This window comes from Acomys russatus, chromosome 5 (genome assembly GCF_903995435.1).
Source record: "Acomys russatus chromosome 5, mAcoRus1.1, whole genome shotgun sequence".
NCBI lineage: Eukaryota > Metazoa > Chordata > Mammalia > Rodentia > Muridae > Acomys > Acomys russatus.
Genome location: NC_067141.1, coordinates 20,350,860 through 20,411,807, shown reverse-complemented (window position 1 = coordinate 20,411,807; position 60,948 = coordinate 20,350,860). Strand labels below are relative to the sequence as shown.

General features: G+C 49.7%; 1 protein-coding gene across 2 annotated transcripts; it reads right to left on the bottom strand.

Moving 5' to 3' along the window:
• Window positions 1–1,789: 1,789 nt before the first annotated feature.
• Window positions 1,790–42,062, bottom strand: Adgra1 (adhesion G protein-coupled receptor A1). Of its 2 annotated transcripts, none has more exons than XM_051145551.1 (7): window positions 41,545–42,062; window positions 34,982–35,541; window positions 29,808–29,935; window positions 28,142–28,265; window positions 24,055–24,200; window positions 4,883–4,981; window positions 1,790–4,037 (listed from the first exon to the last, which is right to left on the bottom strand). In XM_051145551.1, exons 2-7 carry the CDS (start codon window positions 34,991–34,993, stop codon window positions 2,807–2,809), a joined length of 1,740 nt encoding a protein of 579 aa, XP_051001508.1. In that variant the 5' UTR covers window positions 34,994–35,541; window positions 41,545–42,062; the 3' UTR covers window positions 1,790–2,806. The 2 variants fall into 2 exon arrangements, with proteins under 2 accessions (XP_051001508.1, XP_051001509.1); XM_051145552.1 differs by having other exon boundaries at window positions 34,982–35,492.
• Window positions 42,063–60,948: the final 18,886 nt, after the last annotated feature.

Genomic DNA, 60,948 nt, shown 5'->3' with positions numbered 1-60,948 from the left:
CATCCTCAGGTCCCCAGCCAAGGCTGCTCCTTGACCCACATCCCTGATGGCCTCACTGCATCCTCTGAGCTGACTTTCCACTGAAGGTGGGGCCCAGAGTCTCCCCTGTCTTCCCCTGTTTTAGTCTTGCCTGCCTGTTTCAGGCAGGTAGAATGTGGCTCCCATCACAGCTTCTTTTTAGTAGCTCCAGGGGCCTCTCTGCTGCTCAAAGCCCCTGCAGAGATGACTCATTGTAGATCTGAGAGGTGTTCTTGATCTGCCTATACCTCAGCAGGCAGATGTGAGATTGTCTGGCTATGGAGTGCCCCCATGGGAGACATAGCAGACACTGCTGGTCTCCAGGCATGCAGAGCCTTCATAGTTAGAATCACTGCAGAAGCGATTAAAGTTGTCATAACATCTTCGTGTGTGATTGTACTTCGTGACATAACTTCATGAAATACCTGTTCAGGGTGGCTGGCGTGGGTGTAACGGGGTGTCTTATACTACCTTTGTCACACACACACACACACACACACACACACACACACACACACTCCATACAGATGGACATACAACATGACTCTGACAAACACCCACTCACAGCTCACACAACACACACATCGCATGTACATTCACACACTAACGTGCACCTCCCCCCTCAATACCCAGCGCAGCCACCGGCACATTGGTCATCTGTATTCTCATGGAAAAAGGAACGGACATGGCAAAGGAAGGCCCCATGAAGCTGGTGTAGCTAAGCTTCCCAGTCTAAGGGAGGCTGGTTCTGAGCTGAGAACTTCACAAAGCGGTGTTTTCATTACACCTCCCCAGTAGGACATAGCCGGAGTCTGTTGCAGCATCGGTCCAAGCGGATTCATGAATCTAAATCAATAGCGAGGTTCAATATTTAATGCTGCATTTCTTTGGTTGAATGGAGAGGTGTCTTTGTTCTCCCAGAGGCACCACCATAGAAAAGATGTGGGGGCAGGTTCAGGGGAGCAGCCTGGATGGAGTCCAAGCCTCTCCCACACTGTCATTGTCAAGACTGAGAAACACACACACACACACACACACACACACACACACACACACACACACACACACACGCTATTGACCAGCCTGACCAAGGACAAACAATGTAAAACACTGTATTTTCCTCTGGATGGTCTGTATCTACAGTACATACATAGCATGGTGGGTTCTGCACACATCAGCTATGCAAGCAGGTAAAGGAGTCTGAGAGTGGAAGGAGCCGAAACATCCTGGTGGTCCCGGGCTCCCCACTTGCAGGATGGGCACAGAATGCTGCTCTAAGGAACAACATCACAGAGGAGCTTGTAAATGCCAGCTCTGCTTGCCAGGCTCCTTACTCAGATACTGAGTGTCTGCCTCTAGATGGCGTGGCCCGCCACAGGCCGAAGGATGTCCTGCCTCCGCCTCTCTAGGAGCTTACTCGTGCCCTGTCCTCTGAGGAGGTTATCAGCCAAGGCTGTGCTCTGTGAAGCAAATCACAGAGACTCACCCACATCTGCAAAGAAACCCAGTGCTCAGGGCCACGAAGCACACTCATTGTTTGTGGGTGCATATGAACACCAGTGTGTCTGTATGTGGACACTGTAGTGTGTGTGCATATGTGTGGTGGTGTGCAGGCATGTGCACATGCATGTATGTGGTGAGCAAGTATGTGGATGCACGTGTGTGTGGTGTGCATGGTGTAACTGTAAGTGTGTATAAGCACATGTGTTTGCACACACGTGTGTGTGTACAGATATATGTGTGCATATGTGTGTTCATATATGTATGTAATGTGTGTGTGTGTGCATACATATGTATGCATATGGACCACAAACTGGGAAGAGAAAGCTAGAGAGGAAAGGTGGACAGTTTCACAGGTTGGCATCTCTGGACACCTGGGCTCTCACCTCTGTGAGGGTCTCCCCTGGGACAAGACACTTGTTTCTACAAAAGGCTCATTGTTCGCATCTATCCTTTGAGGTGGGGCTTTGTACCCCAAAAGTTTATGAAAATGGCAAAAAAGGAAAAGAAACTTCATCTGTGATGACCATCTCACCCCAGCTATCCCCTCCTTGTGGGACAGAGAGCTTGGCTACCATGTGCTCACACTGGAACAGAATCCAGTCTCACAGTGGCTGCCTTTCAAAGCCCTGACAACTGAGCATCTCTCAGAAGCGTAAGCTCAGAAAGACTGTCCAGCTTCCCGAAGGCCACGCCATTGGCTGCTTCCTCTCCTCAGGGCTCTATAGCAGGCCCATCCTTAGCACCCAAGATGACCTCAGGCTATCAGGCCAGACCATGTCCCACATGGGTGCAGGTGGTGAGCGGGCAGAGGCGCCAGGTGGGTCTCCCTGTGGAGATGCAAGTGTGAGGTAACACAAGGATGACGGAGACAGGAAGCTTCCCAGCGTGAGCGTGCTCCGGAGGCCACTGCTGTGCTCCTGAGAGTAAAACCTAACATACATACACCAAAGGCATGAACACCACTGGAGTCTCTGATGAGGTCTCCCAGCTTGCTTCCCAGCAACAAGAGAAGGTGCTATAAACAGAAAGCAGGTGGCAAGCTTACAGAGAGATCTACCTCCTGCCTTGGGACCAGTGGAGGTATCTATGGCCCAGTGTTCTCCCCATGGGTTCTTTCACAATAAAAGAGATGATGGGCTGAGGGATGTGAGCCATTTCTGAACCGCTTGGCCATCTGATGACCCTCCCAGCCCATTAACCTCACAGAGCAGAGGGCCACCTCTGAACTGAAGCGCCTCCAGGGACAAATGGTGGCGCTGGTGAAGGAGTTGTGTTCCCAGCCTGGCTACACTGTCGTTTCGTTTTTCCAGGGTCCTGTTCGGATGTTCCCTGTCCCATCAGTGCCAAATGGCAGGTCTTCGGGAACATCACCCTGGAGCAGCCCATTCTGACTAGAGCCCCCAAAAGGCAGGGACTGTGTCCTCCGGAGCATCTCCAAGTGGGCAGGGCCTGGGGACAGCCGTGGGGGACAGCCGTAGAGCCCAGGACTTGTGTCTCCACCCTCAGGCTGGCTGACCATGGGGAAGGGGTCGGCCTGGGCACAACAGGCCAACGTGTGCACCCCCATTGGGCCCTCAAGAGAGCTAGGGGGGCTGTCCGTGCGCGAGCTGTGGGGGCTGCCATCCAGGCTGGAGGGGATGTGGTAGGCATACTCCCTCTCGGCTGCGGCTGCCTGGTGCCGGCTGAAGTAGTGGGGCTTAGTTCTGCCCTGGAGGCACCTGTGCAGGTGAGGGTCATGCAGGTGGGGGTCGTGCGGGAAGGCATCCTCCTCAGCCATGTGCACATGGGCCTCCTCCTCCATGAGCTGCTCACAGTGCACCTTGGCACAGCACGGGGTGGCAGGTGACAGACAGCTGACATGGCCCTGGGCAGCCTGCAAGTTGGTCATCTTGCAGTGGCTGGCTGGTGGATGGCCAAAGCCTCTGAGTTTTCCATGGCACGGTGAGTCCTGCAGGCAGGCTGTATGGACCAGTGCATCCCCATTGGCATCGAGTGTAGGGTGGGCACTGGGCTTGGTGGCGGAGGTCTCTCCCCGAGAGGGACAGCATGACCACCAACACTGCCACACGTCCTCCCGCTTGGCGCAATGGTGGATAAGCACAAAGAGTCCCAGCGTCACGCAGAAGGCGCCATACAGACAGCTAAAGATCATGTCCAGGAAGTGGCCCTGAGACACGGCCAGGGCCCCAAAGGTCCATGTGGCTGCGAACAGAAACAGGGTGAAGGCAGCAGCACGAAGCTGGGCCTTGAAGGAGTGCTCATTCTGCAGCTGTGAGGCAGTCAGGGCTTCACAGGCCGGTGGTGGCGGCGTGCCAGGACGCACCCCATGGCGGTGGCCACCCTCTGGCACCGCCAGCCGCTGCTGCTCCTCGGTACGTTCTCTGAGCTCGTACCTGCGCTCGGGGTGACGCCGCAGCTGCACATAGGTGCAGAGGAAGTACACACAGGTGACCAGGGCAATGAATGCAGCCGGTCCGTAAAATGCGCCCAGGCTGGGTTCCCAGGCCATCCAGCAGCTGTAGGAAGAAGCAGGTAAGTGTGGGTATGTGGCCGGAGCGCTTGCCTCCCCTGCCCATCAGGACAGAATGTGAGAGTTTTAATTCTATGATGAGGAAACAGGTGGCACCCAAGACTGGTCAGCCATGAGGTTTGGATTGGTAGGGACAGAACTGCAGTTTGGATGGGTATTTGGAGGCAGCTGGAGGCAGCTGGTTGGTTAGCTCTGTGTGATAGTCCTCAGGAGGTGGATAGGGTGGGACTGAGGTAGGCCTGGGGTGGATGGGTAAGGAGGTCCACGGAGGGGAGGCTGGAAACTGTCCCTAGTAAGGGGGGAATGGGCAGAAGCAGGCTTTGATGAGGAGGATATAGAGCCCACTATGGCCCCAGTGGAGGCTGGAGATCCTGGGGTCCTGAAAGGATGCTGAGAATGATGAAGGTCCCACTGAGCTTTGGGCACCTGTGGGGCAGGGGCTGGGTCTGTCTCTGCTCCAGGGGCTCGCCATGCTCAGCCTGTTATTTGATCCCAGACTATAAAGAAAGGCATGCCTTTGAGCCCAAGGAAATAGGGTCAGTAGGGAGCTGAGCGTGGTGCGGGAAGAAGGCTGGGGAGGCACAACACTGGGTGGTCTTCTGGGGCCTGAGGACCATGGCTTGCCGTCATCTCAAGGAATTGCCTTATCACAGGCACCTTGGGGGCCAGTCACTAACAGAGATCAATTATGACAGATGTCTGTGGCCACCTCCCCTCCCTTCCCCAGATTTAGGCACAAAGTCAGCACATTCTGCAAGTGTCTGGGAAGACCCAGGGGGAGCAGGCCAGTGCCCCCAACTTTTCACCAGTTCGCAGGCAGAGAGTACTCACTATGCCATGTCCTCATCCTCTGTCCCATAATTTCTGATGTTTGTGGCAGCTGTGACCCCACAGATGATGAAAGGCACCCCTCCGCTGATGAGGTAGAACCTGCCAGAGATCAGAAGGCTGACTTCCCAAGAATGCCCCAAATCCTCCTAGAGAAATGAGGCCATCTACCCTCTTCCCTGATGCAAAAGGGGAGGTGGCTGGATTCCAGGGCCATGCCACCTCTTAGGACAGACAAGCACACCTCCAGTGGGGGAGTCTCAGCTCCCCCCCCCCCGCAACCTGGTTCTGGCTTGCAGGGGCTCACAGTGAATATGAAGGCTCTGTGGGACCTCGTGGAGCCTGGGCTGGGAGCAGGACAGATTTGAAAAATTACAGCCAGTGCATCCATAGGGCAAGGGCAGTCATGGAGGGTGTTGAATGAGGTACCCTTATCCTGAAGTAATGCCTTGAGTGGTGGCCCAGTTGGATTTCCTTTGGACCTGTCTTCAGCCAGAGCCCAGCTCATACCCCTTCCTTTGCTGTCAGCAATTCCCAGTGATCAGTGGGCCAGTGAGTAGTTAGACCTAGCTTTGAGTGTGGAGCTGCTGGGCAGTGGTGACGCACATCTTTAATCTCAGCACTCGGGAGGCAGAGGCAAGTGGATCCCTGTGAGTTCGAGGCCAACCTGGTCTATAGTGCGAGTCCAGGACGGCCAAGGCTAGATAGAGAAACCCTGTCTCGAAAAACCAAAAAACAAACAAAGAAACAAACAAAAAAAACAAAAACAAAAACAAAAAAAAAAAAAAACCACACACACACAAACAAACAAAACAAAACCACAAACAAACAAGCAAACAAAATAAAGTGTGGAGCCTGGCTCCCCAGCCCTCTGTGGCAGTTAGGAGAGTTGCCCACCTTTAAGCTATCCCTGGAAGGGCAGCTGATCATCTTGTCAGCAGTAGGATGTGGCATGGAACTGACCTCCTCTCTACAGGCCTCCAATGATGGCTTTACTGATGGCAATTCAGTGTCTAGCTTCCAGGGTGCCTCCTGTTTGAGTCCAACCCCACTGAGAATGTTTGCCATGTCATAGGCTTAGCCTGTGCCCACACTGGTTCTGATACACTGCGCATGACTGATAGCTTCCCACTGTGCTGAGCCATGGTAGGGCCACCTCAAGACCAGCTCAGAGAGGATTCCCCCGAGACAGAGGCTGCTGTTATAGGCACCCTCACTGGACAGTGTGGCGCAGTGTTCCCACAAGCACCATAATTAGAACCTAGACTCAACGGCTGGTAGGAGGGTCTTCTAGGGACTCTGTGTGAAGCTGGGTGCAGTGGTGTATGCCTGTAATCCCAGCACTCAGGGAAGTAGAGGAAGGTAAATCTCTGTGAGTTGGAGGCCAGCCTGGTCTACAAAGTGAGTCCAGGACAGCCATGGCTACACGGAGAAACCCTGTCTTGAAAACAGCAACAACCCCCCCCCCCACAACCCAACAAGAATGAAGGTACCGTGAAGCATGGCAGTGCATGCCTGTAATTCCAGTGCTTGGAGGCAGGGGAAGGAGAACTGTGAAATCTGAGGACAGCATGGGCTGCCTAGCAGACAAGCTCCAGACACGCTAGTGTCATATGGTGATTGATACCTTGCCTGAAAATAAACAAAATAAAACAAACGCAGTGATGATGCTCTCTCAGAAGAGAGTAGCTTAGGTGAGCTACACTTGAAGGAAGGTCACGTGATGCTCCTGAGGGTAGTGGGATGCCACACTGAAGGAAGCTGGGTTACCAGGAAGGACTTAAGCTTAGGGTAACTAGAAAATATTTTTTCTCTTTAACACCTTCAAAATATAAGCAGAGTGGTGGTGGCGCATACTTTTAATCCCAGCACTTGGGAGGCAGAGGAAGATAGATCTCTGAGTTCAAGGCATGTACACACACACACACACACACACACACATCCCACATGTAGAAGACTGTTAAAAAGGGAAGTTTGACATCTTGTGAGCTCATGAATGACACGGGGGTGATACACGTGGCATTTATGGCATATAAGATGAGGTAGAAGTAGTCTTGAGTTGCAAGTTGTCTTTGGATGTTTTATGGGAATTAGTACAACTTCATTTTCCTTGGATTGTGGTCAGATTGGGGCTTTTAACCTCTGATGTGGCTGCAAGACACTGAGAGAAAAAAGCTAATTAATGTACTAAATTTGAAATAAAAATATTATAACAACACACAAGCAGGAAGAAGAGGAGGAATGAAAGAACAGAAAACCACACCAGAACAATATTACAAAAGAGGCAGAAAAAGAAAAGAGAACAAATGAAGACAATCTAACCATGTGAAAAATCAGCTACATTTTAACAGTCTAACTATCCAGGGGCTGGAGAGATGGCTCAGAGGTTAAGAGCACAGGCTGCTCTTTCAAAGGTCCTGAGTTCAATTCCCAGCAACCACATGGTGGCTCACAACCATCTATAATGTGATCTGGTGCCCTCTTCTGGCAGGCAGGCACACACACAGGCAGAACATTGTGTACATAATAAATAAGTAAATCTTAAAAAAAAAAAACAAAAAACAAAAACAACAGTCTAAATATCCTACTTCAAGGCAGAGATTGTTAGAATAGAGAAAAAAAGAAAGACCCAGCTCCTGATGGTATAGAGTAGAAGAGATGGCGGTGGGGGCTGGAAGCAGACCTATGGGAGGAGTCATTCTTCATCCTTGTCCTGTAAGCCAGTGGGTCTAAACCTACGGGCCGTGACCCCTTTAGGGTCAAACAACCCTTTCAGAGGGGTCGCATATCAGATATCCTGCATGTCAGATATTTACAGTACAATTCATAGCAGAAGCAAAATTATAGTTATGAAACAGCAACGAAAATAATTTTATGATCGGGATCACAACAACATGAACTGTATCACAGGGTTGCAGTATTAGGAAGCTTGAGAGCCGCTGCTCTAAGCCAGGGAAGGTTTTCAGGCCAGAGGCAGAAGGGAAAACAAGCCTGGGGAAGACAGAAGGAACACAGGCTCAGTAAGACATGACATTTCCATTTGCCAGGGAGGCAGTGTAGCCACCAAGCTGTGACCAATAGAGGGTTCAAAATACTAGAGCAAACACTGATCAACATGGAGGAGAAAGATCACTTCCCACACTGTAGTTGGTATTAAAGTTCCCTTTCTCAGTAAGAGATAGAATAAAAATAATAAAAACCAGTGAGGAAATAGAGGCCATGAACATAGTGTTTGAAGAAGTCCACCACAGGGATCCTTGTGACAGATCTGACTCAACAGTGTCACCAAGGTATGAAATCCCCCTCCAGTAACTGTGGCTCATTCGCTAGGACATAAGCTGTGTGTATTGATCATCAGGACAACAGTGGCTTCCTGTTCCACTGTATGTGGCCTGTTTACCGTATTAACAATGGTATTCAAATACCCTCCTTCACTCTATATGTGGTGGCCTGTTCACCATGGCAACACTGTGCATGTTCTGATCACCAGGACAATGGTGGTATCTACACATCCTTCTCCACTGTGTGTGGCTTGTTCACCATGACAACCTTGGTGCCCTCTATGCACTTCCTCATTGCATGTGGCGTATTCACCATGGCAACAATGATATGCTCCAGTGTGTTATGAGCTCTTCGATAGGTCTATGCCATGAGAGGCTCAAACAGTCAGAGGATTTGAAGTCATGCAGAGTATATTCTTTAACCACAAATAAATTAGGTGAGAAGCTGGTAACAATATTATGACCAAGAGGCCACAAATACCATGGACTTCACAGCACACTTATAAATCATTAATGGAACGAGGAAGAAATCATAAAGGATTGGGAGGCGCCTTAAACAACACCAAAGAAAACATAACATACCCAAACTTCTTGGCTGCAGATACAGTAGGGATGAAAGAGAAGTTTATAGTTCCCAGTCTTCCATCAGAAAAAAAGAGAAAGATCTAAAATTCTACTTTAATAAGATAGAAAAACAAAAGTCCAAGGTAGGCCCAAGGTAGCCACCTGATGAAGATGATAAGGATCAGAGAAAAATGTTGAAAACTGGCTCTCCTACAGCAAAAGCCAGTGATGCTATAAACTCTTAGCCTAAGAGAGAAGGGCTGATGAGGTGGCTCTGGGCAAAGGACCTTGCCTTGCAAGCCCAAGTTTGATCTCTAGATTGCAAATAATAACCAAATAACCTGGTGGACAGTGAGAACCAATTCCACAGAGTTGTCTTCTAACCTCCGCACACATACCATGGTGTGTATATTCTCCACCTCCACCCACCGTGTACAACAATAGTCATAATAAACTATTGTTTGAGAAGATTAATTTCTAGTCTTAAGAAATAGTTATATTGTTATGCACTGCGCAGATACATGTAAACACCGGAGGGTATAATATAGTGAATGACTGTGTGCCAACAGATTCAGTGACTTTGATGAAATGGATATGTTCCCTGGGGTGGGGGGGGGAATCCCCAAAACATTAGAAAAATTTGCTGGAATTGATACCTGAAGGCAAAGGGAAATCAACTCTCTCCAATAGAGTGTCACTAGGTTTATCAACCACACTCCAGGCAGGCCCCTTGCCCAGGCCTAGTTGGCCACAAATGTCTATGGTGGGCTTTTGTTTGTTTGCTTGCTTTGGCGAACCTTTTGTTTTGGGTTTTGTTGTTTTTCTCATTGTTTGTTTTGATTTTCACTTTGTGTCTTTTTTTTTTTTTTTTCCTGCGAGAGACAACACAAAGTTAGGTTTATAGGAAAATAGAGAGAGTCTGATAGAAGTTGGGGATTGGAAAATATAATCAAAATATAGTGTATATAAAGCAAATAAAAGAAAAAAGAAAATCTTTCTGGGCCTGATGGGACATACCTCTGGAAGGCAGACACAAGAGGATCTTTGAAAGTTCAAAGCTATCCTGGACTACATAGCAAGACTTTGTTTCAAGAAACGAAAATATACTTCTGGGTTAACTCACTCATTATGATCATTTCTAGTTCAATCCATTTGTCCACAAATTTCAGAAATTCCTTTTTTAAAATAGCTGAGTAGTATTCCATAGTGTATATGTACCACAGTTTCTTTATCCATTCTTCTACTCAGGGACATTTAGGCTGTTTTCATGTTCTGGCTATTATGAATAAAGCTGCTATGAACCTGGTTGAGCATATGTTCCTGTTATGTGCTGGACTTTAGGTGAGAGAGGCATGGGAGAATGGGGAAATAGAAGGATCCAGAGGGTCCTAGAAACCTACCAGAAGAACATTATGACAGGCAGATTTGAGCCCAGGGGTCCTGCTCAAACTATGGCACCAGACAAGGACTATACATGCAGTAAACATTGACCCCAACCCAGATCTAGCCAATGGACAGGACATTCTCTACAATTGAGTGGAGACTGGGGACTGACTTTCACATGAACTCTGGTGCCCCATATTTGACCACGTCCCCTTGATAGGGAGACCCGGTGGCACTCAGAGGAAGGAAAGTAGGCTACCAAGAAGAGACTTGATACCCTATGAGCATATACATGGAGAGGAGGTCCCCCTCAGTCACAGTCATAGGGGGAAGGGAATAGGGGGAAAGCGGGAGGGAGGGAAGAATGGGAGGATACAAGGATGGGATAACAATTGAGATGTAATATGAATGAATTAATAAAAAGGAAAAAAAAAAAAAAAGAAACCAAAATATAACCCCTCTCAACTAACCAACCAACCCACCAACAACCAACCAACCCACCAACCAACCAACCAACCAACCCACTAACAAACCAACTATCAACTAACAAACTAATAAATCACATAACCAACCAATTAACCAATTAACTAACTAATCAATGAAACAGCAAACCAAAACCAAAACAAACTTTACTGTGCTCTGTCTAATAAAGATGGATTTTTAACATCTATACACTAAGTGGGCTTATTGGCAGAGTATCATATAAGCTTGTTCATATGACAAAGCGGGGAGGTGGACAGGAAAATTTTGAGCAGATGTGAGGCCAGTGGGCCCTGGTATCAAAACCAGAGACAAGGAGCTGAAGAGGTCAACTATTTGCACCTGTGGTCCTTTGCAGTTATCTCTCTAGTAATTATTGAAGTCTTCATACTTTATGGAAATAAGACTCTTGGCTGCCTTGTTATTCACGCATATAAACAATGTAGTTAAACATATCAGTAGTGTGGAGAAAACAGTGAGCTCATTAACTGGATTGAAATAGTGAGCATCCACTCCGAACTCAGCCAACCAGCAAAAGAAGGCAGTTTCTCCTGTTTAGAGTCACCTGGGAAAAACGTGCAGCAGATGAGGGTGAAGATGAGGAGGAAGATGAGGAGGAAGAAGTTTCTGTTTGTAGATGATGAGATGCACTGCATGGGAAGGTCTGCAGGATCCGTGGGATGTGTGTGTAAATTTAAGAATGTGCAGAGTCCACACACAGAACACACACATTTTTATGTGTGAGTGATAACAGAAGACCACCGAGAAATAAAATAAAATTGTCATTAAATGGCACAAACTCATTGCAATCGCAGCCCCAGAAGAGTTTCTTCTTGTAAAAGTTCAAAAAATTGATTCTAGAGTTTATCTAGGGGTGTTAATGATTAGATTATTTAGATCCATCTTTAAGGACCCAGAAGGATCCTTGGTACTTCCAGATTCCTGATATGACTAGGATTTGTGTGTCTGTCCCTATAGGACTTGAGTCTAAAAACATTCTGAGCCAACATTTCTGATACAAAAGGCTGCACACTAGAGTGAGTTTCTTGGTCTGTGGTGCTGTGATTGTAGAGTAACAAGCTAGGCATGCGCTCTACCACAGAGCCACCTGCCCTGACTGGTCTTATTCATCCCAGGCACTAAGCCAGGCAGAGACACCATGTGATGGAAATATATCACTCATAGAGTTTCCTAGGGCCACACATAAGGACACTTTTGGGACTTGGTTGCCAAAGTTGTCAAATTTACAGCAAAATGAATAAAAACAAGTGAGTAGATAAATAATAAAGTGACAGGTGATTAAGAAGAGCTCACCCATGTGCCTGATATGAAAAGCCACCACAGCAGACTGCTGGAAACATAGTTCACACATGAGGCCATGCCATCTGCAGCAGGACACACTCCTGCGGCTCCTGAGCCTCAGGCAGCACCACCTTGTGGCTTGGTGGCTGAAGGTCGTTTATTAATATCCCATGGCTACCATCACCTTGCTTTCCTCCTCCTTGAATACACTCATGGTTTACCATAAATGTAAGCTTCATACAATGGGATCTGATGGCTACCTAGGTGGGTGGCCAAGTTCCCTGCCTGCATCTGCTGCAGCTCAGTGTGCATGTTTACTGGCTCGAGCATGTCAGCGCTACTCATGTCAGCATAAGTGAGTCCCACACAGTGGGGAAGCCCTGCAGTCAGACACTGTTGAGCAGTCTTGGTGTGTATGGGAGGCCTGCAGCACACTTGGAAAAACACAAAGGTAAGGCAGATAGCGGATGGACAGGTGTGTGGATGTGTGCGGTGGATAGCCAGGTGGGTATAGCTAGACAGTGGAAGGAGGACGGACAGATGGAGGATGATGGACTGTACCGAGTGGATGCACAGGTGGCGGGCAATAGCCTTGGAGGGTGACGAGACAGTGCAGGGTGGAACAGCAGAGGACTGGTGGGAGGACAGGGTGGGAACAATTGACTTTCACCTTGGTACATCCATGAAGGCTCTCATCATGAACTGTGGGGAGGATGTGGAAGAGGCAGAAGAGAGCCACTGCCTTAGCAGGAAACGCCTCTGCAGTGGAATTCCCTAGAGGATGTGAAACACACCTGTCGGCCTCAGCTGTCAATCTAAGACAAATCTAGAGCCGCTGGGGAAGAGGGAAGAGGAAAGAGGAAGAGGAAGAGGAAACCTCAACGGCAGGATTGCTTTGATCAGATTGGCCTGTAGACACCTCTTTGAGGCATCCTCTTATCAGCAACAGGTGTGGGAGGGCATGTCTCGGCAGGTGGGCCTGGGCTGTGTAAGAGACATAGCTGAGCAAGCCAGAGTGAGCGAGCCAGTAAACAGCATTCTTCCTCTGTGGTCTCTGCTTCATTTCCTGCCCCTGGGTCCCTGCCTTGGCTTCTCTTGGTGACAGACTGTAACCTGGAACCCAAATAAACCCTTTTCCTCCCCAAGCTGCTTTTGGTGAGTGTTTTATCACAGGCATGAAAAGCAAACCAGGGCACCATCAGACAGCAGGCGCCTTACTCTCATGGGGCATTCGAAGTGGTGATAGCCAGTGCTGGGACCATGGGAGAGAGCTGCGTGGGGCTAAGTGGAAATGTGCTTTGGGGTGGGACTCACTGACCTCCTCATGCATCCTGGTATGGGCTGCAGTAGGCGTGCTGGGGTTTAGCCCCACCCATCTCACTGGCCTCCAGCACAGCGGAAGAGCAGTTTGTCTACAGGCTGCTGACTGAACAAGGGGATTGTGTCCCATCTGAGCAGATGACACTAAAACTGGATGAACCAGTTTCCCAGGATAAGGGTCTGCAGGCACTGCAAAGGCAGTAGTGGACAGTACTGAGTGGCCCTGGTGGGACCCGCAACTGTTGCCAATCTCTAAGGGGTAACTGAGAAGCACTCTGGGGTGCTAATTCTGACTCCCCTGGGTCCTGGGGCATGGAAAGGAGGCCCTAGGTTTGCCTTGGATAGAGCAAACCTATCCTTCTTGTCACACTGCTGCCAGGAGTCAGCTAGTCTGTGGTTGGAACCCGTAGACACCATGGGGGAATGTGATTGCCTTCCCATTCAGAGTGGGGTCTTAGGCTTCCCTATGCTCAGAACCAGGGCTTTCCGTGACCCCACAAACCTTAGAAAGAACAGAGAGTCCATGTGCCTGATGTCAAATCAGCTGGCTCCAGAGAACCACTGGCTGGCCTCCAGTGCCCAGCAGCAAGCTCTAGACAGAACCTGTTTTGGGTGGCTCTCCCCTTAGCCCCTGGCCTGCATGGACTTATCCCTACCTCCTATAGATAGAACAGCCACTCACTTCTCACAAAGGCTCTACCCTTTTTGGGAATAAGCAGGGGTGGAGGCTCACATGATGAGAAAATGTCAGCAGAGAACCCCAAACTGTAAGGTAGTGTTTTCAGCCAAATGACAAAGACCCCCCCCCCAAAGGCCACTGATCAGTATGCATAAGAAGCCTGCAGGACCTCACTGGTCAGCCCCTTACCCTTGCAAGATCTTCTGGCAGCACGTATCCAGGCCTTTCCCCAGCTGCTTTGCCTCATCCACGCCAAGCTTCTGTCTCTACAGTCTTCCGTATCCCTCCTAGAGAATCTGTTCTGCCTTTTTACTGTCCTGGAAACATGATGGTCTTTCCATGAAGGTGGAGACTGACCTCACTGACTCCATATAGCTAGACAGTACCGCCACACAGTGCCTGCTAGTGGGTGGGCGTTGAGTCTGTTGCCACAGGATTCTTACATTTCCTGGTGAAATTGGTGGCATTGGTGGAGACCTGCTACCGGGACTCTGCAGGGTGTGTGGCTCTGAGTGCTTTCTCTATGGCTAAATGTGAGCCTACATCAAGCTGGCACATTAAGGTTAGGGAAGATGGTTTGCCAGGAAGCAGCCCAATTTGTATGACGCTGTCACAGAGTAAGTCTGGCCACCAGCTGAATGAAGGGCTGAGCCAAGGTCAGACACTGGGGAGTTGTTCCAGCTGGGTATGTGAGAAATACACAAAAGTGTCCATATTGCAATCTCAGAAAGCCAAGGGGAGGATAACTGGAGCATGTGGGGTTTTGAGCACGTGGGGTTTTTAGCGTGTGGGAGGCATCATGCTGTGTAGTGGCACACTCTAGTGGGCAACTTGATGTGAAAGAGCATCCTTGCTCATAACAGCAGTAGGAAAACTGAGGTGTGCTTGGAGGTCCAACCAAGACAGGTTCTGTCTAGAGCTTGCTGCTAGCCACTGGAGGCCAGCCGGTGCCTGGTTCTCTGCAGCCAGCTGAGCTGACATCATGCACAGGCGACTCTCTGCTCTTCCTATGAGTGGTGGGGGCACAGAAGGCCCTGGTTTAGAACGTAGGGAAGCCCGAGACCTCATTTTGAATGGGAAGGTAGTCACATTCCCCATGAAATCCAGAGGTCCCAGCTGCGAGGCACCCCTTGCTGTTGCAGACTCCTGGCAGCAATGCCACAAGAATGATAGGTTTGCTCTATTGGAGACAAACCCATGGTCTTCTTGGCAAGCCCCAGGACCCAAGGGAGTCAGAGAGAATTGGTGCCCCAGGGTGCCTCTCAATTTTTACTTGGAGATTGGAGACTTTTGTGGGTCCCATCAGGGTCACTCAGTACTGTCCACAACTGCCTTTGCAGTGCCTGCAGATCATGCCCTGGGAAACTGGTCCTTCCAGTGCCAGTGTCATCTCCTCAGAGGGGAGACATTAATCAGAGTCGGTGCCTGGGAAGGCTGCTCTTCCCCTGCAGAGTTCCAGCTCCAAGCTCTCAGATGTCACAGCTACAGCTCCTGTCTTTCCCTCCTTCCTGTTTTTGCCTGCAGTGTCAGGTTTTGTCAGCAGAGGGTGGCAGAGGCCTGTTCTCCAGGCCCACGGCTTTGCTTGCTTGTGTTTGCGTCCGTCACCAGGATGTTGAGCTATTTATCATAGACCCTTCCCTCACTCAATGACAGTTGTCTGGGCCATGGACCTGTGCCTGTCCTGTCCTCTTCTAGGGTACCCACCTTCCTGGCTGCCAGTAGCTCTCATGAGTGGCAGGTGGTGGTCACAATCTCATCACTGGGGTCTGGTTCCTGCCTTGTCCCAAGGAGGCTCTGGATGCATTTTCCTTCTGAGCTTTCTCATGTGTCATGTCACTCTAGTATCACTTTTTTTTTTTTTTTTTGATAACACAGAGCTTCTCTCTGCAGGGATGCTTCTGTCTTCTGAGTGTTCAGCCCTGGCTAATAGGGCACCTAATGATTCTGGGCCTCGTATGAATCATCAGCTCACCCAACACAGGGCAGATGCAGCTTGCATTGTCTCACTTGGGGTTGGGCCCTCTCCTTTCTTAGTGATGTCTTCTAGAATAGAAGGAGGAAGCAGAGTCTCAATGAAGCACTAGTCAGATCCTAGTATGTCAAAGGAAGAGGAAGACGAGGCCTCAAAGAGCTAACCCCTACACGTAGAAGCTCAGGCTCACACAGATAGAGCCTTATGGATAGGAGGGTGGGACCAGGAAGTATGAGTGTGGGAGGCAATAGGGCTTGACCAACCACAGCACCATATAAGTCCATCTTGTGCAGTGAGATGGGATGGTAAAGCTGTATTGTGGGTAATTATGTAATGGACATAAAGAATGGTGTGCAGGAGAAAGACGTGATAAAAATAGCACAATGAAGTGACCCCAGGATTCCCAGCTCAGGTTCAGGCACACCGGTGCAAGGGTTGTAAACTTGGGTGACAAACCACAGACAAGGGGCATTCTAAAATCAGGCCAGTGGGACTAGGGGCTAGACAGGCATGGAAGCTTCTCTCGGCTGCAGGCCACACATCCCCACACATTCATGCCACATTCATTCCACAAGCTTGGGAGAAGAAGAAGAAAAAGAAGAAGAAGAAGAAGAAGGAGAAGGAGAAGGAGAAGGAGAAGGAGAAGGAGAAGGAGAAGGAGAAGGAGGAGAAGAAGAAGAAGAAGAAGAAGAAGAAGAAGAAGAAGAAGAAGAAGAAGAAGAAGAAGAAGAAGAAGATGTGGCGGTACTTTTGCATTGACTTGACACTATCTGGAGTTATTTTGGAAGAGGGAACCTAAAGGCAGGAGTTGAGACAGTGGTAGTGGAAGAATGCTTATTAATGGCCTTTTCCTCATGTCTTCCTCAGCTTGCTTTTTTCTTTTCTTTTCTTTTTTCATTTTTTCTCCTTTTTTTTTTTTCTTTCTCCTTTCCTCTTCCTTCCTCCTCCTCCTCCTTCTCCTCTTCCTCCTCCTCTTTGGTTTTTCAAAACAGGATTTCTCTGTGTAGCCTTGGCAGTCCTGGACTTGCTTTGTAGACCAAGCTGGCCTCGAACTCACAGAGATGCACTTGCCTCTACCTCTCTGAGTTCTGGGATTAAAGGCCTGCGCCACCACGCCTGGCTACAGCTTCCCTTCTTATAGCACTGCTAGTCCAGGTGTGGCATTGCCCATAGTGAGCCACCCCTACCTCATGAATCACCAGTCAAGAAAATGCACTGCAGGTTTCTCCATAGGCCAGTCTAGTGGGGGTACTCTCTCAACTGAGGTCCCCTCTTCCAAAATGACTGGGAATCCTGGGGCCACTTCGTTACGTTTTTATCATGTCTTTCTCCTGCACACCTTTTAAAAAAATGGCCCATTATATAACTATCCACAATATGGTTCACCAATCCATCTCCTGCAAGACTCAGGAAGTTCCTGTAACTTACAACATTCACAGGCTATATAAGCAGTAACAACTGTTGAGGAGACTCCAAATGGGTTGAGCTAACCTTCAATTGTTCAGGGAGCTCTAGAGATAGCTTTCTCTTCTGAGCCCTCACTTATGCTTGGGTGGGCTTTGTTGACACACTTGTCTTTCAGTCACCCATGCTCCTATAAGTAACCCCTCACCTATTATTCTACGAGTGACCCCAATAAGCTTGCTGATTCCTTAGGCTAGGCCACAGTGGAATTGTTTCACTGGTCTGTTGGTGTCCTACCTGCAATGATTGGACCTTTGCTAATATCCTCCCAGGAAAAGTTGCACAATGAACGCCTGCTTCTGATTCTCATTGGCCCTACTTAATGGGTCTTTTTCACTTGTAGGCTCTGTCCTGTGTCCTTCTGTGAAGAGGTACCATTTCACAATGGAGGCTGCTTTGGAGTCCTGAGTCTCTTGACTTGCTCTTGATGACATGTGACTGTGGGACCTCTGAATACTCATGTGACCCTGCTCTTCACTTTTATACCTCACAAGGGTAATTTACACATGGCATTCCTTCAAAGTGTCTAGCTCAAACTAGAGGAGGTTCATGCAAGGCCAAGTCAACAAATATACAGTAGGCTCTGACAAGTGATCACTAGTGCCAATGTTTGTCAGTGGACTTGATGCCATACTCTGAGAAACGAAAAGAGGTAGTCCACGCTGGTCCCATGTGGGTGATGGAAAGGGGAGGTGTTCTGCTACTGTGTGGAATGGAGGGGTTGGTGTTGTTTCTAGGGGTTCTGGGTGAGGAACTGGTCCCATGTGAAGTGTGTGTGTGTGTGTGTGTGTGTGTGTGTGTGTGTGTGTGTTGTGCAAGAGTGAGAGTGAGAGAGATCCTGGCATTACGTGGGCACTAAACAAAGGTACCAGTCCTTGAGAGTGCTGGGTGGGGGGAATCCTGGCTCAATGTGGATGCCAGGGAGAAGTCCTAGTTCCTTTTCCTTTGTACAGTGGGTGGGGAAAGATCTTGGTCCTATCTGGAACTGAGGGGTATAGGTCTTGGTTCCATATGGGCACAGCAGGGTGTATATATTGGCCCTGTGTGAATACTGTGGGGAGGGGGTCCTAGTTCACGTGGAGGGTCAAAAATGTGAAAACGGGGGAGAAGCGCTGATCCCATGTGCATAGTGTGTGTGCATGCATGTGTGTGTGTGTTGGGGAGGAGTTGTACTGATGTGAGCCAGCCATACCTTCAGTGTGGTTGGCTGTGGAACTGGCCACAGACCTGTGAGCTAGAGCTCAGGATATCAGTTGTGAGCTGTGGATATGTTTGGCTAAGCTGGTCTTTCCACACCAGCAGAGGTCCTGCATATATGGCTATGTTGGGTGCTGGCACAGCATCTCCCATGGGTTGGGTGGGCTGTGCCCAATCCCATTATCCCTCTTAGCCAGGCAGCTCAGCTTTTCCTAGGCTTCCTACTATCCCTCTCACCTTTCTTCCCCCAGCAGAACATCTCTGCAGTATGCATCCCATCCTGTCCATGGGCTAGGCCTCTTCAAGGTTACCCTCCCATCAATGGGAAAGCCAGATTGTCTTTGTCAGAGACCCTCAGTTCTAAGGAAGGGATGTGATCCCTACTAACTCCACTAAATGCACAGTTGTGCCTGTGTTAGAGACTCCTATCAAGGCTCTTGGCCTATTGCATGATGTCTTGTGACTTCTGTTCAGGGTCCTCAACCCCTGGTACTCTCTAGAGGCTGCTGTTCCTACTGAGCACATAACAACATAGTTCCACACCCCACTCTCCTCTTCCTACTCCAAGAAAGTAGGCAGTGGTGAGTCTATGCACAGCCTAGACTTACCTGGGAGGTAAGGTGTACAATCATCTACTCTCAGCCCATTTTCTGCCCCTTCCCCAGCCACAGAGCACCTGGACACACAGAGAAAGTTCTAAACATGATAAAGAAATGAGATTTGTCTCTTGGTTGAAGCAAAGATCTCTCACTACAGAGTCTGAGCAGCTGAAACCTCACCACCTCCTATGATCAAGCTGAGAATTTCTTTGTTCCAATCATCACTAAAAGAAAAATCTCCAGGCCAGTGTGGTGGCACACATCTGTAATCCCAGCACTCATGAGGCAGAGGCAGGTAGATTTCTATGAGTTCAAGGCCAGTCTGGTCTACAAAGGGGGTCCAGGACAGCTAAGTCTATACAGAGAAACCCTGTCTCAAAAAAAAAAAAAAACAAAAAAACAAACAAAACAAAACCAAAAAAGAAAACTCTCCACACGTTTGTAGACAGTTTTTTCCCTCCTGTCTTCTAATATTGAATGATCTATGAAAATTAAACCACACACTCTTAAGTAATCAAAGATCAAGAAAGGAATCACAAGGAAAACTAGAGACTTATTTTAAGATGAATGAAAAAAACCACACAATATGCCTTTGGGACCTGGCAATGCCACACACAGGAAAACTTACAGCTATGACACAGCCATTTTAATTAAAGATTAATCCTCTGATTTCACATGGTTAGGGACAGAGACAGAGACAGAGAGACAGAGACAGATATCTATAAAGAAAGGAATATGAACGGCTAGTTTTTTAGAATGCTCAATAAGGGCTCAGAGGTTAAGGGCACTGACTGCTCTTCCAAAGGTCCTGAGTTCAATTCCCAGCAACCACATGATGGCTCCTAGCCATCTGTAATGTGATCCAATGCCCTTTCCTGGCTTGTAGGTGTACATGTAGGCAGAGTATTGTATACATAATAATAAACAAATACATCTTAGAATGCTCAATAAACTTGACACTAAGAGGAGAGAGAAGGCCAATCCTGACTTGGAGGCTGGGCCAGAGGTAGCCAGATGGAAGGACAGTCAGGCATTCAGACTGGCACGGGAGAAGTGACTCTGTCCCAGGCAACAATGACATGGTCATTACATGCACACAACTCCTGGGAATTAGCAAAAACCTTTGGAACTCAAGATCCACACACAGGTAAGCATGAGGGTAGTTAGAAATGAAAATTAAGAAAATATCAATTTATAGTAACCTTTAATTTTTATTTTGAGACAAGGTCTCACTGTCATGTCTACTGGCCTGGAACCCATTATGGATCTCAAGCTGGTCCTGAACTTTGTGATAATCCCTCTGTTTTAGCTTCCTGAGGGCTTGTAGTACAGGCACACGAGCTGTCACATCTGACTATAGCAATATTTAAAAGGAAAAATACTTTTAAAGATGTAAACAAGATTCTGGGGAAATTGAAGCTTTCCATACGTGGAAAGGAGGCTGTGTCTGTAGACTTGAACCACTTGAACCATCCCTCCCGTGAAAATGGAAATGCCTCCTTACACGGCCTGCAGGCTGAACTGAGAGGACCTGACTGACTGCCCAAGGCCAGCGCTCTTCGTGTGTGGCCCAGAGCTCTGAGCTTGGGTGAGTGCCCAACCTGTCTCTGCATTGGGTTTTGGCCTCTGGTGATTTGTCTCTGGGATATAGGCTCCACGCCGGAGCAGCCACTTGCCTGGCACCAGCCAGGATCCTGTTGGCAGGAAGGGTGGTCATACCACCCTTCAAGACACCTCACTGCTGAGGAACAGGTCTGGGTTGCTGCTTCTCCACATCCCTGGGGCCGTTCTCTGAGGGCTTGGTTGGCCATGGATTGCTCAGATGTACCTTAGTCTTCTCTGTGTGTGTTCTCATGTGAGTGTGTGTGTGTGTGTGTGTGTGTGTGTGTGTGTGTGTGTGTGTGTGCATGTGCATGCAAATGCATGCTCGAACGTGCATCTTGAGAGTGAGGGGAGATGAGGCCAGGTGAATCACTATCTATTTTGCTGTTGTCATGGAAATGCTTAACCTCCATCATGGTTGAGGAGTAAGTACTTGGTTTCAACCTTGGCAATGAGGCCCACTCAGCTGCTCTGGGCTTCTATGGACCCCTTTCTCCTTGAAATAGCCCTAAAATGCATGTGAAGACTCTAGGGAGTCAGAATCCTCTGTCCTCATGTTTTCACCCAGTGACACAGCTTGCCTCATACCCAGCACTCACACAGAGGGTCTCAGGCTTGTGCAATACTTGTTGCCTAAGTCCTGTCAATCTTCTGTGGCTGTATTTGTTTGTTTGTTTTTTAAATTTCCCCTAGGTGGGTGTGTCTCTCCCCAAGCAGAGCAGGGAGTGTATTTAGAATACTGAGACTGCAGTGTTGCCTCAAGGAAGGGAAGGTTGCTGGAAATGTGGAAAGCTCCAACAGCGTGTCATGGGCTCCCCCAGAACCCCATGCAGACAGTTCTCTTAGAACCTTTTCTTGGAAACCTACGGGCTAGGCTGGCCACATGGCCTTTGCACACAGGAAACAGCTCACCAGCTGCACACGTGGGATTTGGTTGTTCTGCCCGTGGTGGCCCAGGGTCCAGTGAGAAGGGGTGCAGGAATTATGTTAAGAGCACTTAAGCAGTGCATGCACCTAGTGGGCACTTTGGGAGTTCCACTTTCCTGGGACTATGCAGTTCCTGCAACCTGGAACTAATTTCAGTGGGTGTTTACATGCACTTATGTGTTTGGGGGCCAGGGCAGGATGCAAACCTAGGAAGCTTGTCCATTGTGGTGTCCCAGGAAGTGATACCAGAGGGACACGTTGGATCTAGGAGGGCATGTTAGAGGCTGTTGAGGCAGAGGTGGAGGGTGCACCACTTAGTGTTCTCTAGGTGACAGACCCAATAGGATGTATGTGCATATGTGTACATTTAAGATTATTGTATTTGATAGGGAAAAAAAAAGAGATTTATTAGGCTGGCTCACATGACTGAGGGTGGGTAGTCCAACAATGGCTGGCTGCATGCTGGAGAGGCAGAGGATTCGTAGAGGCTTAGTTCAAGAAGCTGGAAGCCTGAGAACAAGACGGACCAGTGATGCCTCAAAGGGTACAGAAGATGGAGTCTGGTATCCATTGGCCAATGCAGCCAAATATAGATGTACCCTCTCAGGAAATATGAGGTTTGTACATGCTGGCTAGTGTCCTCCTTTTCTCATTGCATTCCATTTGGGCCCCAGCCTAATTGGATGCTGCTGCCCACTTTCAAGGTGGGCCGGCCTTTCCTTTTCACTCACTGCATCATCTATTTGACCATCTCTGGAACTGTCCTCACAGACATATCCAGATAGATTTTTCTGGTCTCAGGACTCTCTCAGTCCAGTCAAGTTAATGGTCAAGATCAAGTGTCAGAGGGTGCATCGTGGGGTCTGAGATGAGAGGCTCCCTCTTTGCTTCTCTATAGTCCCTTGTCTCTCTGAGAAGGGTCAGGAGCAGCAATTCCCTTACCATCCCCAGGCCGGGTCAGAAATCAGCAGAGGAAAGCAGGCCCTTAGGGAGAGAATGAAGGTGACACCTCTTATAATCCCCGAACCTGCACCTTCAAATGACATTAACCTGCAGATAGTGCAAACCTGTAGAGGACACGCAAATGCATGTGTATGTGAACAGCATGTATCCACAGGCTATGCACCTGTGGATGGGTGCTCCCGTTTGTATGAAGAGGGCATGAACCTACATATGAATATACAGGGTGTACACTTACAGGGAGGTATGTATACCAAGCCCACAGCTAGCCATGGGGGAAGGGTCTGGAGAAGACAGGAAGGGTCAGACATGCTCGTGACCTGAGGTCCTAGCACCATGGATCATGCCAGCACATAAGATGCTGATAGGTCAGGAAGGGTACTTGTGGAACCTACAAGGATGGGCAAGGTCTGCTTCATGTAGGGTGGCATCTATGCCCAGGGCCTCCTAGGTAGGCTACTCCGAGTCTGGCTTTTGTTGACTGCATTGTTGAGGGTTTGCTCTTGAGCAAGTGACAAAGCCATGGGGCTCCTATTGCCGACTGGGGTCTACTATGGTTGCGGGCATGTTCTAGCATACAGTAGTGTTCAATTGCTTTGCAGCCCAGCTGTTCTCTAAGGGAAGTGAGAGGACTCCTGCCACTCCTAGATGGGCTGGTCCTGCAGTTTCTCTGTCTCTCTGACCCTAAAAAGAGGGAAGCCACCATCCTGCTGCCTTTGCCCCCAAGGGCAATTTCAATGGCCTCAGCACGTCCATGATTCCAAGTCTGCTGAGAATTCTAGCCAAGGAGAGGGAGTAGTGCACATAACTTGAACAGAGCCTCCTTCTTAATCCACAGGGACCCCCACAGGCCAGTGCACAGTGGCTATGAAGTTAGTGCCACAATGTGCAGTGGGTTTCAGTTAGCTAAAGCAGATGTCTTAGCGTCACCAAGACCAGAAAGTAAAACAAAGCCACAATTGCCCAGTTGCCTAGTGTGGTCACCCCAGGGTCCATAGAGGGCCTTCTACCAGTAACTTGGCAGCTGAGTGTGCCCATGCAGTACAGGGACACAAGTCCACAGATTAGTCACGCTCCAGCCAGAGATACCACAGGCAGTGCTCTGCCCTTTAAATTGCCCAGGTCTACCTTGGGTCTCTGTTCCCTATATTAGCCTCATCCCCATGGCTGTATCCATCTTACCTCAGGACCTTGTTCTATGAGTCCATGCTACTTCTGGTCCCCATATTCAGCATAGTGCCGCCTCATTCCCGACCCCGGACTCTTACCCCTGACATTCTGGGCCACCTCCTAGCTCGGTCCCACCCTCAGGGCACTTAGCAGGCCAGATTGTCTAGAGCCTGGAGCCTGGTGAGGAAGGTTTACAGGACACATGGGAGGTATGCCCGGGCTCATGGGTTTCTTGGGCTCAGGTGGCAGAGGGGCCCGTGACCATTCTTGGATACCTGAGCAAGGGCTGCTTGGCGTACGGTGGCTGGTCCGCACCTGGGCATGGCAGGGCCTTCTTGGTCACCTGTTTGTAGATGTTCCTGGCAGTCACTCCGATCCACAGCATGGTAGAAAGTGTAGAATAGTGCAGAGCAATGCCCACCTGGGAGGGGAGAAGGTCAGCCAGCCACCTCCTCTAGCCACCTGCCCCAGCACAGCCGACGCCTTGTGTGCAGCCCATACTTTTCTGGGCTGTGAGAGTACTGAACCCTGGCAGCTACTCTGCAACTCTTTAGGGACAATAAAGAAAGTGAGACCAGCAGGAGGACAGGTAGGGAATGTGTCAGGGGCAGCCAAGACTAGCCGCTGTGTATGTGAACCTGTGGGAAGCTGTGGGTTTGCATACTGGTTCCCTTTCTGCAGGGCGTCTGTGCCATCCTCAGGTGTGGGCTCTGGTGCACAACTTACTTGTGAACCCTGGCCCCATCCTGGGCACCCCAAATGGAAGGCAGGCAGAACTACACAGCAGGGCTCCCAACATGCATTCATTGTGGCACTGAACTTAAGGAAAGGCACCTCAGGGATGAGGCTCTTATAACCCTCTCTCGCACGTCACGGTGACTCATTGCTATGGAAACAGCTGCTGGAGCTAGTCCCAGCCAGCACTTTTACACTAGCTAATTACGCATTCAGCACTGCTTCATCTCCATCTGAGTCCATAAAATAAGGCTACCTTTGAGGTACTAACCTGACATTTTGAAATGACAAGTAAAATATTGCTATAATCGGAAAGGACATAAATGTTTAAGGAATACCGAGATTTCCTGAATAAAGCTAACATCGCACCATTATAATGATTTATCAAATCCAGAGTTCAATTTTTACTTATGAGCAAATGCTATGATAATTGATGAGGATTTGGGGGCGGGGTGGGGGTTAGAGAGATCAAAGACATGTTTGTGGTTTCAGATGGATTAGTGGATACAGCAGAGCAGGTCCTGTGAGTTCGGCCTTCCTTTGGCCTGGCTGCTGCTCAGGTGAGCTGGGCCACATGGACATCCCGGCCACACTGGGCTCACCTCTCCCGGATGATAGTAGGAAGCCCTGGGCCTGGGTGGCAAGAGCTGTCTGCCATCTAAGAGTTCAAATCAAGGCAACCAGAAAATGGGAGGACGGCCAGGGCTTGAAGCAAGGTCTGCAGCATGGCTGTCATTGTCACATACAAACAGAAATGTCAGGCTCATCCTCAGAAGGGCTTCTGACTTTTGGCCTTGAGACATTGGTCCAGGGCCTTGAGGTGGGTGGGAGCATGGCTGGGAGGAGAGAAAGAGAGAGGAGGTCTGGCTGTTTCCTCTCTTAAGCTGAGTCTCTTCCAGGCTGTATGATCAGGGAGCAGGAGAAGGTATACAAAGGCGGGCTTTGTCTCTTAAACACCAACTTGAGGCAGAAGACATAGGGAGGTCAAGGGATGCCGTTTGGCTTCCAGACAGCATGTGCTATTGAAAGGAAGAAGCAGGCAGGGCACCCTCCCTTGCTTCCGGACCCAGGGCCAGCGCTGACGCACATTCATTATGTGGGACTAACAGCAGCCGTCTGCTTTGTTTATGATGTCACTTAGTACTTTAATGAGACTCACGGTCATCTCTCTGTTGCCATGACAACTGTCTGTTCTCGCCAGCCACCCAGAGCTCTGGACCACTTCTCCTGGTTGTTCTGTGATGATGCTGAGTTTGGATGGGGAGGGGCCGGGACTCCTGTACTCAGTCACCTGGCTGCTCGTCAAAGTGGGGACACATCTAGCTTTCAGTGATCTAGCGTTTAGCATGCTCCTCTCAGGCATCTCCCTCTTAGCAGGCAGGAAGGGGGAGCAGATGTACACAGCTGCGTAAGCTGGCCTAGCTTTCTGTCCTGCCAGGCTTCTGATTAAAACCAGCCTGGCTTCAGGTTCACAGAAGCCTCAGAAGCAACAGACACCCTCACTTCTGCTTATAGGCATGGAGACATGGTGTGGTGGAGGTTGTCACCTGGAGTGCTTTGTGGGCACTGCACTCCCTACCCTTTAGCTCTTGTTTGTCCTGAGTTCTCCCCCACTCTCCTGCCCCTGCAGCAGTTCAGTATCTCCAAAAGGTCACCTGCCTTGTGGCTTTTTTGGTCCTTAGTTGGCTGTCCACAACTTCCCCTGACATAGCCTGGCAGATGTTGGTCCCACTAACAGGCCCCTAACACTGCCTGTGCCTGGCAGGTGTGTTGCCAAGTGAGGGATGAATGGAGGCTGGCCATTTCAGGAAAAGCCACAGGAGACCAGGAGGTGTCTGTTTGCTGCAGTCCACCCGACTCCAGCACACAGGAACCAGTCCATCACTGGGAGTCCCAGACTTGTTAATAAGGACTTCCCACCCAAGTGAGGCCCTTATAGATCTTAGCTCAGTGGCTGTTCCCAGCTCATTTGTCCCCGCCTACCAAACCTCTCTTCCAGGTCCTACCCCAGTGGAATTCTGGAATGTCATGGGTACCTGGATCCCTGGGGCTTCTTGGGGGCTGTCCTGAGCCTGGGGCCAGTGCTGGATTTTATGGAGGGGCTAAGATGATCCAATGGCTGTGTGGCCAGTGAGCCCCAGCTGTGCAACACTTGATGGCAGAGTGAAGACATAAAGATAACGACCTACTCAATTGCCTTTTCAATGGCTTCTGGGCAGGCTTTTATAGCAGGACTGAGTGGGATTTCCTAGCCCTCACTGTGGCTGTTTCCAGCTTTTAACAGAGGCAGCGACGGAGGGAACTGACTTCCCTCCCTTCTATTCAGGCACACGGTATTGCCTCTTCTGCTTGTCTGGCCCAGGCCTGGGTAACGGCCCAGCTTCCTGGGGTTAGATGTGTCACACAGTCACATACATTTGGTGCCCAGGAGACAAGAGCATGAGTTGTGTCTTTCAGGTGTGGCCATCATCCTCACAGAAAGAATGCTCTGGGCCTCAAATGCGGCCAGTGCAGGGAAACAGTAGGAGTGGCTGGGTCAGTTTAAGCCTGCCTGAGCTAGGCTGGTCTGGCTGGCAACCAGGGAGGTAGGACAGTGTGTTCTTTTAGCCAGGCTGCTCTGGGAACATCCCCTGTAGCTAGCTCCCCATGCAGGAGGGCAGGTCATGGGAGAGGCTGGGGAAGTGTCAGAGTGTTTCTTGTCATTGATATGGGCCATACAGCCCTAAAGTTGGCTGGAGTCATTTCTGCAGCTGCCAATAACTATTTGCTCAATTTGCAACAGTTTGGGCTATCTGAGGACCTATGGAGCAGGGAAGATGTTGGCAACGAAATGACAGAAACCACCAAAGGTTTTGGTAACTTGCTCTAGGTCCTTGCATCCCTGACTGGCCTCACTTATAAAGCCTAGGTGTGGAGCAGGACAGACACAGACTCCTCCACCCGAGAACCTCAACCCAACAGGATGGTCCTGGGCTTGGCTTTGGAAGGAATCTCTCTAGCATCATCTTAGCCTCAGGCCACAGGTCATTTCTATTTCCCAGTTTAAGCCAGTATAAACCAGGCCACATGTGTAAAGATGGTCTGCCTTGTGGTGTTGCTATTCTTTTCCGTGCTAGGTGTTTCAAAGTTTTCCTTCTCCTAAGAGAAAGCAGAGATGCCTGGGATGCTCTGCCTGGTCCATGTGGAGATAGAGCCTTTGCTGCTATTGGTACTTATTGGCTGGCAGATGTGCTGGCAAGGTGAAGTCAGCCCTGGGAGGTCTCACTCACACCACTCCAGGGCCTGTCTCACCGGCCTTTGAGAGAGGCATCATGTCCCCATTCTGATGAAGTTCACCATTTGCTGGGCAGTATATGTCTGGGTATGTGGCCCACTAGTCCTTAGATAAGTTGCTCTAGTAAAAAATAAAATTATTTCAAATGGCCAAATGTTGGGCAAAAGGCCTTGCTTCAGATGGAATGGGATTATAATATGGGCCCACTGTAGAACCTCACTCTTTCCTTTGGGAGCAGCAGCTGAACAAACACCAAGGCATCATTTTATAAGCAAATGAACATACATTTCCCCTGTGATGAGGAAGCTGGCATGCACTCTTTTGTGTTTTAGCACCCAGAAGGCAACACTCACCGCTTGGCATAGGATGGGGTGTTTGGTGCGATTGATGCCGCCAGCAAACACCGTGAAGGTCAGAGCCGCGTGGAGGCAGAAGTTGAGGAGTGCGTGCCGGCCTTTCCGGCTTATCCGGATGGCACTGCGGGAAACAGAGACTTCACGTTAAAAACCACTGGTTCAGAGAAGAGCCTAGGAATACCACCCTTGTATTCCGAGATGGGAACCGTAGGCCTTCAGTAGGGCTGGGAGCAACCCGTCCAGAGGATCAGGCCATGAGAAAGATAGACGACCTGGCCTTGTCCACCTCGGCAGCTTCCCACTGGTGCAGTGCTTGGAAAGGCCTTTGTGGAGTTTCTATCCCTGTGGCCATTTGACAGAGACTGAGTTGTCTAGGGTCTCAGAGGGGGACATCATGCTCTTAATGCTGGCACAGCTTCTTCTCTCTCTAAGCAGATGTTCAATTCACAGAGAGGGTCAGACTATGGTTCCATTGGTTATGATAATCTCCATGGTTACCAGCTAGGGCAGAGCCAGCATGGCTCAGCCTATGGCTTTGACTCCATCGTGGTTGCGTACCTAAGTCTCTTCCTCCAGCTTCTGTGGTCTGGGTGTGCTTCCCAAAGTCTCTGTTGAAACTTAATGGCCAGCATTCTGACATTAGGAAATGGTTGTTGGGGACAGAATTCTCATGAATAGGTTTAGCAGCCTTATCAAAGAGACCCCTAAGCTATACCCTTCTCTTTATACCATTAGAAGACAGAGAGAGAGAGAGAGAGAGAGAGAGAGAGAGAGAGAGAGAGAGAGAAGGAGAGAGAGAAACATCTATGAACAAAGATATGAGTTCTCATCAGACACCAAGCCTGCTCAGCCTCTTCACTCCTGACTTCCAATTTCTAGAACTACGAAGAAACAATTTCTATTCTAGCCATTGTTGTCAACTAACCACTCTGTGGTAATTTGGCTTGATCTGCCAAAATAGACAGAACAGTTTTGGGCCAATCCTCTCCCCTAACAGTGGTCTTGACATACCAAGCCTCCGCTTGTATTACTAGTAATTTTGGTTATGGGTTTGGCTGTGGACCCCTCCTCCTATTTCCTGGTGCATCTTCTAGGTACTCAGGCGCGCGCACACACACACACACACACACACACACACACACACACACACACACACCACACAACACACACACACATCCCCGTTTCCAGACCCAGGCAGCCAGAAACAAACTCAGAAGTAGACATCTCTCTAGAAGACTTTTTATCTAAGAGATAAAAAGTCACAGTAGACAGCAACTTCAAGGACTCTGCAAGCCTGACTGTGGCCTCCTAGGATGTTGGAGCCAACATGTTTTTATTCCAGGACAGATTTATTTCACACAGTTTTACAAGAACACAAAGGTTGCTGTTAAGAAGGCCGAGTGAGGGCTAGAGAATGGCTTAGCTGTTTTCAGCATCCACATGGTGGCTTATGATCATCCTTAACCCCAGTCTAGGGGATTAGATGCCCTCTACTGGCCTCCTTGGGTGCCAGGCACATACACAGAACATATACATATGTGTAGGCAAAATAAATAATTAACAATAAAAGATGGCCAGAGCCCACGGATGGAAAGATTAGGTTTTCTCTATTACTGTGCCCTTGCAGCCACTGTGCTGGGTAGGGTGAGGTGGGCTTCCTTACCTCTGATGGAGGATGTAGGTGATGACAGAGGCAAGGAGGCACAGGAGCATGACTGCAGTGCAGGCATACACCACGGGGTGCAGGAACTCCCCTGGGTACTGGGGCAGGGAGAGGACAGTCTTCAAATCCTGGGAAGGAAGCAGAGACTTGAGTGACTGACATGGCTAGGATTCTTTATATGATTTTCCAGGTATCTCAGGAGGGGTCAGCCAGTAGCAGAGAGGGACTTTGTTTAGTGGCTACACATGCAGGGTATGAGGCGTAGTATCCTAGGAGCCCACGTGTGGTTGGTGTCTTCCCAGGGCTGCTCAGCTGACAGCATCTTCCTCTGACTCTGAGAGCAACTCCCAAAGGTAGCATTTCCACAGTGCCCATACTGGCCTCTAGCCTTCTTTCTATTTATGTCACTGGCAGAGGGCAGGCACGTGCCTGCTTTCCCTGCATGTGTGTCTGTTGCCTTCAGAGAAGCCACGGAACACTAGCCTCCCTACCTGCTTCTGCACCCACACTCATTGACATTTTGCTTTTAAATGGCTCCCTGGAGGAATCTCCATCATGTTTTAGCAGGTCTTAGTGGCATTAACCTGAGCAGTTGTTATGACCAATAGATATGACCTCGGGACCCTTACTGTGTATCAGAACTGAAGTCAAGGGTTCAAGGTCACAGGTCAAATGAAAGCATGGTTTTCCTGTGGTAGGGCAACACAGAGGAAATCCTTGGGGCCCTGGTGTGGATGTGTCCTTGCTGCTGTGTTTAGGGCAAGAGAGTCAAGTCTCTGCTTGACCTTGAAGAGACACCTAATTGGTGGATAGCCAGGGTTAGTCTCCACAGTGTCCTCATACCCATTACACTTCTGGCCGTAGATGGTGCAGGGCAGAAGTCTGAGGGGTAGGTGTGGACACAGAAGGCACATGAACAACTCTCTGGAAGACATGGGGGGCTCAAGGGGTGGGAAGCCAGGTAGCTTGTGTCCATCCTAGGTCACGATTTCCTAATAAGACACGGCAAAGCTAACCCTAGTGCAGGTACATTTTACTTTCCTCCATTGGAGACGCCCACATCCTATCCTCCTGACCAGGAAATGCCCCATACTCAGCCCAAGGCCCTGGGAAGGGAAATACGCAGTCTGGATATTTACAGGCTGGCCCAGCTAAGGAAGAATGCCCTATAGTGCCATCATATTTCTACCTCAGGAAGCCCCCAAAAGAGCTGGCCAGGCAACAATTGCAGGAGGAGCCTGTGCCCGAGTGAGGACAAGGGACCTGCAACAAGTTGGCAGTTTCTGAAGGGGGTGAGTGTTTCTAAGGAGTGTGCCTTCAGCCAGCCTTTTCTGGACATCTAATACCTAGTCTGGTGGCTCAGCTCAGTTATGTGGCATACTTAGGACATTTACTCATGGGTATTTTTCAGGAATATGGCCAGAGACCATCTCACTCTGAAAGTAATAAGAGCCTCCATTAAGATCTCCTGAGTGGGGCTGGAGAGATGGCTCAGAGGTTAAGAGCACTGGCTGCTATTCCAAAGGTCATGAGTTCAATTCCCGGCAATCATATGATGACTTCCATAATGAGATCTGGTACCCTCTTCTGGCCTGCAGCAGAACACTATATATATATATATATATTAAATCTTAAAAAAAGAAAGATCTCTTGAGTGAAGCCAGAGCAGTGGTACACACCTGTAATTCCAGCACTTGGGGAGGCTGAGGCAGATGAATCTCTGTGAGTTCGAGGCCAGCCTGGTCTACAAAGCGAGTCCAGGGCAGACAAAGCTACACAGAGAAACCCTGTCTCGAAAAACAAGGCCTCAGATGCTTTCCTGTAGTGTGCTAAGTGGAAAGTCCCAGACCCAGCATAGTGCTGCCTCCTACAGGATGCTTGGGCCGCATGGGTTTACTTTCTTGGCATCTGTCTGCAGGGAATGTTCCATGGGGTGACAGAGGACACTCTGTGACCCCTGTGAGCATCAAGGCCATTATTCTGTTTGTCTCGGCTCAGCTGCTTCCTGTCAGCTGCTTCCTGTCAGACAGAAGCCAACTCCTGAGTCATGTAGAGTATGCTTGCTGGTGAGATCAGGATGCTCATGCTCCTGAGGAGCCCGTGCTACAGGGAGATGGAGTGCCCCACGGGGCTTTAAGAACTTGGGGTTCAACTGGTCCCAAGTGACATCTCCATGTTCCTATGCACATGAGTCCTTTTATGGGAGTCTTAGCATTTTGACCATTGTTGTTAGCAAATGAGAGAATATGAGAGAGAGAGAGAGCGAGAGAGAGCAAGAGCGAGAGAGAGAGAGAGAGAGAGAGAGAGAGAGAGAGAGAGAGAGAGAGAGAGAGAGAGAGAGAGCAAGAGAGTTTCCATTTTCTTGCACCTAGTCCTTTCTTTGGAAGTAAAACTCTACAACTCTACAATGAAAGCCCGTGGCTTACAAGTCTTCAATGGCCTTCCATATGGTCACTGTCCCTGTGTGTATGGGGTGTGACGGTGTCACAGGGGCTTGCATTCCTGGTGGTATCAGACGCTTATGATGGGAAGGACCTGGGGGCAGCCTGGAGGGCAGAGGGGGCTCAGCTATAACCAGAGCAATATCTGCGGTATCCCCAGTGTTCTACGTTGGGGGCAGTATTGCACATTCTCATCCTCAGGCCCTATAGGAACACCCAAATTTGGATACTCCTATCTATGGCTTGAATTCATATAACAAAGCCCCATTGGAGGCCTAATAAGAAAGTAGAACTGTCAGCCAGTGTATGCCTTTAATGTCAGCACTTGGGAGGCAGAGGCAGAGGCAGAGGCAGGTGGATCTCTGTGAGTTCAAGACCAGCCTGGTCTACAAAGTGTGTCCAGGACACTCAGGGCTCTGTTACATAGAGAAATCTTGTCTTAGGGGTGGGTGAAGGTGGGAATGAAAGCAGAACTGTCTTCATGTAGCAAGCAGAATGCTCAGAGACCTTGATTGCTGTGAAGTGATTTTTTTAAAAGGATGCTGTGTGGATGGGGTCACACGGCCTTGGCCTGAGGGGCTCATTTTCAGGTGGATATTCACAGGGGGAGGCTTCTAAGCCTTTGGTGGCTCTGTAAGCTTGGGAGATTAGGCTTGGAGGGGGTTGGAGTCATCACTTATGTGAAGACAGACTTCAGAGGCTAGGGACAGGATGACCCAGGGAATGACCAACGAGCTTGGTAAGAAATGGGGTTTGGTCTGGCTTTCTGCTTATTTGTACCAGAATGATGAGCAGTGCCTTTCTGCATTTTTAGAGGTGACATTTAAAATTCAAAGTAGGCAATGCAAAATGGAGATGCATTTCATATTTTAAAGTTCACACATGGGCAAGTTCCTCTCAAGGAGTCTACTGTGCAAATGTTCTTTGGGCAAGATTCCAGTGATCTGACATGGGGTCAGGCAAAAGCTGCCTGGCTTGAGGACAGTCCCTTTGCAGCTCTGGAGCCAGAGCACTCTTTGGAGCAGCGACGGTGAGCAGAGCTTGGCTCCTAGGTCACTCTCAAATGACCAAAGCCTGTTGTCCAGCCAGCTGTCACTTGCCCCCACAAATTACAGCTAACATGCTGGTGACCACATGCTCCTGGCTGCCGGCTACCCAGTTCCCACACACGTTCCACAGGAGCTCCACATCAGTGAGGTCTGATGTAGAGGTCATGTTGACACTCCAGAGGATGCTGAGCTCATTATCATCTCATTACAGTGATACAGATACACCCACCACGCTGTCACAGATCTGAATATAACCAAGTCAGGGGAGAAAAGAGGTGGCATTCTGATTCCTGGAAGTCTCCTCCCTTCTCTGATGACAGCATGAATATTGAACTATCAGGATGCAGGCCGGCCTAGTGAAAAACCACACCAGAGAGCAGCCTGGGAGCCTCCAGAATGGTTTCTGTTTTCTGTTCACTGGCCACTGGGTCACACTTTCTGCTTACTCCCCCAGGACTGTTGGGTGATACTATCGGCAGTAAATAGGAAAAGAACTTGCAGATCCAGTAAGAGGGGAAGGAAGGCCATCCCAGAGAACCCATAGAATCAGGGTAAATTTCAGCGAGGGATAAAGGCTGCTCCTAGCCATCTAGGTCCAGGTGCTGTACTGCTTGCATTGGCTGCAGGATTGGGTTGATTGCTTTAGAAGCCACTTTGGACTAGTCTCTACTGACTTTCCCCTTAATCTGGCTGCTCGGTCAACAGTCCCATGAATATCCCCACTGAGGTGGCTTGAATAAGAATGGCCCCCACAGGCTCATGAATCCTTAGTCACCAGCAAGCAGCAGATTTGAAAGGATTAGAAGGTATGGCCTTATTGAAGGAAGTGTGTCATGGGCTGGGCTTTGAGGTTTCAAAATCCCATGCCAAGCCCAGTGTCTCCTGAGGATCAGTATGTAGCTCTTAGCCAAGCTGCCATGATGATAATAGACTAAAACTCTGAAGCTGTAAGCAAGCACCCCAATTAAATGTTTTCATTTTACAAGGGTTGCCTTGGTCATGGTGTATTCCTAACAATAGAGTAGTGACCAAGACACCTGCCCTAACATACAGTAACAGATATCCTTTCTTAGCATGGCTTCCCTTCACGCGGTCATTTTATTTTAGTTGATGTATAGGCTTGTTCTGCCAAAAGGAGTTAGGAAGTTGCACAGGACAAGAAGAAAGAACAGAAGGGGGAAGAGAGTTCAATTAAGTAATATAAACACTCTTGGTGACAGTGACAAGTGGAAAAGGAATCTTTTGAGCCTGGGGTTGCAGGTTCTGAAGGCACATTGCTCTCTGACCTGGGAACTTTAAGTAGAGGGGGGCAACTGGGTCCTTCTGGTTCCTCTTCTGGTGTCTTCTCTCTCTCCCCTTCCTCCCTCTCATCTTCCCTTCCCTTCTCCTTACTTATTTATTTATTTTGTGTGGCTCTGTATGTGAGTGTGTATTATGGTGTATGTGTGTGATGCACACACATATATGTGTGCAGAAGCCTGAGGAGACTGTCAGGTGCCCTCCTTTACCACTGTCTGCCTTATTTCTTTGAGACAGCCTCCCACTGAAACTGGAGCTAGCCGCATGGCCAGTTCCTTCTGCCTTTGCTGGGGTTTCAGGAGCATGCATGCGTCCATGCCTGGATTTTCACATGAGTGATAGCTTTGAACTCAGGCTCTAGTGTTTGCACAGCCAGTTGTCTTACCCACTGAGTCATCTCCTCAGCCTTAGGTTCTCTTTCCACTCAGTTTTCCTGGGTAGTCTTCCCGGTCTCCATCTGTGGTTTTTGTTTTGGGATGAGGTCTAACTCTGTGGCTGCCTCGGCTTTCCAAGTGCTGGGATCACCAATGCAAGTGGCTGTGCTCGGCGCAATTGCTCTTGCTTTTCTCGGTTCTGTTTGCTTCTCTGGTCCTGTGCCAACCCAGATTGGTTTTGATAGAGCAGGATGCATTTCCTTGCCTGTCTTTTGGGTGATCACTGGATCTTATCAATTGATCAGCCTTCCATGGGAAAAGCAGAAGCTAAGTCACTCAATCGCTCAAAACACCAGCTGTATGTTACATGAATATAGTTTGCCGGGGTTTTCTTTTTAGAGAGATACATGGGGTGGTGAAATCTTGAAGAGACTTGAAGAGAGGCCTTTTGAAGAGCATCATGGAGCTTTCCTTCTTTTCTTAATGTGGATAGTTCAGGGGGATGCTGAGATGGGAAAAGCTCTGTGTGACAGAGAGGTAGCTTTGAGGAGGCATTTCCAGGCGTTCAGACCTTGGAAGGAACAAAAATAAAAAGGAAAACAAACCAAATAAAGCAAAAAAACAAAAGCAAAAACCAACAATAACAATCCCCCTGCCAAAAAGAAAGAATATACCTGTGAGAGCAGAAGTTCTGAACTGCTCATCAACATGGTTATCACATCCATCAGGCCATTTGCTCACTCCCGAGCACCACAGCGCGCCTAGGTTCAAATGAACCCATCATCACATTTGGGTTCATAAATTTTTCATAGCTTGGGGCTCCAGATGTGCCCTCACCCATTGTTCCAGAGCTGATTGCACACAGGTAAAGCTTTTCCTGTGCATCTGAAAGTTTCCCACTGCCAGTTTTTGTGACCCTCAGGTACTGTGGGGAGGAAGGCCCTGCCTTGGGGTTGAGTTTCGTAGAGCTGCAGAGCCAGGGGTTGACGGCTTACCCTTTATGCACCTTTCCAGCGCCTTTGGCATTTTAAGTTATAGCTCTTGATTTAATTGATTATTACCATGGTGTGTGTGTCGGGGGGGGGGGGGGGGTTACGCGCATGCCATGGGTCCTGTGAGGAAGTCAGAGAACAACTCTCACTTTTATGTCAGTTCTGTGGATTGAACTCATGTTTTAGGCAGTTGTGGATTTTTAGTCCCCTCCCTGTCATTTTTTAATATGGACACAGCAGACACAAAGAGTGTTGCAAATATATCACATATCAGGATCTTTGACCCCAAGCAGGGGGCTAGCCAAGACCTTGTGTCCTTGTCAAATGTGGCTAAGGACAATCCAGTGGCAGCATGGTGAGCCCTGGGCAAGTGAGGACCAGCAGAGTTCTCTGTGAAAGCACCAACTGCCATGGTTGCTACTGCTGTTAATAGTGCTTAGAGCCAAGCCAAGCCATGGCATTGTCACAACCAACACACAGGAGCAGCACCTGATCAGCTAGACGCAAATATTACAATTACAGGGAGCCAGGAGCCAACACCACATCACAGCATTCCAACTATGTCACCCCACACCATGCCATCCCGCATGGCACTATCCCGTATCACATGTCCCCACACCACACCATCTACACTGTCACCCCACAGGACATGGCCCAGTCCCACATGTTCCCAGCACACTAACCATCATATCCCATTGGTTGTGTCTCTATGCCATCCCATAGTAACCCATTACCCAATGATATCTTAACCCTTCCCACCCTACTCTATGCTACTTTATTCCAGACCGTCCTATATCACAGTGTTTCAAGAAACGACATCATAAGGCACATTGTGTCATCCCGTACCATGCAAGTCCACATTACACAACTCACAGCACACCATTCCTCACCATGCCAGCCCATACTACCACCCCACACTGCAGTGCTCTGTCCTAGGTTGTGCCACACAATGTGACTCCACAATGCCCCATCACACAAGGTCGTACATCTGCTGCCACCTCACTCCTTGCCATCTACTCCATGTGATTCTACACACCGTCCAAATGACCACTGCTTCTGTCACTAACACTCGACGTCTTCCCTTCTTTTGTTTTCGAGACAAGGTCTTGCTACGTAGCCCAGGCTGGCCTCAGACGCATGTCAAATTTCTTGCCTTAGCCTCCTGCATTTTGAGATGATAGGCCCGACCCAACACTCCCAGTTTACACCACTGCAGCGTTACATATCACACGTCCCGCACCACACACGCTTTGCACCATTGCACACACTCTACCCCACACATTCCACCCCGTACATTTTATGTGACACCGTTCTATACCTTACACCCCACACCATCCACTCCATAACAGCCGCCACCACCACACAATCCTACACAACACTTCCCGTATCACACTATTCAACCCAATGGACTCAGCAGCACACAGTGCTACTACACACCCCACCCCACACACTCCATACCATACACCCCCACCACATATTTAATACTGCATTATTATACGCAACAAAACCCCACACTCTATCACTCTACTCCATGCCACACATTGTATACCACACATCCCACCACACGTCTGCACCACATGTCACGTCCCACATCCCACCACTCATCCCAGCCACACATCCCCCTTGTATCTGCACCACATGTCACACTCCACATATGCAACGGCACACATTGCACACCGCATATCCCGCACCACACTAGTCTCTACCCCAATCTTATACCACACATACCATATATTGCATATTACACCAGTGTGCACCATACATATCACCTCACACCACAGCTGTATATCACGCATCACACATGTCCACCACACACTCTACACCCCACACCTAACACTACACACGTGTACCATAAATCTTACACCATAAGTCCTCTAGCACACATCCCACGTCCTACACCATACATCCCATCCCAAACTAGTCCGAATCACACATCTCGTACCATACATTTTATGTTATACCTTTCTGTTCCACACGGCCCACTCCATCCCACCCTGCAGCACACCGCCACACTCTGTATTTTACACCCACATCCCGTACTATACATCTTTACCACATATCCCATGCCACACTGTTCAATATCACACGCCTACAGCACACATCCCACAGCACACAGCCTGTGCCATACATGCCACGACACGCACCTACAACCCACATCTGCCCACACCACACAGCCCACACCACACAGCCCACACCACACAGCCCACACCACACAGCCCACACCACAGATCTACACCACACAGCCCACACCACACAGCCCACACCACACAGCCCACACCACACAGCCCACACTATATACCCCATACTACATATCTCCACCACAGTCCTATACCATACACCCTACACCACATTTCTGTGTCACACCATCTCACACTTCATACCCGACCCCACCTCATTCTGCCTTCCGTATCACACTATTCTGTAACACACACACACACACACACACACACCCTATACCACAGCAGAATACATCTGTCGCGTCAGCCTATCTTGTTTAGTTCCTCACCTCTAGTTGCCAGAAAACGAGAGCTATGCTGGTGGAGAGTGCCTTAGTTAGCCCAACCAAATGTGGAGGCTCTCAGGGACCAGCAGAGAGAAGAAGGCAGATGCTGAACAACTCTCTCTCCCTGTCAGTCACAGGTATCACTTTGTTCTCTCCGAGAGCATGCTTTCTTGGTGCTAACTGTGAGAATCACAGGTGACAGAGGGCAAGACCATTCATGTCTGCGTGTCTGCTGGAATTACTAAGCAGTAGTGCCTATGGTAGAAACAAGCTAGTTTGCTTCTGAGTGGGTTATCTGCTGTGACACAGATGCCCTGAGAGGGACAGAGGTGCCCTCGGCTTCACATAGGGAGAATCAGACAAGGATAATGTTTAGGAAGAGGAGCATAGCATGGCCTAAATGAAGGAGGCTCCAGTCCAGGGCTCGTTTAAGCCCTGGGACATGGTTCAGAAGACCGCTAGCTGTGTCCTAAGCCCTGGAGCAAGAAGGTGGCTCTCTGCTGCACATGTGATGGAGAAGTTCCAGTAGGCACAGTGCAGGTAGCCATGGTGCCTCAGCCATGGTCAAGCAGTCTCAGAACCACCGAGCACTGTGTCCCTGGGTCCCATGTGACCTGTCCAGCACCTCCACCACAGTCTGTAGACAGACAGAGGGTAGGGCATCTCAAGTGGTCCACCCCATACTTTCTGTGTTTCTCAGGTACTTGGAAACTCTCACGTGATTGTACTAAAACCTCTAAGTATCCAGAGGCTCCAGGCCAGGTTGCCAGGGAGGCATGTACAGCGTGGCTCATTCATGATGGGCAGCCCCGGGCTTCTGAAGTCTGGCATGGGCCTATGTGGACCAGAAATGTCCACAAGGCTGTTGGCAACTGCTGTGAGTCCTGCACATGGAGGCAAAAGGGAACAGAGGGAAGGCACTTCTTGCATAGAGACATGAGTGCAGGCGAGAGCCAGGGCCTTGTAAGGAGTTTGAGAAGGCAGGGCTGAGCTAGGCAGCTAGATTCTGCCCGGTGGGTCCCACGGGGTGGGCACTGCGGCCTACCCATGCCTCGCGAATCTCCAATCAGTTTGCCTATTATCTGCCGAGGGCAGGTTTCCATTTTGCAAACATCATGAGAATGAAAGCCACAACGGAGGGCTGGTAGCCATGTTGGGTGTGGCACCTCGGGGCAGTAGGAGACAGAGGCAGAGGCCAAAGGATCCTTGAGCCCAGACTGCTCTCCTTTGAGAGCTGCCAGTGCCTGGAACAGGTAACCTTGCTGGGGTCAGGAGGGAGCATGGGCACAACCTTTGCCTCAGCCAACAATGCTGAAGTGATGTGGATTTGGGTATCGGGATCTCTCTTCTTGGGCATTTTGAATGGAGCAGGAAGCAAGTGAGAGCAGTGGCTCGGAATGAACAACCCTCACTAGGCAGGCATACCGGCATGCACCGAGGCACCTGTGCCCATGTCTTGGCTACAGACATGTTATCTTGGTGGTGATTGGCATTCTCAGCACGCACCCTAGCCTGAGCTGCCCATGTCAGCTGTCCCTTAAGAGCATACACAATGCATTATTTACTCAGCCGTCAGCTTTTCTGGAGACTACTAGGCAGCAACCACAACAAAAGCTCGTAGGAGCCTTCAGCAAGGGCCCCACTGTGTCTTGAATACTGTTCCAACCCACTGACCACACTGTCCTTATCCCTTCCTAGTGAGAGAATTATCTTTTCCCCCTCTTGTTGTAGCCGGAACTGCTGAGGCCACCGGACTCCCTGAGGAGCAGAGACAGCGGGAAGAACCTGGTGACCTGACTGAGGCCTCCCATGAATGGGAGGAAACCTAGTCTGGGACCAGACAAGGTTTCCCAGGCATAGACAAGAGCCCTGTGGATGGATGCCACTCTGTTGATTAAATGATTCGACATTGCCGTGTGCCTGCAGCTAATTAGTATGAACAGCACCAAGTGAGCCAGTGAGCAGACAGACCCTGGCTGGCAGCCAGAGACCCAGGGCAGCCAGACCCTGCTGCCCTCAGCACCACCGCCATAGCACTCTCCCACCCCAGGACTAAGCACACGTTGGACAATTGCTAACTGCCTAACCACCCATAACTTACTTTCCTGCCCAGGCCTCCTCCACTTCACAGAGGTGGTAGCCCTTTATCTGGTGTGAATGGCAAGGTTTTGGCCTGAGCTCTTGGACCCTTGGTTTGTGTACTCACCACGAGCCCTGCAGAGTTAGGGAGGCAAGAGTACCGGTGGGGTGGCTGGCAGCGACCACCACTATGTTGCGCCCTTCTCCCCTCTGGCCTCCATGGCCATCTGGAAGGTCAAGTCCCAGACAGCAGTCACAGTGGAGCTCCTGGGAAAGCTACCTCAGAGTGACTGTGACAGGATGAGTGAGGATCTGCAGGCTGACCCACCTGCAAAGACAGTGCATGGTCAGAGTGCAAGGGGGTGGGGGGCGGTTCTCCCAGCCTGTCACAGGTCAGTACTCAGGGAGCGCTCACTCCCTTACCGGGTTCGCCCCCTTTCTGGCTCCTATCAACCTGGAGAGCCTGTTGGAGTCCCTGGCTCAGCCTCCATCTGAGCCACCATCTCCAGAGAGGTGGTGACAAGCTGAGCTTTTGGACTCGGGAAGAAATCTGGCTCCTGGTAGCCAGGAACCTCCCCCTAAGTAGTCTCTGCTCACCATCCCGACATAAGAATACAACTTGGTTATTTCAGGCTGCACACGACAGACCAACATTGTCTATTTAAATCAAGAGAATCAAATAAACCTGAATAAATCTCTTAGTTCCCTGGGCAGACCTGGCAGAAGCCAGACCTTGAGGGCTCACGTCTCTCTCCTACTTGGACAATCTTGCCGGTGCTGGAACTACGTGGTCCTGCTTAGGGCTTCAAGCCCTAGACTTACCCAAAGTTGTTCAGAATCCACCTTCCCAAAGACAAGAGTCCTTTGAACCCCTTATAGCATTTCTGCTCCAGAAACGGCCCTCATGAGTGGACACTGTGGCAGGCCAGTGGCTTGGCCACAAACACTACCCCTCCCCTTCCCCTCTCAGACACCAGGAGGAAGGCACCCAACTTCTCACCTATTTTGGTAAAGGCAGCTGGAGAGGCACAGGTCTCACGCTTGCTTCTCATAGGCGAGATGTGGCATGTCCCTCGTGCTAGGGAACAGCTTTCTATGATGAAAGGCATTAGACTGGAGCTTGTGAGTGGAGTTATCAACAGATTGCAGGGCTGCAGCCTAGCGACTGGCAGTGGCCAGAGCACTGCGCTGGGGAAGGGAGCTCTGCACCCGGAGGGAGTGAGTCAGAGGCGAGAAGAGCAGAGAAGAGCAGGCATCCAATGCGCACTCTGCAGGCAGTTTCCAGCTCTGGGTTGGGGGACGCCAGCCGCCTGCGCGCGCGCCTCATTTCTGCAGCAACAGCCAGGGGAATGAAGGACCGGCCGGGAAGCAGGAGCTGTAACCATGGGGACTCGGGGAGGCGCGGACCGCGGCGGCGCCGTGCCCTGGCTCCCTGCGGCAGAGCAGGAATGGTTCTTCCCAGCCCGGGCGGCCCGCTGCCCGTCACACTGCAGAGTCGATTTAAAGAGACAACCGACCAGGGTTTGCTGCTTGCTTCCAACAGATTCAGACAACTCACATTAAAGCGTTTCCCCCAAAAGGAGGACAGGATGATGTTATTTCATTTCATTTCATTTTTTTTTTTTTTTTTAAAGAGAGCCCTGTCTGTAGAGGGCTCCAGGAACAGGAAGGTGAAAACGGAAATTGATTTTGGAAGAAGCTTCACAATCCCTGTATTAAAATATTTCTCAAATCCAAGTATGCTGAACCTGAGGTGCAGACTGATCATGAGTCAGCAGGGCTGGTCTTGCCTGTGGATTGGGCCTGGCTGGGCAGAAAGTGTCTTCCCTAACCCCAGTGTTGTGCCCCTTCTCTCAGCCTGAGTCAAAAAACCGAGAGCCAAGAAGGAAAGTGTACAGAGGCTTGTGTCAGAAGCTAGAGCACTGGGTCTCAGCTGTTGCAGGACGGCCTGGTCCAGGCTGGCTGCCTGACGGAGCACCAGGATCAGGTCAAGATTTTTTTTCACAGGGCAGATGTTGGTATGGCATTGTGATTGGGAGGCACCTGTTTTGGGGGCCGGGCATTCCCTTCCCCCTCCACCTGACTTCTTTTCCTGTAGCTCTCAGCCTCCCCCCACCCCCCCAAGCTGCCCTTCCAGGTGCTCTAAAAGCTAGTGCCTACTCTAGGGGGTCCCCAGGTCCTTGCTACTATGCAGTTTAAAGGGTTGGAAGTTTGAGTTCCTGGGGAGAGACAGCAGCGAATCCTAAAGGCATACTTAGACCCAGGGATACAGAATTACAGAATCTTGTAATTCTTGTTTTGTAAGTCCTGTGCTGTGTAACCTCTGGGTGGGGTGGGGACAACTGTCCCCTGTCCCTGCACTCAGTGGGAACATTGAGATGAGCCACAAACTTTAGATAAGAGACTCAACCCAGAGGGATTCTGCCAGCTCTGCTCCCTATGAGCCATGGAGACCTCCGTGTGTTCTAAACTCTCAGAGTCTCTTCTCCAGGGACTGGAGGCCAGCCAAGGTCCCTGATGGGTCCTGGATGATGGTCTTAGGTAGGTAGAGAAGGAAGCAGGAAGAAGAGCAGGAAGTGTGTTTGTGGCAGACGTGGGGTGGGGGGAGGTGGCTCTGCACCAGAGTAGGCTCTGATACCTGTCTCTCTCTTAGGGTTCCAGGTCCATCACAGGTAGCCCAGGACCTCAGGAGAGGCAGAAGGGTGTTGGCTACTGGTCTTTACATACTGCTTAAGTGATGTCTCTCAGCTTCTTCTGGAGTGGCCAGAAGCAAGAGTGGGTCATGGCTTCCATGTACTGAGTAGCTGAAGTCTCCAGAATCAAAGCCCAGGACCTGGCTTCATGAATACAGGGGCACTGGACTAGTGCCGTCCAACCACTCATAGCTGTCACACATGCCCTTCTGGATGCTTGCCAGGGCCTAGGTTTAAAGCTGCCCAAGGAGGGCACCACTTCAGACTTAGCCTCTGGGGTAGCAATGGAGACAAAGGTGCCCTGATGACTTACACACACAGTGATCTGTGTTCTGTATCAGCAGTGCTTGACCTTCCTAATGCTTTAGCCACTTAATAACAGTTCTTCAAGAGTTACAGCGACTCTCAACCATAAGATTATTTTTGTTGCTACTTCACAACTGTAATTTTGTTACTGTTATGAATCCTAATGTAAATATGTGTCTTTTCCAATGGTTCTTGGGTGATCCCTGTGAAAAGGTTGTTCGACCCAAAAGGTTGAGAATTCACAGGTTGATAACTAGTATCAACACACATAGTTCTTCTATGGCATGGGGAAACTGAGGCATGGCATGGTTGGGTATATTGCTCACTATAGCCTAGCTTTTGCTGCTGCTTTGTGAGTTAGTTCTCCTGCCCTATTTGCTAGACAGACCACACTTGTTTCTTACTGGAAACATAGCCGATGTGGGGCTGCTTTTGCTACTCAAGAAAACCTGACAGTGTGGCTCAAGCCTCAGGTCTCCTGTCTCTCAACACTGGGAGACCTTGAAGCAGTTAGCAACCTGCCCCTGCTCATGGTGCCGTGAAGACTGAATCCCTTTCTAGGCTGCTCCTCTGGGCATCACTAGCTGGCTGGATTCAGTGTTGCTACAGGACACAGCCCAATCTCTGGGCATCGTGGAGGCAGTCATATCAGAATACCTGCTGCTCTCCAAACTGGTCAAAGAGGAGAGCCCAGGAAAAGAACAAGGCTGAGACAAGGCAATGGATAAACCCTAACCCAAGGCCACTAGGATGCAGACAACAAGGGCCCTCACCAAGGACAGGTAAAAATCCCTCCAAGTAAGGAAAATGCCAATTTCTGCCCCACAGGTATGGCTGTTTGCTCAGGGCGCATTCTGCTTACAAACATCCCCCAAGTCCAGTCCTTGCAGAGATGCCAGCAGAGGATGAGGGTTTCTGCATCTATGACACTCACATGGACAGTGTCTTGCAAGCACCTGGCTCATGGGATAGCAGGACAACAGGGTAGAGATGATTGCCTGGAAGCCTCCAGCACATGCTGATACCTTTGCCCTTGAAGGTTTCATCTCTGGAAGCCTTTAGCTATGGTCTTCAGGCCTGTCCACTACCAGGCAGGTCATCCTCCCTAGACATCTAGGGCCATCTTCCTCACAGGAAGTAAACAGCAAGTGATTGCTAGCATTCTCATCTACACGGTTTCCTCTCTGTAATAAACCTCCATGTGTGTTTGGCTGAGACAGAACAGCCCCTGTGGACACACAGCATGAACCATCCCATCATGGCCATTTTCATAACAAGCCAGACAGCACCTCTCTCAGGCTCAGTGGGCCAGGTCCTCCTCACAGCAACCCCACCCTGATGGTGGTGCCAAGTCTTAGCAAATGGCTGGCTGGGTGCCAACACTGGGAAAAAATCACATAGCTCTCACGTGCCATGAGATGTTATTCTTATTTTTTTCCAACCTTTTAAAAGTGCCAGGAAGAATGTCTTGCTGGTAGGCTGTATGTGACAGGCTGTTGCTATATTGGCTCTGGGGGGCCATTATCCCAGGTAACACATCCTCAGGACTCAGTCAGATCTGCTCGGTTCCCACCATTGCTGGCATGGAGCAGTGCAGTGCATAGCTGCTCAGCTGCCTCCTGCTGCAAATCTTCCCATGGACACTCTCTCCAAAAGGAAAATCAGTGGACAGAAAGGTACAGAGAGCTCTGAGGAAGCACAGTCTGTTTAAAGCATAGTCCTAGGTCTCTGTAGCAGGTGGACAGCCCTGGCTACCTGGCTACTTCTGCCTCTCCTATAGAGAGGTCAGCATTTTGTACTGTGAGGAGATCAGGCAGCCAGTCTCATGGACTGAGCTGGTGGCTCTGGCCTCAGCTGAAGTTTTAGGATCTTAATCAAAGCTGGGCCTTCCCAGTAGCCTTTGAATGTGGATGCTGACTGCAGGCAGCTGGGAGGGCTTGACAACCTTGAGCGGGCTTGTGAATACTGTCTGCTTAGGGACAGAGTCTAGATGGGTGGCAGCCTATCCCATGTTCGGAAGGAGCAAGGTTGGCTGCCCTGCACAGCTAAAGGGAAAAGTCTCAAACATCCAAAACCCAGGAGCACAGGAGGCCAGGCTTCTCTCTGGATTGCTTGACTTCAGGAATCTGCAAGCTGGTTGTGAGAAAACAGGAAACAGTTTAGTGAGGAGGCTGAGATTGAGTCGTGCACCTGGTTAGTGGAATCCAGATTGACTGGTGACTATCTTCTCTTTCCTGAAGGGGCTGAGGCTACCACAGACACAGCAGGTACTTGTGAGGAACCCTTCGTCTGAGAATAAGGATGGCCTTGGATGGCTGCTAGTGCCCTGGCTAGATGCGCCTCTTCTGAGTATTTGTGCCTCTGTTAGTTGTAGGCTTCCCAGCCATTTCATGGAGACCAAGAAACCAAAATAAGAAAGCTGAAGATGTAGAAATGGTGGCCTCTGGGGATATCACCTGGCCCTGGAGATGGTGGGATGGTGGCCCTGGCCTCTCTGTGTGCAGCATCTGGGCTGCAGAGTGGAATTAAAAAAGGCTCATGAGTTGCTGTGGAAACCAGCCATCTCCCCGCCTCCTGCCCCCCACAGCATCCGTTTGAATCTGTGCAGGCCATTCCTAACAGATTCAAACCAACCCATTCTTACCTCAAGGGAAGCTGAGTTTGAGAAGCAGATAATAAAGTTACCAAACGTAGAGTAGTCTGATGCTGACAGGTCTTTAACAAAGCACCACTGGACCCTGAAAGGCCCAGGGGCCTCCAGCCCCCATCACAGCCTTGTGGAGGACAAGGAGCTAATGTGGAGCCTCTGCTTGGTAACAAATAGACATTTTGGCATTTCACACGAGCCTAGGAGGCTTCCAGGGCAGACATAGGGCCCTGTCTTCTCCAGATTTCAGTAATGAGAGCTCAGGCCTTGTTGGTCTGCAGGCTGTGAAGACCACAGGTTATGGAGTTATCACCTTGACTCCTGACCCCAAGTGCCAGGTGTCTCACTGAGCTCCAATTCCTGAACCTCAGACCCTTCCTTTTTCTTCCAAAGGCCATTATCTTTCCCAGAACTCTTGGGGTGGGGGGAGGTTTGGGGAGCTGTTGGCAAGAAGAGGGAGGCACTGACAAAGCTGCCCAGTGGAGAACCTGCCTCATACCACCAAGATCATAGAGGCACCAGGGTATCCTGGGACACGTACAGCTTCTCTCTGCTTCTGCTAACTCTGGTAGGACCCTGCACAGCTACATGACCTCTGTGCCCATCAAGCTGGCCCACACTTCAGACAGAGGTCCTGGGACACCTGGCCTAGGAGCAGAGCCTGGGCATGAGTGGAAAATGTGTTCATCCTGGAGGCACTCTGGAGCCATGGAATGATGTATCTGGGCAGGAGAGTAAGAGGCAGGTTTGTTCTTAGTTGTCATGGTGATGGGCAATATGATACAAGTTTGTGGCTCTCTCAGCTCCCTCACTTTATCCCTTGAGGCCTCATAAGCCTCAGACATAGCCTTCTGAAATCCTCACTGATGGGACACATCTACCATGACCTAGCACACTTCTGAACCACGTCTGCAGGATTGGAGGAGGACACAGCAAGGGAGCAAAAGTGACCACACCATGAAAGGAGTCCACAGCCTTTTCAGGGTCCATGTATCCTCCCTTCCCCTCCTGACCTATCCAGCTACCTCTGTTGATGCCAAGGCACACCTGCTACCCCCATCTTGAGGCACAAACAGACATTTGACCTCCAGCTGCTTGCCTCAAACTCTGATAGTTCTGGACATATGCATGGATGACTTAGGTAAAGCCTGATCCCTGTACATGGACGTGGGTCTCCAAAGGTAAAGGGAGACCCACTGGTGCCTGTTGGAGAACACTTATCTCATCAGTCTCCAAAACATGCTAACATCAGCATCTCTCATCTCCCAGGGCTGAGGTATGGCCTGGACATATGGCCACAGATAGGGCAAGGACACTTCCCTTGAGCTGCTGAATTCCCTGGGACTGCACAGAATTTCAATAAGAGCCAATCACAGGGAGAGATAAGCAATACACAGAGCCTGTCCTCATTGGCTAGACTGATAGCAGCGACTACTATGGCAGCCAGCAAGGCACACAGACACCAGGTGCTGGCCTGCAGCACTGTGGAGAACCTCGATGTCGTCAATTTTCAGGAGTTAACCTGGTTCCTCAGGAACATTTTTCTACACAGCATTTCTAGCCAGACCTCCTGGAACTTTCTGCAACAGAATCACACTCCCTACTGCTATCTTGATCTCAACTGTGAGCTAAAGATGGAACAGAAACATCCAGTTACCCAGATGGCTTTAAGTTTTCAGGACTTCCCTAGTCTCCAGACCCCAGTAATGAGCCAGCAGCCCGGCTTTCATGAGAAGATGCTGCCTTCTAGAATGAGGGTGCTGGGGGGAGGGGTAGTGTGCTGTGGGCAGAAGTCACCTTTGCAGTTCTTCTGTCAGGAGTGGAGGTGGCTGCAGGAATTCTTATGCTTCCCCAACTACCTCAGTGGATAAACTTCGTGTGCACTCTCCTCCCAGTCTTGCTCCTTCTCCTGCTCAGTTCATCCCCATGCTCCCTCCTGACTCTCCAGTTCACCCATCCTCCTCCCTGGCTGCTGTCAGCCGAGAGGATATGAAGATCAGGCCCAGATCCAGTTCACAAAGCACCTGGCCTGGAGGACAGCGGTACCACACGGCCCGGGAACTGTCCATGGTGCTGCCTTGACTTTGTCAGCCGCCCAGGTTCCTCTTCCTGTTGCAACTGCTTCCCTGTAGCTGCTACAATTCTAGCTGGAGCCTCCACCCCCTAAGCATTCTGGGCGCTGCTAAACAAACCAAACCTGGATTGTTCATCAGTGTGGCGTGTGTTTACTAGCTGTCTGCCCCTCCCAGGGAGCCTGGCTCCTGCTGTGTCCTCTGGCAGTTGGGCCAGAGCAATTTAACCAAATTAGATGTGATGGAAAGCAAGTTGCTCCACCTGGCAATTTTGTTAAAGTAATTATTTATTTAAAAATTAATGTTTCTGAGTCACTGGTTTTTCCAGTATTAGCAATTTTGGCACAACCCAGAGCAGCTTTCTGCTTCTTTACATTGTGAAATAATTCTTTCCCTGTCTCAAAAATATCTTTAAGCCTAAAAATATCATTATATTTTTAAATTTCTAATAAATTTTCAACCAGTCATTCGTGCTTTGAGCTGTTGGTAAGAGCAGAAGTTTGGAAGATCTTAAATATCCAACACAGGGGTGGGTTGGAGGCACTTAAATGCCCACTCTGGGAAGCGGCCAGCAAGTCACACTGTGTAGAGCAGTCCTGCCGCTCTGTCCTTAATAGAGACACCATGGTGTGCTGTGAGTGTGCAACCGTGTGTTAGTGTGTGAGAGAATTGTGCAAGCCATCATCTATAGGCAGACTGTGCAAATGTGTTGAAGGCAATGTGTGCTCAAATGATTGAGTGTGAAAGCATGTGCAAATGTGTCTCAGAGTCCCAGTGTGTGCAAGTATACCTGAGCACAAGTGAGTTCTTAAGAGCTCAGCCAGTATGTGGGTGTGTCGATATTGCTACTGTGCACAAAAAAAAAACGTGAGTGTGTCAGTGTGCAAACCTGCAAGCTCAGGTGTGTGTGTGTAAGTGTGTGGCTGTGGATAGGCGAGTGTGAATGAGGATGTGTACGGCCATGTGTGCAAATGTGGATGCGTGTGAACATGGATGAGTAAGCAGGTGTGAATGTGAGTAAACGTGCAGAATGTGCATTTGGCAGACATATCAGGGTGAGTGGTGTGGCTGTCGGGGTATGAACATGTACACGTGTGTGTGTGTGTGTGTGCTTGAATGTGCACGAGAATGTGGGTGTGGATATATGTGACCATACAAATGTGAATAAATGTGTGAGTGAATTATATGAGTGCGAATATGTACAAGTGTATGGATGAGTGTATGGATGTGAGAGCACATGAGCATGTGTGTGATGTGTGAGCGGAAGTGTAAATGGACATTGTGAATGTGAGTGGCTTGCTTAGGGTTTCTATTGCTGTAATAAAACACCAAAAAAGGCAAAAAGCAACTTGGGGAGAAAAGGGTTTATTTCAGCTGATAGCCATGGGTCCATCACTGAAGGATGACAGGGCAAAAACTCAAGGCAGTAACTTGGAGGCAACCTTACTGGCTTTCTCTTCATGGCTTGCACACCTGCTCTCTCTCTCTCTCTCTCTCTCTCTCTCTCTCTCTCTCTCTCTCTCTCTCTCTCTCTCTCTCTCTCTCTCTCTCTCTCTCTCTCTGTACTGGCTGTCCTGGACTTGCTTTGTAGGCCAGGCTGGCCTCGAACTCACAGAGATCTGCATGCCTCTGTCTCCTGATTGATGGGATTAACCGGCATACCACACCATGCCTGGCTGCTCATCTGCTTTCTTATGGCACCAAAACCACCAGCACAGAGGTGGCATCACCCACACAGGTCTTCCACATCAATCATTAGCTAAGAAAATGCACCATAGGCTTGACCACAGACCAACCTGGTGGGGACATTTTCTCACTTGAGGTTTCCTTTTTCAAAATGACTCTAGGCTGTGTGTGTGTGTGTGTAGATGATTGTGAGGACATGAATAACTCATATGCATGTGTGAACAGGCTTAGGAGTACAATAAGAATGTGTGTATATGTGGGTCATGCGGGCATCTGAGTGTGAGTGCGCACCATTGTGAAAGTGTGAACATGCATAAGGTCAGATTATGTGCGGTTGGGTGTTAATGTGAGTGTGTGAATACATGTTAGCATGCAAGCATGTTAGAGTATGCCCATAGGTATGTGCCATTGGGTGTGAATGTGTGTGGTTGGTGTTAACATGAGTGAATGTACATCTGTGAATGTGTGTGTGTGTGTGTGTGTGAATGAATGTGTGGGTTTGAATCGATGTTCTTGAGCATGTGGCTATGAGTGTGGATGTGAATGTGTGTAAGTGTGCATAAATGTGGACATTAATGTGTGTGTGAGCATACAGGTGTGAATGTATGTGAGTGTGAATACAAATGAGTTTATGAGTTTGAGTGTGTGTGTGTGTGTGTGTGTGTGTGTGTGTGTGTGTATGCATGTGCCAGCACAGGAGTCCTTTGCTACTCACCATGTCCGTGCCGCCATGGCGAGTCAGCTGACGGATGGTGGTAACTGCTCACCATGTGCTTTGCTGCCGTTTTCACACACTATTTTATTCCTATATAGTGTCATCTTAAAAACCAAATAAAATTAGTTTAATCATTAAAAATAAAAAATTTATAGTGGAGATATCTAAGTTTTTTTTCTTCTGTTAGCTTCTTATTGTGGTTTCTGGCACAGTCCAGTATTTGCCCATACTACTAAGTGGAACACAAGAAATAATTAAATGAATTTCAAATAAAAAGTCAAGAAGCAAAGGAAAACCAAACACAATTAATGGAAACGAAAGTGGCAGCCCTGACTTGTGTAAGAGGGTCTGGCAGCACATGGAGTCGGAATCTTACTCCCTAATGCTTCTGAAAGTAGGGGTGGTCAGAAGTGGGCCCTGGGGATGGGATGGTGGGACCCACTAGCACAGACACCCTCGGTGTCTACCGATGGCACCTGGAAACCACAAAGATGGCAGGATAGGACTGAGGAGGGATGTACCACTGGGTAGGGATACCCTGTAGGCTGCTGTGGCATGCGGAGCAACACCAACCCCTCCCTAAGAGATCCAGCCTTCTTAGGAGCCATGCTGTTGACCAAGCTGTCAGAACAGACCCCATCACTAGAGACAGGCCTTGCTAGCATGCGCCAATGGAACCAAACCCGGGTACTGTGTGCAGGGGTTGGGATCTGAAATGTCCCCCATGGCAGTGTGCAGCCATGTTGACGGGGGGGGGGGGGGGAGCACCTTGAAGGGGACTGAATCATAAGCATACTGTAGGTTCATCTTTGGATGGTGTGTTGGGAGGTGGTGGAAGCTTGGGGGTGGATACTGGAGGAAAGGGAAGGTACCCACGGGTGTAAATTGTTCCTAGCCCCTTTCTCTCTCTCCCTTCCCATGTCTCCCTCCCTCCCTTCCTCTCTTCCCCCTTCCCCTCTTCTCTCTCCTCACTGCCTCCCTGCTTTTGTGCCAGATGGCTCTGTTCCACTAGGCTTTTCTTGCCACTGTCTGTTTCACCACGGGTCCTGAAGCAATGAAGTCAAGTGGCCATGCACTGAATGCCCTGCGACCAAGCGCCCCATAGACTTTTCCTCCTTTATGTTGATTTCTTACAGTGTTTTGTCACACAGATGAAAGGCAGCACAGTGAATTCCAAGGACTGCAGGGCAGAAAACAGGTCAGCAAAAGCTGGCTTCTCATGACTGTGAACTCTTTCTTCCTAAGTTGGTGTGTTTTGGATTTTCAAAGTCTATAAAAGTTAAAAATCCTCATTAATTTTAAAATACATTTTTACAAACTCCAGATATTTGACTGGTCAGGCCATATGTTCAACAGTTTTCCCATCGAGCACCAAGAAAGCCTTGGTGAAAGGCACAGCTATGGAGATGGGGGTGGGGAGAGAAGGCACTACTGCTGTTTGCTGCACTCCCCCCTGCCCCCACCCCACCCCACCCCAAACTTGGTGAGCTGGTGCCCCAGCAGCAGGGTCCCCAGGAACCCAGACCCCAGAGACAATTGCTGAGCTGGAGAGGGGAAGTGAGGGGGTGGGGGGGGGGCGGGGAGGTGAGAAGTCAGAGGCAGAACAGTGAGAGGCACTCCAGTGTCCCTCATCCTCATCCTCTCAGCTATTGGTGGGAGGGGAGGACCAAAGAACACTCACTCCTCCTCCTCCTCCTCCTCCTCCTCTAGCACCTGAGGTATCACCACCCCAAAGGGCCATGCTGTGGTGGATAGCTCCTGCCAGTCTTTATCTGAGGCGGGCAAATGAAGCTGGCTGGCTGGGCCTGGGCAGGTCTGGCACAGTGCTTTTGGCAAAGCTTTGGTCACAAAGGGAAGCTCCTAGAAGCCTCTGCTGGGGTCTTGGGGGTTGCAGCTCCCTGCTGTTAGTGCGGGTTTGCTGTGACTCCACATTCCTGTAGGTGAGTGGGTAGCAGAGCTCATCTGAAACTGTGGTGACATTTGACCCATATGTGTAGGCTGATCTGATTGTGTAGGAAACACATCTCTGATGATCCATTCCCCACAAGGCACCCCACCCTGGAGCCCCCGTCTACCACAGGACAGTGCATTAGGAGTGTTCTGTACTGGGAAAATGTCCCCCAGACAACCGTGAAGTATGAGGGCGTGGTGTGAGTGGGTAGCTGTCCTTGACAGCCTGGAGCTCTCAACATTGGGTGGGGTTCCCTGTGTGACTTCTGAACTCCAAGATGGCGCCTCAGCTCTGCATTTGTGGGCTTTCTGTGCCTTTCTCCAACAGGCCCATACCGGGATACATTTACCTCACCACTGCTTACTCTGTGGCCTGCAGTAAGCTGTGTTCCCAGGAGACATCCAGCATCCCCGGATGTGATGGTCCTCACATTCCATCCTTCCTCCATCCTGAAGTTTCCTGTTTCTAAATATGTCCAGGAAAAAATAAAAATCCAAGAAACAGTGACTAGTGTAGAGGACTGCAAAACCACTATAAAGCCTGGATTGGAGGGCAGGACTAAGAGAGGTCACTGCAAAGCCACGGTAAGGTGCTGGGAAGACCAATTAGCCTGGTTCTCTAGCAGAAAGCGAAAGCTGTAGAGGTTTGGCCAGAGGGTGCTGGGAGGCCTGCCCACCTCCAGATGTAAGGGCAAAGGTTACAACAGTCCAGACAGCCTGAAGCAAGCTTCATGCTTGATTACAAAGGATCTTTCTGGCTGTTGGAGTGCCCGGACAGTGGCATCATGGTTGTGTTTACAAAGTAGCCATTACCTTTCTGCCATCATGCTGAGTATTTATAGACAGTGATGAAATGTCTGAGGTTTGTTTCAAAATAGTCCAGGAAGAGAAGGAGGCTTGACAGATATGGGCGGAGGCTGTGGAGGACGTGCCTATGCTTCCTGTGCCACATTCTCTGCCAATGAGCAGTGTCCCTGAAAGTGATAAAACTGAGCATGTGTGACAGGCTGTTGCACTCTTATCTCTGAGGTAGCCTGGCCACCTGCTGAGGTGGCAGTCGTCCCCACTGGCCACAGGCCCAGCTCTGCAACCTCAGCCCTAGTCTCTGAGGGAATCTGGAGCACCGATGGCTGGGGAGCACAGACAGGGTGGGTACAAGTGAGAAGGAGGCCAAAAGGAGCTCTCCATCAGTCCCGCTTAATGTCAGACTGCGAGAGAGAATGCTTTCGGGTAGACAATATTCGGTCGGAAACAAAATTGAAAAGCACGACGCGTGACTCCGTAAATGGGATATTATGGTTCTTAAATTCTCAACCAGGTGTAACAAACGCACATGGATCTGGCACTTGGTGTTGAAGACAACAGTGAGGTTGGAGAGGCAGCAGCCACAGTGGGACAGTCTGCTGCCTCTTGTGGGCAATTCTGAGGCCCCTTGGCTGTGCTTCAGCCTCTCTCTGTCTAAGCTCTTGCCAATCTGTGCTACATAGTTCCCACACTGCCTCACGGCCTCACCAAGGATGGAACCAGTTGCCTTCTAAGAGTCAGCCCCCTGTCCTCTGCTTCCTCCTCCTCCTCCTGGCAGCTTTCTTATCTGGTGACTATTCTCTATCTACTCCCAGGAGAAGGCTGAGAAGTGTCCTTGCCTGCCAGGACCTGGTATGCTTGGTGTTTGGTTGGACATTATGTGGCTCTCACCAGTACCTAGACCACACTTGCTCCGCTGTGGCCATGGCCTTCTGTCCTAGTTACTATTTTGCCAACTGGACATGAAAAAAGGGACCTTCAGTTGAGAAAAATGTCCCTATTAGATTGGATGCTAGGCAAGCCTGTGAGACATTTTCTTGATTAATGGATACGTGAGGATCGAGCCCACTGTTGGTGGTGCCACCCTGGGAAGATAAAAGAAAGGAAATCATTCAGGGGCTATATAAGAAAGGCCCATGATTCACTGGGAACAAGCTAGTAAGCCATGTTCCTTCGTGGTCTGTGCGTTGTTTCCTGCCCCCAGGTTCCTGTCTTGAGTTCCTGCTCTCACTTCTCTCAGTGATGGACTACAGCCAGGGAGGTGAACAACCCTTTCCAGCCCCGAGTTGCTTTGGGTCATGGTGTTTATCACAGCAACTAAAACACCTTCTTAGAGGAAACTTGCCTGTCAGCTAAGGTCTTCCCTAAGCTGATTTATACTTCTGACCTGGACAATACAGTTCAATGATGTTCTTGTAGGCTCAGAAGCCTGTGGCAGGAGCTGACCAGACTTGAAAGTTCTGAAGGCCCCGAAAAGTAAATACAGAGCAGAAATCTCATGGTATATCTACCAGAAGAGAAAAAAAATGTGGTTATAGTCCTCCAGTAGCACTTAGATCTGTTCCAAAGTGTCCCTGCTGTGTGTGCTGGCCAGGTGATCTTTTAGTGATACACACTTGTGTGCAGTGAGAGATGTAAGCAAAGCAATACACCTGGATTTCTGTCCTAACCTGTGTCTGTGGTGATGCATTTGTGACAAGTGTTCCCTTCTGCAGTAGTCAGGGGCCACTTTACCTGGGCTCCCCACCTAGATTCAGAGTGCGGAATGAATGGAGGACCTGGTTTCTCCCCTACTTCTTCTACATCCCCTCCGGCTTGTCCTTGTCATCTCCCTCCACACTCCCTCCATTCCTTCTTCTCCTACCTGCTTCTCGTCCTCTTCTCTGTTATACTTTTTCTACCTCTCTCTTCTTCCCACTTCTCTTTTCTGTTTCTCCTTATCTACTCCTGTTTTTTCCCTCCCTTATCTCTCCATTTCCTTTTCTTCATTGTCTTTCTTCTCCTCCTCATTCCCCTCCTCTTTTCTTCTCATCCATTCTCACTCTCGTCTCTCCTCCCTGCTCCATCCTGCTACCTCCTTTTCCCTCTCTCCCCCTTCCCGGCATCACTAGGAAGGGAGCTGAATCTATTTGCTCGCACTATACAGCTAGTGCATAGAAAGGGCCCAGAAAGACCGACTTCATTTTAACTCCAGGCCTCTGCACTGGCAGTTGCCTTCTCTTTCAACACCCGGGTCTCCACTTGTAGAGTCAGTGTACTTTTCTATGCTGTAGTGGGAAATAGAAATATCCTTAGCCAGTGCAGCCAGAAGCATTAGTAATCTCTCAGTGACTTGAGAAAAACTTTGTGTTTCCTTTCTTTGCTTGCTTACGGTTTGAGCCATCTATGATGGATTAATCTTGTTGTCAACTTGGTTAGCCTTGGAATCACCTAGAAGACACACCTCTGGGCGAGTCTGGATTAAGTGAGAGGGAGGGTACTACTTGAATGTGGGTGGGTTGGTGTTCTAGACTCAATAAGAAATGGAAACAAAAAAGCAAGCTGAGCACCAGCAGTCCCTCTCTCTGCTTCCCATTCTTCAAGTTGTGAGAAGGCAGCCTCCTGCTCCTGCAACCACAGCTGTGAGCCATTTCTACCAGCATGCTTTGCACACTCTGAGGACCACTCATCCCTGTAACTGTGAGGCCAAATTGAGACTATTAAATTGTTTCTATTTTGTATCTTGTCAAACCAATGAGAAAAGTTACAAACACACCATTCACGTGCCTAGGCCAGGCATTGGTAGTGTGAGCCCTGCTTGGTCTGCTCAGGGCAAACCACAGGTCACTATGTTACTATGTCTGTGTGTGTGTGTGTGTGTGTGTGTGTGTGTGTGTGTGTGTGTGTGTGTATGTGAGTGAGAGAGAGAGAGAGAGAAAGAGAGAGAGAGAGAGAGAGAGAGAGAGAGAGAGAGAAAGAGAGAGAGAAAGAGAGAGAGAGAGAGACTGACTGCAGCCTGGCTGGGCTGGGCCTCTTAGATGTGTGTAAACTTGTTTATTGGTTTTGGTCTGAAACAGATGAAAAGTCACTGAAGGGTTTTATGATAATGAAAATCAGCCATCAGGCTGCAGTACTGTGGAGTGGTGATCCAGCTGTGAGCCACTCTCCAGCGCCTCCTGAGGGAACACCCGTTCAGCTTCACTAAGTGACAGAAGGTCATAGTAGCCATGTGTTAATTAAAAGGATAAAGTGCCAGAATTCCCAGGAGCCTCAGAAAACTTGGGCAAGTGGCAGGTGTGAAATTCAGGCCCAGGCTTGGACTGCACAAGGCTCCGCGGAGTTCTGATTGGAAGGAGCTGCCTGGGGTGGAGAATGGATTGTCATTGGCTACGCAGTGCAGTGGGATCCAGGACTTCCTGATAGGTCACGCCTGAGTGGTCCTCTCCCTGGACAACATCTCAAGAGCCCAGGAGAGGACTAGGCCAGGAACTCTCACCCTGTGGTCAACTTTTAACCTTTAAAATGACATACATCAAAACTCATCGGCTGTTCCCAGGGAAACAGTGACACTGATCCTCACATGAGGCCATTTAGGTCTTCTGCCCATGAGGGTGAGGGAGAGCACCCTTTCTCATACGGTGAGTGTATACTCATGTCATTTCACTTACCTGACTCCATGTATGCAAAGGGAGAAAGTCAAGAGTTTTGGGCTTTGGCCAGGACCGTCTACTGTCACGGAGGCAGCCTCATCTGGGCTTGGGGTCAGTGATGACACACATATCTTCCAGACGCCCTTGAGCCTGGTGGTCTCAGAGTCATCTGGGTTTCCCCAAGTCTTGTGGCCCATGTGACCTGTGGCCAGCTTCAGTCTTTTCTTGCCCCCTCACACCCACATAGGAGTCAAAAGAAAGTTTGTCCTTTGACGCCATGAACAGAGCGGCCATGACCTCCAGACCACCAGTCAGCCCCACCGCCACATGACCTAGCTCCTCGCAACCATCTCTCAGTGTCAGGTTTGGCCTTGGCACCTCCAAACTTAATGTCCCTTCAGTTTACAGTGCCACCCAGTATGTCATTGAGGTGCCAGGCGGTGGCATACACAGTCTCCCAGGCTGGGCAGTGGCAATGGTTTAAGGTTCCCTTCAGGAGCTAAAGTCCCTGCTGTTCCAGGGAAAGTCTCATCTCTGGGACTCTGGGGAGTGAGCCATTATCACTGAGTGTTAGAGGCTGACCCTGCAATTGTTTCCAGGTAAAGGCCATGTACACTCAGGCTCAGAGCCACACTTCAGCCCTAACTCTCTCCCACACGCTGTGCATCCAGTGAGCTCCCACAGGCTTACAGCAGTATGTGGTCTACACAGCATATGTCTTCCTGCCAGAGATCAGTTTTCAGCTGAGGCTTCTGTCACATGTTTGTTCCTTGTCACTTCTAATTGCTGTTTGCCACATGGGAAGAGTATGACACCTGGGGAGAACGTGCCACCCACAAGGGTTTTGGTTTTGTGCTCCTCTCTGTAGAACCTTCAGGGCTTCACCTGGAGTGTAGCACCAGCTAGAATGTTCCACGCCAAGCAGAGGATTTCCCAGGTATATGCAAAGCCTGGTGACCTTCTTCTGAAATGCCTGATGAGTACATTAGCCACACCCCCAAGTGGCTGCTGCTCTTTTCTTCAAGCTCAAGCTGCTAGGGTTCAGGATCTTTTCTGGGGACCCCTGCAGAGACCTCAGACTTCTCAGCCTTCCCATTTAAGTCTGGGCGGGAGCTAGGGGTGGCCATTGGTCTCAGCAGCCCTGTGCTGAAGGTCAAGGGTGAGGTATGTAGGGTATTTCCATGCAGGAGTTGGGTGAGGGGCTTCTGTGTCATGCCTATCACTCACTGGCCTCAGGTAACCTTGTAGTAACCTGGTCAATACCATGTAGGCTGAGTCCAGCCAAAGGGCAGAGTCATGGCTTCAGAGTGAGATTGTGACCCCAGAACAAGAGGATGCCTTGGCGCATCTCAAGAGTAGGGACGTGCCAACAAGCTGGGTACAAAATGACGTGTATGGGATGCAGAAAAGAACCAGCAGAAACAGGTGGGGCCACTCTGTCAGTGGGTGGGTCTGTCTCTAGGCTTGATGGTTTCCGGCTTGCTTGTTGAGGTTCCCTAGCCCTGAGGTGGTCCTGTATCTCGCAGTGGATGTTCATTCACAATGCAAATGCTCACCCCAGAGTGAAGAGAATTCTGGAGGTAGCTGCGGATCCCAGGAATAGGCAAGGGAGTCGGATAGTCCCATGACCAGCGTGACCTCTAATCCATGCTGACAACAGAACTGCATACACGAGTGTGTACCCTGTGAGCATGTCTCAGTGCTGGGCAGAGGGTAGCTGAGCCTTTAAGATCAGAGTCTGCCTTCCAGGTGAGCACACAAGACTCATAGTGTGTTCCACTGGCCTCTAGCCATCCATGGATCAGTATCTCTTTGTCCATCCAGTGGTCTGTCCCAAAGCTAGGCTCACACTGGGGTCAAGGTAAGCAGTGGGCAATCTGTCACCTCACTGGGTTTAGTGAAGTTTAGTCTTAGGCGGGGAAAACCCATTATGCAGATGACCCAGGGCAGATGATCTTCAGGCAGGTGTGTCCAGCACCCTCATGAATCTGAGCAATGAGGGCATGAGAAGCCACACTGTTTCCACTGTTCCTGTGCTCCCATGAAGAACGGGGCTCCAACTGTACAGAGCTTGCCTTGTGTCCTTGTATCCATGTGTCCATATTTATGTCTCTTACACCCACCCATGGGCTGTGTGAGCCACAATAACTAACCAATTGCTCAGCCATCACCTTTTACATGCACACTTAGTAATGACTATTTTTGGAAACACTAAACCTATAATTTCTTTGCACAAGACAGAATAATTTTCACACAGTAGCTGAGGAAGTCCCAAACATGTTTGTTTATGTTAAACTAATTTGTATGTTTATACTACTTGACCTTGTTTAAGAAACATTTACAGAACAAACATCATTTGTTCCTGCATTTGCCACAGCCCTTTATTTTTTTAGCACTTCCATGAAGTGAGCATTCATGGATGTTCTGCAGTCCCATTGGTCTTCTGTGCCGTGCTGGCTCACAAGCCCCCACTGCTGTGTAGAGATTTTCCATCTCTGTCAGGTCTATTTTCTGAGCTTCATTATATTTCACCTAATATTTGAATTTAAAGAAACAGTTCTTTATTTTATTTTATTGGTATTTTTTCATTTTTTCACATTTCATCTCGATCATAGCCTCCTCCTTCCTCTCCTCTCAGTCTCACCCTCCCTCCCTCTTCCTCCTCCCCCCTCCTCCTCCCTCTACTTCTGAGAAAAGGGAAGCCCATCCCTCCTACCAACCCACCCCAGAACATCAAGTCCCATCAGGACTGAGTGCATCCTCTATCACTGAGGCTGGGCAAGGCTGCTCTGCAGGGGGAGGTGATAGAAAAATGGGCAAAAGAGTCCATGTCCGAGACAGTTCCTGCTCCCCTTACTAGGGGACCCACATGATGACTAAGCTGCCTGTTGCCTACATATGTGTAGGGGGGCCTAGGTCCAGTCCACGCATGGTCCTTGGTTGGTGCTTCAGTCTTCATAAGCACCCCTGGACCCAGGTTAGGATTCTGTTGGTCTTCTTGTGGAGTTCTTGTCCCCTCTGAGTCTTTCTATCCTTCCCCCACCCCCCACTCTTCCACAAGGCTCCCACGCTCCGCTTAATTTTGGCTGTGAGTCTCAGCATCTGTTTTGATCTTCTGCTGGGTGGAGCCTCTCAGAGGACAACTGTGCTAGGCTCCCATCTGCAAGCATAGCAGAGTGTTGTTAATAGTGTCAGGGGTTGGTGCTCTCCCGTGGGGTCCGTCTCAGGTTGGGCCAGGCATTGGTTGGCCATTCCCACAATCTCTGCTCTATCTTTATCCCTGCACATCTTGTAGATAGGATAAGTTTCTGGGTCAAAATTCTTGTTGGTGGAGAGAGAAGAGAAACTGAGGGCAGAGGCATCTCTGAGACAAGCTGAAGACCTACAACAAGGGTAGGCTCCTGGAAGGATATGGAGGTGATGGTGGCTAAGAAACATTTCTTGTGAAACATAGCAATAGCAACAATAGTAAGACACACCCCTGGGTGTCTGAATTCACAAAGGTGTGATGAATTGGGGCCAAAAATGAACTGTTAGGGCTCCGCTGGCCTTCCTTAGAGAGTGTGGTCCTCTTGTTACAGTCTCATCTACCTGCTGCCTTGTCACCCCAGCAGTGATCTATTTGGTCTTTCTTCCTCTTCTGCATTCATGCCATCATCCATCCACTCATCCATTCCCCTCCCCATCCATCTGTCCGTCCATCCATCCATCCATCCATCCATCCATCCATCCATCCATCCACTCATTGCCCTAGGGTTTCCATTGCTGTGATGAAACACCATGACCAGACGCACTTGAGGAGGAAAGGTATATTTTATTCAGTCTGTTACTGAGGGAAGCCAGGGCAGGAGCGTAAGCAGAGCAAGGCCTTGAGACAGGAACAGAAAAGCAGAAGGCACGGG

Coding starts and splice junctions, on each gene's coding strand:
- Adgra1 (XM_051145551.1), bottom strand. Junction 28,266..29,807: donor ACCTACATCCTCCATCAGAG/GTAAGGAAGCCC, acceptor TGTTTCCCGCAG/TGCCATCCGGATAAGCCGGA. Junction 24,201..28,141: donor ACCCCATCCTATGCCAAGCG/GTGAGTGTTGCC, acceptor CTCCCCTCCCAG/GTGGGCATTGCTCTGCACTA.